The 60,948-nt window shown below is 34.7% G+C and overlaps 14 non-coding genes across 14 annotated transcripts; all 14 read left to right on the forward strand.

Moving 5' to 3' along the window:
* The first annotated feature begins 570 nt into the window (after positions 1 to 570).
* TRNAS-ACU (transfer RNA serine (anticodon ACU)) lies at positions 571 to 644 on the forward strand. Its single transcript has one exon. It is a non-coding gene; the product is annotated as a tRNA-Ser (tRNA).
* A 10,449-nt stretch (positions 645 to 11,093) lies between these two features.
* TRNAS-ACU (transfer RNA serine (anticodon ACU)) lies at positions 11,094 to 11,167 on the forward strand. The gene has a single exon. It is a non-coding gene; the product is annotated as a tRNA-Ser (tRNA).
* Positions 11,168 to 23,913: 12,746 nt separating this feature from the next.
* On the forward strand, positions 23,914 to 23,987 carry TRNAS-ACU (transfer RNA serine (anticodon ACU)). Its single transcript has one exon. It is a non-coding gene; the product is annotated as a tRNA-Ser (tRNA).
* Positions 23,988 to 25,076: 1,089 nt separating this feature from the next.
* Positions 25,077 to 25,150, forward strand: TRNAS-ACU (transfer RNA serine (anticodon ACU)). Its single transcript has one exon. It is a non-coding gene; the product is annotated as a tRNA-Ser (tRNA).
* A 2,264-nt stretch (positions 25,151 to 27,414) lies between these two features.
* On the forward strand, positions 27,415 to 27,488 carry TRNAS-ACU (transfer RNA serine (anticodon ACU)). Its single transcript has one exon. It is a non-coding gene; the product is annotated as a tRNA-Ser (tRNA).
* Positions 27,489 to 33,241: 5,753 nt separating this feature from the next.
* On the forward strand, positions 33,242 to 33,315 carry TRNAS-ACU (transfer RNA serine (anticodon ACU)). Its single transcript has one exon. It is a non-coding gene; the product is annotated as a tRNA-Ser (tRNA).
* A 4,603-nt stretch (positions 33,316 to 37,918) lies between these two features.
* On the forward strand, positions 37,919 to 37,992 carry TRNAS-ACU (transfer RNA serine (anticodon ACU)). The gene has a single exon. It is a non-coding gene; the product is annotated as a tRNA-Ser (tRNA).
* A 2,265-nt stretch (positions 37,993 to 40,257) lies between these two features.
* TRNAS-ACU (transfer RNA serine (anticodon ACU)) lies at positions 40,258 to 40,331 on the forward strand. Its single transcript has one exon. It is a non-coding gene; the product is annotated as a tRNA-Ser (tRNA).
* A 1,095-nt stretch (positions 40,332 to 41,426) lies between these two features.
* TRNAS-ACU (transfer RNA serine (anticodon ACU)) lies at positions 41,427 to 41,500 on the forward strand. The gene has a single exon. It is a non-coding gene; the product is annotated as a tRNA-Ser (tRNA).
* A 1,095-nt stretch (positions 41,501 to 42,595) lies between these two features.
* Positions 42,596 to 42,669, forward strand: TRNAS-ACU (transfer RNA serine (anticodon ACU)). Its single transcript has one exon. It is a non-coding gene; the product is annotated as a tRNA-Ser (tRNA).
* A 3,438-nt stretch (positions 42,670 to 46,107) lies between these two features.
* Positions 46,108 to 46,181, forward strand: TRNAS-ACU (transfer RNA serine (anticodon ACU)). Its single transcript has one exon. It is a non-coding gene; the product is annotated as a tRNA-Ser (tRNA).
* A 1,095-nt stretch (positions 46,182 to 47,276) lies between these two features.
* On the forward strand, positions 47,277 to 47,350 carry TRNAS-ACU (transfer RNA serine (anticodon ACU)). The gene has a single exon. It is a non-coding gene; the product is annotated as a tRNA-Ser (tRNA).
* A 2,264-nt stretch (positions 47,351 to 49,614) lies between these two features.
* Positions 49,615 to 49,688, forward strand: TRNAS-ACU (transfer RNA serine (anticodon ACU)). Its single transcript has one exon. It is a non-coding gene; the product is annotated as a tRNA-Ser (tRNA).
* A 2,258-nt stretch (positions 49,689 to 51,946) lies between these two features.
* Positions 51,947 to 52,020, forward strand: TRNAS-ACU (transfer RNA serine (anticodon ACU)). Its single transcript has one exon. It is a non-coding gene; the product is annotated as a tRNA-Ser (tRNA).
* Positions 52,021 to 60,948: the final 8,928 nt, after the last annotated feature.

Consider the following 60,948-nt stretch of genomic DNA (forward strand, 5'->3'; position numbering starts at 1 on the left):
AAGGGTGAAGATGTTTCTCACAAAATCGTTGCCCCAATGCATCATTGAAATTCAAGCTGGAAAGATGATTTTAATATATCACTTGTACATTTTGTATTGCTCTTCTGGTGACAATGTAGTTTGTTTTTGTCAATTACCCTTTTAATATTAGGGTAAAGAAAATTAAGTTGATTTTTTAAAGAAAACTATACTGTCAATATACTATTCAAACAAATTAAAATGGTAAAAGTTATTGTACTTCAAATAAAAATAAAAGAGCAAAAATATCAATCCCAGTTTTGATTACTTAAATTAACAAAAAAAATGCATATAGCAAAGGATAGTTTCAATCTGCCTACCTCCGGGTTATGGGCCCAGCATGCTTCCGTTGCAGTACTCTGCTGCACATGTAAGTGCAAGAGATCCTGAAGCACTCACTCATCATGGGAAAGTACCAATGTGTTTCTTCGTTGGTTGATGGAAGAAACATTTTACAATAATTCTCCAGATTATTGACTTTTTAAAGTTTTTCTAGGAAACGTTCTAGATGTATGCTTATTAGCCTTTGTCAGTATGTACTTTTTGCGAAGTGTCTCTGTGGCGCAATCGGTTAGTGTGTCCGGCTACTAACCAAAAGGTTGGTGGTTCAATCCCACCCAGGGACGTAATTGACCTTGTTATCAGATTTTGGTGATCTTTAAGTAGACAAGTCAAAATTTCAAACCCCCTGTTATGGTGTAGGGTACCTGGCCTTTTCTGATGTAATCAGAGTTAGATTTGATTCAGTGATTTAATAAAAACAGCTAGGAAGCACAATTTAGCAGTGGGTTGCAGAGAAAAAGAAATATGCTGGCAAAAAAATCCAATTGAGTGATTAAACAGCTCTTCATTTTCTGGCTTTATTTTTATGCTAACAAATTTGTTCTCTGAAAAGTGTCCACAAAGCCAAGTCTCTGATTAACACCTTTGTAGGGATGGTTTTTCACCTATTACTAAATTAAACTTGCTTCATTGGAAAGGCAGCAAGATGCATCTTCATTTCAATGTCTACTGAAATAATACAGGTTGACACCAGGAAACATTACCGCCACTGCATCCTTGCTGCTTTCTCATGTAGAAGTCTGTTTAATGTGAAAACAAGGTGATATCTAATTAGCACACAGGTAAGGAATTAAGAAAATCTTTATTTAAGGGTGAAGATGTTTCTCACAAAATCGTTGCCCCAATGCATCATTGAAATTCAAGCTGGAAAGATGATTTTAATATATCACTTGTACATTTTGTATTGCTCTTCTGGTGACAATGTAGTTTGTTTTTGTCAATTACCATTTTAATAATAGGGTAAAGAAAATTAAGTGGATTTTTGAAAGAAAACAATACTGTCAATATACTATTAAAACAAATTAAAATGGTAAAAGTTATTGTACTTTAAGTAAAAATAAAAGAGCCAAAATATCAATCCCAGTTTTGGATTACTTTAATTAACAAAAAAAAATGCATATAGCAGAGAATAGTTTCAATCTGCTTACCTCTGGGTTATGTGCCCAGCATGCTTCCATTGCTGTACTCTGCTGCACATGTAAGTGCAGTAGATCCTGAAGCACTCACTCATCATGGGAAAGTACCAATGTGTTTCTTCGTTGGTTGATGGAAGAAACATCTTACAAAAACTCTCCAGATTATTGACTTTTTAAAGTTTTTCTAGGAAACGTTTTAGATGAATGCTTATTAGCCTTTGTCAGTATGTACTTTTGCAAAGTGTCTCTGTGGCGCAATCAGTTAGTGTGTATGGCTATTAACCAAAAGGTTGGTGGTTCAATCCCACCCAGGGACGTAATTGACCTTGTTATCAGATTTTGGTGATCTTTAAGTAGACAAGTCAAAATTTCAAACCCCCTCTTATGGTGTAGGGTACCTGGCCTTCTCTGATGTAATCAGAGTTAGATTTGATTCAGTGATTTTATAAAAACAGCTAGGAAGCACAATTTAGCAGTGGGTTGCAGAGAAAAAGAAATATGCTGGCAAAAAAATCCAATTGAGTGATTAAACAGCTCTTCATTTTCTGGCTTTATTTTTATGCTAACAAATTTGTTCTCTGAAAAGTGTCCACAAAGCCAAGTCTCTGATTAACACCTTTGTAGGGATGGTTTTTCACCTATTACTAAATTAAATTTGCTTCATTGGAAAGGCAGCAAGATGCATCCTCATTTCAATGTCTACTGAAATAATACGGGTTGACACCAGGAAACATTAACGCCACTGCATCCTTGCTGCTTTCTCATGTGGAAGTCTGTTTAATGTGAAAACAAGGTGATATCTAATTAGCACACAGGTAAGGAATTAAGAAAATCTTTATTTAAGGGTGAAGATGTTTCTCACAAAATCGTTGCCCCAATGCATCATTGAAATTCAAGCTGGAAAGATGATTTTAATATATCACTTGTACATTTTGTATTGCTCTTCTGGTGACAATGTAGTTTGTTTTTGTCAATTACCCTTTTAATAATAGGGTAAAGAAAATTAAGTGGATTTTTTAAAGAAAACTATACTGTCAATATACTATTAAAACAAATTAAAATGGTAAAAGTTATTGTACTTTAAGTAAAAATAAAAGAGCAAAAATATCAATCCCAGTTTTGATTACTTAAATTAACAAAAAAAAAATGCATATAGCAAAGGATAGTTTCAATCTGCCTACCTCTGGGTTATGGGCCCAGTATGCTTCCATTGCAGTACTCTGCTGCACATGTAAGTGCAAAAGATCCTGAAGCACTCACTCATCATGGGAAAGTACCAATGTGTTTCTTCTTTGGTTGATGGAAGAAACATCTTACAAAAACTCTCCAGATTATTGACTTTTTAAAGTTTTTCTAGGAAACGTTTTAGATGAATGCTTATTAGCCTTTGTCAGTATGGACTTTTGCAAAGTGTCTCTGTGGCGCAATCAGTTAGTGTGTATGGCTATTAACCAAAAGGTTGGTGGTTCAATCCCACCCAGGGACGTAATTGACCTTGTTATCAGATTTTGGTGATCTTTAAGTAGACAAGTCAAAATATCAAACCCCCTCTTATGGTGTAGGGTACCTGGCCTTCTCTGATGTAATCAGAGTTAGATTTGATTCAGTGATTTTATAAAAACAGCTAGGAAGCACAATTTAGCAGTGGGTTGCAGAGAAAAAGAAATATGCTGGCAAAAAAATCCAATTGAGTGATTAAACAGCTCTTCATTTTCTGGCTTTATTTTTATGCTAACAAATTTGTTCTCTGAAAAGTGTCCACAAAGCCAAGTCTCTGATTAACACCTTTGTAAGGATGGTTTTTCACCTATTACTAAATTAAACTTGCTTCATTGGAAAGGCAGCAAGATGCATCCTCATTTCAATGTCTACTGAAATAATACAGGTTGACACCAGGAAACATTAACGCCACTGCATCCTTGCTGCTTTCTCATGTGGAAGTCTGTTTAATGTGAAAACAAGGTGATATCTAATTAGCACACAGGTAAGGAATTAAGAAAATCTTTATTTAAGGGTGAAAATGTTTCTCACAAAATCGTTGCCCCAATGCATCATTGAAATTCAAGCTGGAAAGATGATTTTAATATATCACTTGTACATTTTGTATTGCTCTTCTGGTGACAATGTAGTTTGTTTTTGTCAATTACCATTTTAATAATAGGGTAAAGAAAATTAAGTGGATTTTTAAAAGAAAACAATTCTTTCAATATACTATTAAAACAAATTAAAATGGTAAAAGTTATTGTACTTTAATGAAAAATAAAAGAGCAAAAATATCAATCCCAGTTTTGGATTACTTTAATTAACAAAAAAAATGCATATAGCAGAGGATAGTTTCAATCTGCCTACCTCTGGGTTATGGGCCCAGCATGCTTCCATTGCAGTACTCTGCTGCACATGTAAGTGCAAGAGATCCTGAAGCACTCACTCATCATGGGAAAGTACCAATGTGTTTCTTCGTTGGTGGATGGAAGAAACATCTAACAAAAACTCTCCAGATTATTGACTTTTTAAAGTTTTTCTAGGAAATGTTTTAGATGAATGCTTATTAGCCTTTGTCAGTATGTACTTTTGCAAAGTGTCTCTGTGGTGCAATCAGTTAGTGTGTACGGCTATAAACCAGAAGGTTGGTGGTTCAATCCCACCCAGGGACGTAATTGACCTTGTGAACAGATTTTGGTGATCTTTAAGTAGACAAGTCAAAATTTCAAATCCCCTCTTATGGTGTAGGGTACCTGGCCTTCTCTGATGTAATCAGAGTTAGATTTGATTCAGTGATTTTATAAAAACAGCTAGGAAGCACAATTTAGCAGTGGGTTGCAGAGAAAAAGAAATATGCTGGCAAAAAAATCCAATTGAGTGATTAAACAGCTCTTAATTTTCTGGCTTTATTTTTATGCTAACAAATTTGTTCTCTGAAAAGTGTCCACAAAGCCAAGTCTCTGATGAACACCTTTGTAAGGATGGTTTTTCACCTATTACTAAATTAAACTTGCTTCATTGGAAAGGCAGCAAGATGCATCCTCATTTCAATGTCTACTGAAATAATACAGGTTGACACCAGGAAACATTAACGCCAATGCATCCTTGCTGCTTTCTCATGTGGAAGTCTGTTTAATGTGAAAACAAGGTGATATCAAATTAGCACACAGGTAAGGAATTAAGAAAATCTTTATTTAAGGGTGAAGATGTTTCTCACAAAATCGTTGCCCCAATGCATCATTGAAATTCAAGCTGGAAAGATGATTTTAATATATCACTTGTACATTTTGTATTGCTCTTCTGGTGACAATGTAGTTTGTTTTTGTCAATTACCATTTTAATAATAGGGTAAAGAAAATTAAGTGGATTTTTGAAAGAAAACAATACTGTCAATATACTATTAAAACAAATTAAAATGGTAAAAGTTATTGTACTTTAAGTAAACATAAAATAGCTAACATATCAATCCCAGTTTTGGATTACTTTAATTAACAAAAAAAATGCATATAGCAGAGGATAGTTTCAATCTGCCTACCTCAGGGTAATGGGCCCAGCATGCTTCCATTGCAGTACTCTGCTGCACATGTAAGTGCAAGAGATCCTGAAGCACTCATCTCATCATGGGAAAGTACCAATGTGTTTCTTCGTTGGTTGAGTTAAGAAAATTCTTACAAAAACTCTCCAGATTATAGACTTTTTAAAGTTTTTCTAGGAAACGTTCTAGATGAATGCTTATTAGCCTTTGTCAGTATGGACTTTTTGCAAAGTGTCTCTGTGGCGCAATCGGTTAGTGTGTCTGGCTACTAACCAAAAGGTTGGTTGTTCAATCCCACCCAGGGACATAATTGACCTTGTGATCAGGTTTTGGTGATATTTAAGTAGACAAGTCAAAATTTCAAACCCCCTCTTATGGTGTAGGGTACCTGGCCTTCTCTGATGTAATCAGAGTTAGATTTGATTCAGTGATTTTATAAAAAACAGCTAGGAAGCACAATTTAGCAATGGGTTGCAGAGAAAAAAAATATGCTGGCAGAAAAATCCAATTGAGTGATTAAACAGCTCTTCATTTTCTGCCTTTATTTTTATGCTAACAAATTTGTTCTCTAAAAAGTATCCACAAAGCCAAGTCTCTGATTAACACCTTTGTAGGGATGGTTTTTCACCTATAACTAGATTAAACTTGCTTCATTGGAAAGGCAGCAAGATGCATCCTCATTTCAATGTCTACTGAAATAATACAGGTTGACACCAGGAAACATTAACGCCACTGCATCCTTGCTGCTTTCTCATGTAGAAGTCTGTTTAATGTGAAAACAAGGTGATATCTAATTAGCACACAGGTAAGAAATTAAGAAAATCTTTATTTAAGGGTGAAGATGTTTCTCACAAAATCGTTGCCCCAATGCATCATTGAAATTCAAGCTGGAAAGATGATTTTAATATATCACTTGTACATTTTGTATTGCTCTTCTGGTGACAATGTAGTTTGTTTTTGTCAATTACCCTTTTAATAATAGGGTAAAGAAAATTAAGTGGATTTTTTAAAGAAAACTATACTGTCAATATACTATTAAAACAAATTAAAATGGTAAAAGTTATTGTACTTTAATGAAAAATAAAAGAGCAAAAATATCAATCCCAGTTTTGATTACTTAAATTAACAAAAAAAATGCATATAGCAAAGGATAGTTTCAATCTGCCTACCTCTGGGTTATGGGCCCAGCATGCTTCCATTGCAGTACTCTGCTGCACATGTAAGTGCAAGAGATCCTGAAGCACTCACTCATCATGGGAAAGTACCAATGTGTTTCTTCGTTGGTTGATGGAAGAAACATCTTACAAAAACTCTCCAGCTTATTAACTTTTTAAAGTTTTTCTAGGAAATGTTCTAGATGTATGCTTATTAGCCTTTGTCAGTATATACTTTTTGCAAAGTGTCTCTGTGGCGCAATCGGGTAGTGTGTCTGGCTACTAACCAAAAGGTTGGTGGTTCAATCCCACCCAGGGAAGTAATTGAACTTGTTATCAGATTTTGGTGATCTTTAAGTAGACAAGTCAAAATTTCAAACCCCCTCTTATGGTGTAGGGTACCTGGCCTTCTCTGATGTAATCAGAGTTAGATTTGATTCAGTGATTTTATAAAAACAGCTAGGAAGCACAATTTAGCAGTGGGTTGCAGAGAAAAAGAAATATGCTGGCAAAAAAAATCCAATTGAGTGATTAAACAGCTCTTCATTTTCTGGCTTTATTTTTATGCTAACAAATTTGTTCTCTGAAAAGTGTCCACAAAGCCAAGTCTCTGATTAACACCTTTGTAGGGATGGTTTTTCACCTATTACTAAATTAAACTTGCTTCATTGGAAAGGCAGTAAGATGCATCCTCATTTCAATGTCTACTGAAATAATACAGGTTGACACCAGGAAACATTAACGCCACTGCATCCTTGCTGCTTTCTCATGTAGAAGTCTGATTAATGTGAAAACAAGGTGATATCTAATTAGCACACAGGTAAGGAATTAAGAAAATCTTTATTTAAGGGTGAAGATGTTTCTCACAAAATCGTTGCCCCAATGCATCATTGAAATTCAAGCTGGAAAGATGATTTTAATATATCACTTGTACATTTTGTATTGCTCTTCTGGTGACAATGTAGTTTGTTTTTGTCAATTACCCTTTTAATAATAGGGTAAAGAAAATTAAGTGGATTTTTTAAAGAAAACTATACTGTCAATATACTATTAAAACAAATTAAAATGGTAAAAGTTATTGTACTTTAATGAAAAATAAAAGAGCAAAAATATCAATCCCAGTTTTGGATTACTTTAATTAACAAAAAAAATGCATATAGCAGAGGATAGTTTCAATCTGCCTACCTCTGGGTTATGGGCCCAGCATGCTTCCATTGCAGTACTCTGCTGCACATGTAAGTGCAAGAGATCCTGAAGCACTCACTCATCATGGGAAAGTACCAATGTGTTTCTTCGTTGGTGGATGGAAGAAACATCTTACAAAAACTCTCCAGATTATTGACTTTTTAAAGTTTTTCTAGGAAATGTTTTAGATGAATGCTTATTAGCCTTTGTCAGTATGTACTTTTGCAAAGTGTCTCTGTGGTGCAATCAGTTAGTGTGTACGGCTATAAACCAGAAGGTTGGTGGTTCAATCCCACCCAGGGACGTAATTGACCTTGTGAACAGATTTTGGTGATCTTTAAGTAGACAAGTCAAAATTTCAAATCCCCTCTTATGGTGTAGGGTACCTGGCCTTCTCTGATGTAATCAGAGTTAGATTTGATTCAGTGATTTTATAAAAACAGCTAGGAAGCACAATTTAGCAGTGGGTTGCAGAGAAAAAGAAATATGCTGGCAAAAAAATCCAATTGAGTGATTAAACAGCTCTTCATTTTCTGGCTTTATTTTTATGCTAACAAATTTGTTCTCTGAAAAGTGTCCACAAAGCCAAGTCTCTGATGAACACCTTTGTAAGGATGGTTTTTCACCTATTACTAAATTAAACTTGCTTCATTGGAAAGGCAGCAAGATGCATCCTCATTTCAATGTCTACTGAAATAATACAGGTTGACACCAGGAAACATTAACGCCAATGCATCCTTGCTGCTTTCTCATGTGGAAGTCTGTTTAATGTGAAAACAAGGTGATATCAAATTAGCACACAGGTAAGGAATTAAGAAAATCTTTATTTAAGGGTGAAGATGTTTCTCACAAAATCGTTGCCCCAATGCATCATTGAAATTCAAGCTGGAAAGATGATTTTAATATATCACTTGTACATTTTGTATTGCTCTTCTGGTGACAATGTAGTTTGTTTTTGTCAATTACCATTTTAATAATAGGGTAAAGAAAATTAAGTGGATTTTTGAAAGAAAACAATACTGTCAATATACTATTAAAACAAATTAAAATGGTAAAAGTTATTGTACTTTAAGTAAACATAAAATAGCTAACATATCAATCCCAGTTTTGGATTACTTTAATTAACAAAAAAAATGCATATAGCAGAGGATAGTTTCAATCTGCCTACCTCAGGGTAATGGGCCCAGCATGCTTCCATTGCAGTACTCTGCTGCACATGTAAGTGCAAGAGATCCTGAAGCACTCATCTCATCATGGGAAAGTACCAATGTGTTTCTTCGTTGGTTGAGTTAAGAAAATTCTTACAAAAACTCTCCAGATTATAGACTTTTTAAAGTTTTTCTAGGAAACGTTCTAGATGAATGCTTATTAGCCTTTGTCAGTATGTACTTTTTGCAAAGTGTCTCTGTGGCGCAATCGGTTAGTGTGTCTGGCTACTAACCAAAAGGTTGGTTGTTCAATCCCACCCAGGGACATAATTGACCTTGTGATCAGGTTTTGGTGATATTTAAGTAGACAAGTCAAAATTTCAAACCCCCTCTTATGGTGTAGGGTACCTGGCCTTCTCTGATGTAATCAGAGTTAGATTTGATTCAGTGATTTTATAAAAAAACAGCTAGGAAGCACAATTTAGCAATGGGTTGCAGAGAAAAAAAATATGCTGGCAGAAAAATCCAATTGAGTGATTAAACAGCTCTTCATTTTCTGCCTTTATTTTTATGCTAACAAATTTGTTCTCTAAAAAGTATCCACAAAGCCAAGTCTCTGATTAACACCTTTGTAGGGATGGTTTTTCACCTATAACTAGATTAAACTTGCTTCATTGGAAAGGCAGCAAGATGCATCCTCATTTCAATGTCTACTGAAATAATACAGGTTGACACCAGGAAACATTAACGCCACTGCATCCTTGCTGCTTTCTCATGTAGAAGTCTGTTTAATGTGAAAACAAGGTGATATCTAATTAGCACACAGGTAAGAAATTAAGAAAATCTTTATTTAAGGGTGAAGATGTTTCTCACAAAATCGTTGCCCCAATGCATCATTGAAATTCAAGCTGGAAAGATGATTTTAATATATCACTTGTACATTTTGTATTGCTCTTCTGGTGACAATGTAGTTTGTTTTTGTCAATTACCCTTTTAATAATAGGGTAAAGAAAATTAAGTGGATTTTTTAAAGAAAACTATACTGTCAATATACTATTAAAACAAATTAAAATGGTAAAAGTTATTGTACTTTAATGAAAAATAAAAGAGCAAAAATATCAATCCCAGTTTTGATTACTTAAATTAACAAAAAAAATGCATATAGCAAAGGATAGTTTCAATCTGCCTACCTCTGGGTTATGGGCCCAGCATGCTTCCATTGCAGTACTCTGCTGCACATGTAAGTGCAAGAGATCCTGAAGCACTCACTCATCATGGGAAAGTACCAATGTGTTTCTTCGTTGGTTGATGGAAGAAACATCTTACAAAAACTCTCCAGCTTATTAACTTTTTAAAGTTTTTCTAGGAAACGTTCTAGATGTATGCTTATTAGCCTTTGTCAGTATATACTTTCTGCAAAGTGTCTCTGTGGCGCAATCGGGTAGTGTGTCTGGCTACTAACCAAAAGGTTGGTGGTTCAATCCCACCCAGGGAAGTAATTGAACTTGTTATCAGATTTTGGTGATCTTTAAGTAGACAAGTCAAAATTTCAAACCCCCTTTTATGGTGTAGGGTACCTGGCCTTCTCTGATGTAATCAGAGTTAGATTTGATTCAGTGATTTTATAAAAACAGCTAGGAAGCACAATTTAGCAGTGGGTTGCAGAGAAAAAGAAATATGCTGGCAAAAAAAAATCCAATTGAGTGATTAAACAGCTCTTCATTTTCTGGCTTTATTTTTATGCTAACAAATTTGTTCTCTGAAAAGTGTCCACAAAGCCAAGTCTCTGATTAACACCTTTGTAGGGATGGTTTTTCACCTATTACTAAATTAAACTTGCTTCATTGGAAAGGCAGTAAGATGCATCCTCATTTCAATGTCTACTGAAATAATACAGGTTGACACCAGGAAACATTAACGCCACTGCATCCTTGCTGCTTTCTCATGTAGAAGTCTGTTTAATGTGAAAACAAGGTGATATCTAATTAGCACACAGGTAAGGAATTAAGAAAATCTTTATTTAAGGGTGAAGATGTTTCTCACAAAATCGTTGCCCCAATGCATCATTGAAATTCAAGCTGGAAAGATGATTTTAATATATCACTTGTACATTTTGTATTGCTCTTCTGGTGACAATGTAGTTTGTTTTTGTCAATTACCCTTTTAATAATAGGGTAAAGAAAATTAAGTGGATTTTTTAAAGAAAACTATACTGTCAATATACTATTAAAACAAATTAAAATGGTAAAAGTTATTGTACTTTAAGTAAAAATAAAAGAGCAAAAATATCAATCCCAGTTTTGATTACTTAAATTAACAAAAAAAAATGCATATAGCAAAGGATAGTTTCAATCTGCCTACCTCTGGGTTATGGGCCCAGCATGCTTCCATTGCAGTACTCTGCTGCACATGTAAGTGCAAGAGATCCTGAAGCACTCACTCATCATGGGAAAGTACCAATGTGTTTCTTCGTTGGTTGATGGAAGAAACATCTTACAAAAACTCTCCAGATTATTGACTTTTTAAAGTTTTTCTAGGAAACGTTCTAGATGTATGCTTATTAGCCTTTGTCAGTACGTACTTTTTACAAAGTGTCTCTGTGGCGCAATCGGTTAGTGTGTCTGGCTACTAACCAAAAGGTTGGTGGTTCAATCCCACCCAGGGACGTAATTGACCTTGTTATCAGATTTTGGTGATCTTTAAGTAGACAAGTCAAAATTTCAAACCCCCTGTTATGGTGTAGGGTACCTGGCCTTCTCTGATGTAATCAGAGTTAGATTTGATTCAGTGATTTTATAAAAACAGCTAGGAAGCACAATTTAGCAGTGGGTTGCAGAGAAAAAGAAATATGCTGGAAAAAAAATCCAATTGAGTGATTAAACAGCTCTTCATTTTCTGGCTTTATTTTTATGCTAACAAATTTGTTCTCTGAAAAGTGTCCACAAAGCCAAGTCTCTGATTAACACCTTTGTAGGGATGGTTTTTCACCTATTACTAAATTAAACTTGCTTCATTGGAAAGGCAGCAAGATGCATCCTCATTTCAATTTCTACTGAAATAATACAGGTTGACACCAGGAAACATTAACGCCACTGCATCCTTGCTGCTTTCTCATGTGGAAGTCTGTTTAATGTGAAAACAAGGTGATATCTAATTAGCACACAGGTAAGGAATTAAGAAAATCTTTATTTAAGGGTGAAGATGTTTCTCACAAAATCGTTGCCCCAATGCATCATTGAAATTCAAGCTGGAAAGATGATTTTAATATATCACTTGTACATTTTGTATTGCTCTTCTGGTGACAATGTAGTTTGTTTTTGTCAATTACCATTTTAATAATAGGGTAAAGAAAATTAAGTGGATTGTTGAAAGAAAACAATACTGTCAATATACTATTAAAACAAATTAAAATGGTAAAAGTTATTGTACTTTAAGTAAACATAAAATAGCTAACATATCAATACCAGTTTTGGATTACTTTAATTAACAAAAAAAATGCATATAGCAGAGGATAGTTTCAATCTGCCTACCTCTGGGTAATGGGCCCAGCATGCTTCCATTGCAGTACTCTGCTGCACATGTAAGTGCAAGAGATCCTGAAGCACTCACTCATCATGGGAAAGTACCAATTTGTTTCTTCGTTGGTTGATTTAAGAAAATTCTTACAAAAACTCTCCAGATTATTGACTTTTTAAAGTTTTTCTAGGAAATGTTCTAGATGAATGCTTATTAGCCTTTGTCAGTATGTACTTTTTGCAAAGTGTCACTGTGGCGCAATCGGTTAGTGTGTCCGGCTACTAACCAAAAGGTTGGTGGTTTAATCCCACCCAGGGACATAATTGACCTTGTGATCAGGTTTTGGTGATATTTAAGTAGACAAGTCAAAATTTCAAACCCCCTCTTATGGTGTAGGGTACCTGGCCTTCTCTGATGTAATCAGAGTTAGATTTGATTCAGTGATTTTATAAAAAACAGCTAGGAAGCACAATTTAGCAATGGGTTGCAGAGAAAAAAAATATGCTGGCAGAAAAATCCAATTGAGTGATTAAACAGCTCTTCATTTTCTGCCTTTATTTTTATGCTAACAAATTTGTTCTCTAAAAAGTGTCCACAAAGCCAAGTCTCTGATTAACACCTTTGTAGGGATGGTTTTTCACCTATAACTAAATTAAACTTGCTTCATTGGAAAGGCAGCAAGATGCATCCTCATTTCAATGTCTACTGAAATAATACAGGTTGACACCAGGAAACATTAACGCCACTGCATCCTTGCTGCTTTCTCATGTAGAAGTCTGTTTAATGTGAAAACAAGGTGATATCTAATTAGCACACAGGTAAGGAATTAAGAAAATCTTTATTTAAGGGTGAAGATGTTTCTCACAAAATCGTTGCCCCAATGCATCATTGAAATTCAAGCTGGAAAGATGATTTTAATATATCACTTGTACATTTTGTATTGCTCTTCTGGTGACAATGTAGTTTGTTTTTGTCAATTACCCTTTTAATAATAGGGTAAAGAAAATTAAGTGGATTTTTTAAAGAAAACTATACTGTCAATATACTATTAAAACAAATTAAAATGGTAAAAGTTATTGTACTTTAAGTAAAAATAAAAGAGCAAAAATATCAATCCCAGTTTTGATTACTTAAATTAACAAAAAAAAAATGCATATAGCAAAGGATAGTTTCAATCTGCCTACCTCTGGGTTATGGGCCCAGCATGCTTCCATTGCAGTACTCTGCTGCACATGTAAGTGCAAGAGATCCTGAAGCACTCACTCATCATGGGAAAGTACCAATGTGTTTCTTCGTTGGTTGATGGAAGAAACATCTTACAAAAACTCTCCAGATTATTGACTTTTTAAAGTTTTTCTAGTAAACGTTTTAGATGAATGCTTATTAGCCTTTGTCAGTATATACTTTTGCAAAGTGTCTCTGTGGCGCAATCAGTTAGTGTGTATGGCTATTAACCAAAAGGTTGGTGGTTCAATCCCACCCAGGGATGTAATTGACCTTGTTATCAGATTTTGGTGATCTTTAAGTAGACAAGTCAAAATTTCAAACCCCCTCTTATGGTGTAGGGTACCTGGCCTTCTCTGATGTAATCAGAGTTAGATTTGATTCAGTGATTTTATAAAAACAGCTAGGAAGCACAATTTAGCAGTGGGTTGCAGAGAAAAAGAAATATGCTGGCAAAAAAATCCAATTGAGTGATTAAACAGCTCTTCATTTTCTGGCTTTATTTTTATGCTAACAAATTTGTTCTCTGAAAAGTGTCCACAAAGCCAAGTCTCTGATTAACACCTTTGTAAGGATGGTTTTTCACCTATTACTAAATTAAACTTGCTTCATTGGAAAGGCAGCAAGATGCATCCTCATTTCAATGTCTACTGAAATAATACAGGTTGACACCAGGAAACATTATCGCCACTGCATCCTTGCTGCTTTCTCATGTGGAAGTCTGTTTAATGTGAAAACAAGGTGATATCTAATTAGCACACAGGTAAGGAATTAAGAAAATCTTTATTTAAGGGTGAAGATGTTTCTCACAAAATCGTTGCCCCAATGCATCATTGAAATTCAAGCTGGAAAGATGATTTTAATATATCACTTGTACATTTTGTATTGCTCTTCTGGTGACAATGTAGTTTGTTTTTGTCAATTACCATTTTAATAATAGGGTAAAGAAAATTAAGTGGATTTTTTAAAGAAAATAATACTTTCAATATACTATTAAAACAAATTAAAATGGTAAAAGTTATTGTACTTTAATGAAAAATAAAAGAGCAAAAATATCAATCCCAGTTTTGGATTACTTTAATTAACAAAAAAATATGCATATAGCAGAGGATAGTTTTAATCTGCCTACGTCTGGGTTATGGGCCCAGCATGCTTCCATTGCAGTACTTTGCTGCACATGTAAGTGCAAGAGATCCTGAAGCACTCACTCATCATGGGAAAGTACCAATGTGTTTCTTCGTTGGTGGATGGAAGAAACATCTTACAAAAACTCTCCAGATTATTGACTTTTTAAAGTTTTTCTAGGAAACGTTTTAGATGAATGCTTATTAGCCTTTGTCAGTATATACTTTTGCAAAGTGTCTCTGTGGCGCAATCAGTTAGTGTGAACGGCTATAAACCAAAAGGTTGGTGGTTCAATCCCACCCAGGGACGTAATTGACCTTGTGATCAGATTTTGGTGATCTTTAAGTAGACAAGTCAAAATTTCAAACCCCCTGTTATGGTGTAGGGTACCTGGCCTTTTCTGATGTAATCAGAGTTAGATTTGATTCAGTGATTTAATAAAAACAGCTAGGAAGCACAATTTAGCAGTGGGTTGCAGAGAAAAAGAAATATGCTGGCAAAAAAAATCCAATTGAGTGATTAAACAGCTCTTCATTTTCTGGCTTTATTTTTATGCTAACAAATTTGTTCTCTGAAAAGTGTCCACAAAGCCAAGTCTCTGATTAACACCTTTGTAGGGATGGTTTTTCACCTATTACTAAATTTAACTTGCTTCATTGGAAAGGCAGCAAGATGCATCTTCATTTCAATGTCTACTGAAATAATACAGGTTGACACCAGGAAACATTACCGCCACTGCATCCTTGCTGCTTTCTCATGTAGAAGTCTGTTTAATGTGAAAACAAGGTGATATCTAATTAGCACACAGGTAAGGAATTAAGAAAATCTTTATTTAAGGGTGAAGATGTTTCTCACAAAATCGTTGCCCCAATGCATCATTGAAATTCAAGCTGGAAAGATGATTTTAATATATCACTTGTACATTTTGTATTGCTCTTCTGGTGACAATGTAGTTTGTTTTTGTCAATTACCATTTTAATAATAGGGTAAAGAAAATTAAGTGGATTTTTGAAAGAAAACAATACTGTCAATATACTATTAAAACAAATTAAAATGGTAAAAGTTATTGTACTTTAAGTAAAAATAAAAGAGCCAAAATATCAATCCCAGTTTTGGATTACTTTAATTAACAAAAAAAAAATGCATATAGCAGAGAATAGTTTCAATCTGCTTACCTCTGGGTTATGTGCCCAGCATGCTTCCATTGCTGTACTCTGCTGCACATGTAAGTGCAGTAGATCCTGAAGCACTCACTCATCATGGGAAAGTACCAATGTGTTTCTTCGTTGGTTGATGGAAGAAACATCTTACAAAAACTCTCCAGATTATTGACTTTTTAAAGTTTTTCTAGGAAACGTTTTAGATGAATGCTTATTAGCCTTTGTCAGTATGTACTTTTGCAAAGTGTCTCTGTGGCGCAATCAGTTAGTGTGTATGGCTATTAACCAAAAGGTTGGTGGTTCAATCCCACCCAGGGACGTAATTGACCTTGTTATCAGATTTTGGTGATCTTTAAGTAGACAAGTCAAAATTTCAAACCCCCTCTTATGGTGTAGGGTACCTGGCCTTCTCTGATGTAATCAGAGTTAGATTTGATTCAGTGATTTTATAAAAACAGCTAGGAAGCACAATTTAGCAGTGGGTTGCAGAGAAAAAGAAATATGCTGGCAAAAAAATGCAATTGAGTGATTAAACAGCTCTTCATTTTCTGGCTTTATTTTTATGCTAACAAATTTGTTCTCTGAAAAGTGTCCACAAAGCCAAGTCTCTGATTAACACCTTTGTAGGGATGGTTTTTCACCTATTACTAAATTAAATTTGCTTCATTGGAAAGGCAGCAAGATGCATCCTCATTTCAATGTCTACTGAAATAATACGGGTTGACACCAGGAAACATTAACGCCACTGCATCCTTGCTGCTTTCTCATGTGGAAGTCTGTTTAATGTGAAAACAAGGTGATATCTAATTAGCACACAGGTAAGGAATTAAGAAAATCTTTATTTAAGGGTGAAGATGTTTCTCACAAAATCGTTGCCCCAATGCATCATTGAAATTCAAGCTGGAAAGATGATTTTAATATATCACTTGTACATTTTGTATTGCTCTTCTGGTGACAATGTAGTTTGTTTTTGTCAATTACCCTTTTAATAATAGGGTAAAGAAAATTAAGTGGATTTAAACAAATTAAAATGGTAAAAGTTATTGTACTTCAAGTAAAAATAAAAGAGCAAAAATATCAATCCCAGTTTTGATTACTTAAATTAACAAAAAAAATGCATATAGCAAAGGATAGTTTCAATCTGCCTACCTCTGGGTTATGGGCCCAGCATGCTTCCATTGCAGTACTCTGCTGCACATGTAAGTGCAAGAGATCCTGAAGCACTCACTCATCATGGGAAAGTACCAATGTGTTTCTTCGTTGGTTGATGGAAGAAACATTTTACAAAAACTCTCCAGATTATTGACTTTTTAAAGTTTTTCTAGGAAACGTTCTAGATGTATGCTTATTAGCCTTTGTCAGTAGGGCCTTTTTGTGAAGTATCTCTGTGGCGCAATGGGTTAGTGTGTCCGGCTACTAACCAAAAGGTTAGTGGTTCAATCGCACCCAGGGACGTAATTGACCTTGTGATCAGATTTTGGTGATCTTTAAGTAGACAAGTCAAAATTTCAAACCCCCTGTTATGGTGTAGGGTACTTGGCCTTTTCTGATGTAATCAGAGTTAGATTTGATTCAGTGATATAATAAAAACAGCTAGGAAGCACAATTTAGCAGTGGGTTGCAGAGAAAAAGAAATATGCTGGCAAAAAAGTCCAATTGAGTGATTAAACAGCTCTTCATTTTCTGGCTTTATTTTTATGCTAACAAATTTGTTCTCTGAAAAGTATCCACAAAGCCAAGTCTCTGATTAACACCTTTGTAGGGATGGTTTTTCACCTATTACTAAATTAAACTTGCTTCATTGGAAAGGCAGCAAGATGCATCCTCATTTCAATGTCTACTGAAATAATACAGGTTGACACCAGGAAACATTAACGCCACTGCATCCTTGCTGCTTTCTCATGTAGAAGTCTGTTTAATGTGAAAACAAGGTGATATCTAATTAGCACACAGGTAAGGAATTAAGAAAATCTTTATTTAAGGGTGAAGATGTTTCTCACAAAATCGTTGCCCCAATGCATCATTGAAATTCAAGCTGGAAAGATGATTTTAATATATCACTTGTACATTTTGTATTGCTCTTCTGGTGACAATGTAGTTTGTTTTTGTCAATTACCCTTTTAATAATAGGGTAAAGAAAATTAAGTGGATTTTTTAAAGAAAACTATACTGTCAATATACTATTAAAACAAATTAAAATGGTAAAAGTTATTGTACTTTAAGTAAAAATAAAAGAGCAAAAATATCAATCCCAGTTTTGATTACTTAAATTAACAAAAAAAAAATGCATATAGCAAAGGATAGTTTCAATCTGCCTACCTCTGGGTTATGGGCCCAGTATGCTTCCATTGCAGTACTCTGCTGCACATGTAAGTGCAAGAGATCCTGAAGCACTCACTCATCATGGGAAAGTACCAATGTGTTTCTTCTTTGGTTGATGGAAGAAACATCTTACAAAAACTCTCCAGATTATTGACTTTTTAAAGTTTTTCTAGGAAACGTTTTAGATGAATGCTTATTAGCCTTTGTCAGTATGGACTTTTGCAAAGTGTCTCTGTGGCGCAATCAGTTAGTGTGTATGGCTATTAACCAAAAGGTTGGTGGTTCAATCCCACCCAGGGGCGTAATTGACCTTGTTATCAGATTTTGGTGATCTTAAAGTAGACAAGTCAAAATATCAAACCCCCTCTTATGGTGTAGGGTACCTGGCCTTCTCTGATGTAATCAGAGTTAGATTTGATTCAGTGATTTTATAAAAACAGCTAGGAAGCACAATTTAGCAGTGGGTTGCAGAGAAAAAGAAATATGCTGGCAAAAAAATCCAATTGAGTGATTAAACAGCTCTTCATTTTCTGGCTTTATTTTTATGCTAACAAATTTGTTCTCTGAAAAGTGTCCACAAAGCCAAGTCTCTGATTAACACCTTTGTAAGGATGGTTTTTCACCTATTACTAAATTAAACTTGCTTCATTGGAAAGGCAGCAAGATGCATCCTCATTTCAATGTCTACTGAAATAATACAGGTTGACACCAGGAAACATTAACGCCACTGCATCCTTGCTGCTTTCTCATGTAGAAGTCTGTTTAATGTGAAAACAAGGTGATATCTAATTAGCACACAGGTAAGGAATTAAGAAAATCTTTATTTAAGGGTGAAGATGTTTCTCACAAAATCGTTGCCCCAATGCATCATTGAAATTCAAGCTGGAAAGATGATTTTAATATATCACTTGTACATTTTGTATTGCTCTTCTGGTGACAATGTAGTTTGTTTTTGTCAATTACCCTTTTAATAATAGGGTAAAGAAAATTAAGTGGATTTTTTAAAGAAAACTATAGTCAATATACTATTAAAACAAATTAAAATGGTAAAAGTTATTGTACTTTAAGTAAAAATAAAAGAGCAAAAATATCAATCCCAGTTTTGATTACTTAAATTAACAAAAAAAAAATGCATATAGCAAAGGATAGTTTCAATCTGCCTACCTCTGGGTTATGGGCCCAGTATGCTTCCATTGCAGTACTCTGCTGCACATGTAAGTGCAAGAGATCCTGAAGCACTCACTCATCATGGGAAAGTACCAATGTGTTTCTTCTTTGGTTGATGGAAGAAACATCTTACAAAAACTCTCCAGATTATTGACTTTTTAAAGTTTTTCTAGGAAACGTTTTAGATGAATGCTTATTAGCCTTTGTCAGTATGGACTTTTGCAAAGTGTCTCTGTGGCGCAATCAGTTAGTGTGTATGGCTATTAACCAAAAGGTTGGTGGTTCAATCCCAACCAGGGGTGTAATTGACCTTGTTATCAGATTTTGGTGATCTTAAAGTAGACAAGTCAAAATATCAAACCCCCTCTTATGGTGTAGGGTACCTGGCCTTCTCTGATGTAATCAGAGTTAGATTTGATTCAGTGATTTTATAAAAACAGCTAGGAAGCACAATTTAGCAGTGGGTTGCAGAGAAAAAGAAATATGCTGGCAAAAAAATCCAATTGAGTGATTAAACAGCTCTTCATTTTCTGGCTTTATTTTTATGCTAACAAATTTGTTCTCTGAAAAGTGTCCACAAAGCCAAGTCTCTGATTAACACCTTTGTAAGGATGGTTTTTCACCTATTACTAAATTAAACTTGCTTCATTGGAAAGGCAGCAAGATGCATCCTCATTTCAATGTCTACTGAAATAATACAGGTTGACACCAGGAAACATTAACGCCACTGCATCCTTGCTGCTTTCTCATGTAGAAGTCTGTTTAATGTGAAAACAAGGTGATATCTAATTAGCACACAGGTAAGGAATTAAGAAAATCTTTATTTAAGGGTGAAGATGTTTCTCACAAAATCGTTGCCCCAATGCATCATTGAAATTCAAGCTGGAAAGATGATTTTAATATATCACTTGTACATTTTGTATTGCTCTTCTGGTGACAATGTAGTTTGTTTTTGTCAATTACCCTTTTAATAATAGGGTAAAGAAAATTAAGTGGATTTTTTAAAGAAAACTATACTGTCAATATACTATTAAAACAAATTAAAATGGTAAAAGTTATTGTACTTTAAGTAAAAATAAAAGAGCAAAAATATCAATCCCAGTTTTGATTACTTAAATTAACAAAAAAAAAATGCATATAGCAAAGGATAGTTTCAATCTGCCTACCTCTGGGTTATGGGCCCAGTATGCTTCCATTGCAGTACTCTGCTGCACATGTAAGTGCAAGAGATCCTGAAGCACTCACTCATCATGGGAAAGTACCAATGTGTTTCTTCTTTGGTTGATGGAAGAAACATCTTACAAAAACTCTCCAGATTATTGACTTTTTAAAGTTTTTCTAGGAAACGTTTTAGATGAATGCTTATTAGCCTTTGTCAGTATGGACTTTTGCAAAGTGTCTCTGTGGCGCAATCAGTTAGTGTGTATGGCTATTAACCAAAAGGTTGGTGGTTCAATCCCAACCAGGGGTGTAATTGACCTTGTTATCAGATTTTGGTGATCTTAAAGTAGACAAGTCAAAATATCAAACCCCCTCTTATGGTGTAGGGTACCTGGCCTTCTCTGATGTAATCAGAGTTAGATTTGATTCAGTGATTTTATAAAAACAGCTAGGAAGCACAATTTAGCAGTGGGTTGCAGAGAAAAAGAAATATGCTGGCAAAAAAATCCAATTGAGTGATTAAACAGCTCTTCATTTTCTGGCTTTATTTTTATGCTAACAAATTTGTTCTCTGAAAAGTGTCCACAAAGCCAAGTCTCTGATTAACACCTTTGTAAGGATGGTTTTTCACCTATTACTAAATTAAACTTGCTTCATTGGAAAGGCAGCAAGATGCATCCTCATTTCAATGTCTACTGAAATAATACAGGTTGACACCAGGAAACATTAACGCCACTGCATCCTTGCTGCTTTCTCATGTGGAAGTCTGTTTAATGTGAAAACAAGGTGATATCTAATTAGCACACAGGTAAGGAATTAAGAAAATCTTTATTTAAGGGTGAAAATGTTTCTCACAAAATCGTTGCCCCAATGCATCATTGAAATTCAAGCTGGAAAGATGATTTTAATATATCACTTGTACATTTTGTATTGCTCTTCTGGTGACAATGTAGTTTGTTTTTGTCAATTACCATTTTAATAATAGGGTAAAGAAAATTAAGTGGATTTTTAAAAGAAAACAATTCTTTCAATATACTATTAAAACAAATTAAAATGGTAAAAGTTATTGTACTTTAATGAAAAATAAAAGAGCAAAAATATCAATCCCAGTTTTGGATTACTTTAATTAACAAAAAAAATGCATATAGCAGAGGATAGTTTTAATCTGCCTACCTCTGGGTTATGGGCCCAGCATGCTTCCATTGCAGTACTCTGCTGCACATGTAAGTGCAAGAGATCCTGAAGCACTCACTCATCATGGGAAAGTACCAATGTGTTTCTTCGTTGGTGGATGGAAGAAACATCTTACAAAAACTCTCCAGATTATTGACTTTTTAAAGTTTTTCTAGGAAATGTTTTAGATGAATGCTTATTAGCCTTTGTCAGTATGTACTTTTGCAAAGTGTCTCTGTGGTGCAATCAGTTAGTGTGTACGGCTATAAAACAGAAGGTTGGTGGTTCAATTCCACCCAGGGACGTAATTGACCTTGTGATCAGATTTTGGTGATCTTTAAGTAGACAAGTCAAAATTTCAAATCCCCTCTTATGGTGTAGGGTACCTGGCCTTCTCTGATGTAATCAGAGTTAGATTTGATTCAGTGATTTTATAAAAACAGCTAGGAAGCACAATTTAGCAGTGGGTTGCAGAGAAAAAGAAATATGCTGGCAAAAAAATCCAATTGAGTGATTAAACAGCTCTTCATTTTCTGGCTTTATTTTTATGCTAACAAATTTGTTCTCTGAAAAGTGTCCACAAAGCCAAGTCTCTGATGAACACCTTTGTAAGGATGGTTTTTCACCTATTACTAAATTAAACTTGCTTCATTGGAAAGGCAGCAAGATGCATCCTCATTTCAATGTCTACTGAAATAATACAGGTTGACACCAGGAAACATTAACGCCAATGCATCCTTGCTGCTTTCTCATGTGGAAGTCTGTTTAATGTGAAAACAAGGTGATATCAAATTAGCACACAGGTAAGGAATTAAGAAAATCTTTATTTAAGGGTGAAGATGTTTCTCACAAAATCGTTGCCCCAATGCATCATTGAAATTCAAGCTGGAAAGATGATTTTAATATATCACTTGTACATTTTGTATTGCTCTTCTGGTGACAATGTAGTTTGTTTTTGTCAATTACCATTTTAATAATAGGGTAAAGAAAATTAAGTGGATTTTTGAAAGAAAACAATACTGTCAATATACTATTAAAACAAATTAAAATGGTAAAAGTTATTGTACTTTAAGTAAACATAAAATAGCTAACATATCAATCCCAGTTTTGGATTACTTTAATTAACAAAAAAAATGCATATAGCAGAGGATAGTTTCAATCTGCCTACCTCAGGGTAATGGGCCCAGCATGCTTCCATTGCAGTACTCTGCTGCACATGTAAGTGCAAGAGATCCTGAAGCACTCATCTCATCATGGGAAAGTACCAATGTGTTTCTTCGTTGGTTGAGTTAAGAAAATTCTTACAAAAACTCTCCAGATTATTGACTTTTTAAAGTTTTTCTAGGAAACGTTCTAGATGTATGCTTATTAGCCTTTGTCAGTATATACTTTTTGCAAAGTGTCTCTGTGGCGCAATCGGGTAGTGTGTCTGGCTACTAACCAAAAGGTTGGTGGTTCAATCCCACCCAGGGAAGTAATTGAACTTGTTATCAGATTTTGGTGATCTTTAAGTAGACAAGTCAAAATTTCAAACCCCCTCTTATGGTGTAGGGTACCTGGCCTTCTCTGATGGAGTTAGATTTGATTCAGTGATTTTATAAAAACAGCTAGGAAGCACAATTTAGCAGTGGGTTGCAGAGAAAAAGAAATTTGCTGGCAAAAAAAATCCAATTGAGTGATTAAACAGCTCTTCATTTTCTGGCTTTATTTTTATGCTAACAAATTTGTTCTCTGAAAAGTGTCCACAAAGCCAAGTCTCTGATTAACACCTTTGTAGGGATGGTTTTTCACCTATTACTAAATTAAACTTGCTTCATTGGAAAGGCAGTAAGATGCATCCTCATTTCAATGTCTACTGAAATAATACAGGTTGACACCAGGAAACATTAACGCCACTGCATCCTTGCTGCTTTCTCATGTAGAAGTCTGTTTAATGTGAAAACAAGGTGATATCTAATTAGCACACAGGTAAGGAATTAAGAAAATCTTTATTTAAGGGTGAAGATGTTTCTCACAAAATCGTTGCCCCAATGCATCATTGAAATTCAAGCTGGAAAGATGATTTTAATATATCACTTGTACATTTTGTATTGCTCTTCTGGTGACAATGTAGTTTGTTTTTGTCAATTACCCTTTTAATAATAGGGTAAAGAAAATTAAGTGGATTTTTTAAGGAAAACTATACTGTCAATATACTATTAAAACAAATTAAAATGGTAAAAGTTATTGTACTTTAAGTAAAAATAAAAGAGCAAAAATATCAATCCCAGTTTTGATTACTTAAATTAACAAAAAAAAATGCATATAGCAAAGGATAGTTTCAATCTGCCTACCTCTGGGTTATGGGCCCAGCATGCTTCCATTGCAGTACTCTGCTGCACATGTAAGTGCAAGAAATCCTGAAGCACTCACTCATCATGGGAAAGTACCCATGTGTTTCTTCGTTGGTTGATGGAAGAAACATCTTACAAAAACTCTCCAGATTATTGACTTTTTAAAGTTTTTCTAGGAAACGTTCTAGATGTATGCTTATTAGCCTTTGTCAGTACGTACTTTTTACAAAGTGTCTCTGTGGCGCAATCGGTTAGTGTGTCTGGCTACTAACCAAAAGGTTGGTGGTTCAATCCCACCCAGGGACGTAATTGACCTTGTTATCAGATTTTGGTGATCTTTAAGTAGACAAGTCAAAATTTCAAACCCCCTGTTATGGTGTAGGGTACCTGGCCTTCTCTGATGTAGTTAGATTTGATTCAGTGATTTTATAAAAACAGCTAGGAAGCACAATTTAGCAGTGGGTTGCAGAGAAAAAGAAATATGCTGGGAAAAAAATCCAATTGAGTGATTAAACAGCTCTTCATTTTCTGGCTTTATTTTTATGCTAACAAATTTGTTCTCTGAAAAGTGTCCACAAAGCCAAGTCTCTGATTAACACCTTTGTAGGGATGGTTTTTCACCTATTACTAAATTAAACTTGCTTCATTGGAAAGGCAGCAAGATGCATCCTCATTTCAATTTCTACTGAAATAATACAGGTTGACACCAGGAAACATTAACGCCACTGCATCCTTGCTGCTTTCTCATGTGGAAGTCTGTTTAATGTGAAAACAAGGTGATATCTAATTAGCACACAGGTAAGGAATTAAGAAAATCTTTATTTAAGGGTGAAGATGTTTCTCACAAAATCGTTGCCCCAATGCATCATTGAAATTCAAGCTGGAAAGATGATTTTAATATATCACTTGTACATTTTGTATTGCTCTTCTGGTGACAATGTAGTTTGTTTTTGTCAATTACCATTTTAATAATAGGGTAAAGAAAATTAAGTGGATTTTTGAAAGAAAACAATACTGTCAATATACTATTAAAACAAATTAAAATGGTAAAAGTTATTGTACTTTAAGTAAACATAAAATAGCTAACATATCAATACCAGTTTTGGATTACTTTAATTAACAAAAAAAATGCATATAGCAGAGGATAGTTTCAATCTGCCTACCTCTGGGTAATGGGCCCAGCATGCTTCCATTGCAGTACTCTGCTGCACATGTAAGTGCAAGAGATCCTGAAGCACTCACTCATCATGGGAAAGTACCAATTTGTTTCTTCGTTGGTTGATTTAAGAAAATTCTTACAAAAACTCTCCAGATTATTGACTTTTTAAAGTTTTTCTAGGAAACGTTCTAGATGAATGCTTATTAGCCTTTGTCAGTATGTACTTTTTGCAAAGTGTCTCTGTGGCGCAATCGGTTAGTGTGTCTGGCTACTAACCAAAAGGTTGGTGGTTCAATCCCACCCAGGGACATAATTGACCTTGTGATCAGGTTTTGGTGATATTTAAGTAGACAAGTCAAAATTTCCAACCCCCTCTTATGGTGTAGGGTACCTGGCCTTCTCTGATGTAATCAGAGTTAGATTTGATTCAGTGATTTTATAAAAAACAGCTAGGAAGCACAATTTAGCAATGGGTTGCAGAGAAAAAAAATATGCTGGCAGAAAAATCCAATTGAGTGATTAAACAGCTCTTCATTTTCTGCCTTTATTTTTATGCTAACAAATTTGTTCTCTAAAAAGTATCCACATAGCCAAGTCTCTGATTAACACCTTTGTAGGGATGGTTTTTCACCTATAACTAAATTAAACTTGCTTCATTGGAAAGGCAGCAAGATGCATCCTCATTTCAATGTCTACTGAAATAATACAGGTTGACACCAGGAAACATTAACGCCACTGCATCCTTGCTGCTTTCTCATGTAGAAGTCTGTTTAATGTGAAAACAAGGTGATATCTAATTAGCACACAGGTAAGGAATTAAGAAAATCTTTATTTAAGGGTGAAGATGTTTCTCACAAAATCGTTGCCCCAATGCATCATTGAAATTCAAGCTGGAAAGATGATTTTAATATATCACTTGTACATTTTGTATTGCTCTTCTGGTGACAATGTAGTTTGTTTTTGTCAATTACCCTTTTAATAATAGGGTAAAGAAAATTAAGTGGATTTTTTAAAGAAAACTATACTGTCAATATACTATTAAAACAAATTAAAATGGTAAAAGTTATTGTACTTTAAGTAAAAATAAAAGAGCAAAAATATCAATCCCAGTTTTGATTACTTAAATTAACAAAAAAAATGCATATAGCAAAGGATAGTTTCAATCTGCCTACCTCTGGGTTATGGGCCCAGCATGCTTCCATTGCAGTACTCTGCTGCACATGTAAGTGCAAGAGATCCTGAAGCACTCACTCATCATGGGAAAGTACCAATGTGTTTCTTCGTTGGTTGATGGAAGAAACATCTTACAAAAACTCTCCAGCTTATTAACTTTTTAAAGTTTTTCTAGGAAACGTTCTAGATGTATGCTTATTAGCCTTTGTCAGTATATACTTTTTGCAAAGTGTCTCTGTGGCGCAATCGGGTAGTGTGTCTGCCTACTAACCAAAAGGTTGGTGGTTCAATCCCACCCAGGGAAGTAATTGAACTTGTTATCAGATTTTGGTGATCTTTAAGTAGACAAGTCAAAATTTCAAACCCCCTCTTATGGTGTAGGGTACCTGTCCTTCTCTGATGTAATCAGAGTTAGATTTGATTCAGTGATTTTATAAAAACAGCTAGGAAGCACAATTTAGCAGTGGGTTGCAGAGAAAAAGAAATTTGCTTCCAAAAAAAATCCAATTGAGTGATTAAACAGCTCTTCATTTTCTGGCTTTATTTTTATGCTAACAAATTTGTTCTCTGAAAAGTGTCCACAAAGCCAAGTCTCTGATTAACACCTTTGTAGGGATGGTTTTTCACCTATTACTAAATTAAACTTGCTTCATTGGAAAGGCAGTAAGATGCATCCTCATTTCAATGTCTACTGAAATAATACAGGTTGACACCAGGAAACATTAACGCCACTGCATCCTTGCTGCTTTCTCATGTAGAAGTCTGTTTAATGTGAAAACAAGGTGATATCTAATTAGCACACAGGTAAGGAATTAAGAAAATCTTTATTTAAGGGTGAAGATGTTTCTCACAAAATCGTTGCCCCAATGCATCATTGAAATTCAAGCTGGAAAGATGATTTTAATATATCACTTGTACATTTTGTATTGCTCTTCTGGTGACAATGTAGTTTGTTTTTGTCAATTACCCTTTTAATAATAGGGTAAAGAAAATTAAGTGGATTTTTTAAAGAAAACTATACTGTCAATATACTATTAAAACAAATTAAAATGGTAAAAGTTATTGTACTTTAAGTAAAAATAAAAGAGCAAAAATATCAATCCCAGTTTTGATTACTTAAATTAACAAAAAAAAATGCATATAGCAAAGGATAGTTTCAATCTGCCTACCTCTGGGTTATGGGCCCAGCATGCTTCCATTGCAGTACTCTGCTGCACATGTAAGTGCAAGAGATCCTGAAGCACTCACTCATCATGGGAAAGTACCAATGTGTTTCTTCGTTGGTTGATGGAAGAAACATCTTACAAAAACTCTCCAGATTATTGACTTTTTAAAGTTTTTCTAGGAAACGTTCTAGATGTATGCTTATTAGCCTTTGTCAGTACGTACTTTTTACAAAGTGTCTCTGTGGCGCAATCGGTTAGTGTGTCTGGCTACTAACCAAAAGGTTGGTGGTTCAATCCCACCCAGGGACGTAATTGATCTTGTTATCAGATTTTGGTGATCTTTAAGTAGACAAGTCAAAATTTAAAACCCCCTGTTATGGTGTAGGGTACCTGGCCTTCTCTGATGTAATCAGAGTTAGATTTGATTCAGTGATTTTATAAAAACAGCTAGGAAGCACAATTTAGCAGTGGGTTGCAGAGAAAAAGAAATATGCTGGAAAAAAAATCCAATTGAGTGATTAAACAGCTCTTCATTTTCTGGCTTTATTTTTATGCTAACAAATTTGTTCTCTGAAAAGTGTCCACAAAGCCAAGTCTCTGATTAACACCTTTGTAGGGATGGTTTTTCACCTATTACTAAATTAAACTTGCTTCATTGGAAAGGCAGCAAGATGCATCCTCATTTCAATTTCTACTGAAATAATACAGGTTGACACCAGGAAACATTAACGCCACTGCATCCTTGCTGCTTTCTCATGTGGAAGTCTGTTTAATGTGAAAACAAGGTGATATCTAATTAGCACACAGGTAAGGAATTAAGAAAATCTTTATTTAAGGGTGAAGATGTTTCTCACAAAATCGTTGCCCCAATGCATCATTGAAATTCAAGCTGGAAAGATGATTTTAATATATCACTTGTACATTTTGTATTGCTCTTCTGGTGACAATGTAGTTTGTTTTTGTCAATTACCATTTTAATAATAGGGTAAAGAAAATTAAGTGGATTTTTGAAAGAAAACAATACTGTCAATATACTATTAAAACAAATTAAAATGGTAAAAGTTATTGTACTTTAAGTAAACATAAAATAGCTAACATATCAATACCAGTTTTGGATTACTTTAATTAACAAAAAAAATGCATATAGCAGAGGATAGTTTCAATCTGCCTACCTCTGGGTAATGGGCCCAGCATGCTTCCATTGCAGTACTCTGCTGCACATGTAAGTGCAAGAGATCCTGAAGCACTCACTCATCATGGGAAAGTACCAATTTGTTTCTTCGTTGGTTGATTTAAGAAAATTCTTACAAAAACTCTCCAGATTATTGACTTTTTAAAGTTTTTCTAGGAAATGTTCTAGATGAATGCTTATTAGCCTTTGTCAGTATGTACTTTTCGCAAAGTGTCACTGTGGCGCAATCGGTTAGTGTGTCCGGCTACTAACCAAAAGGTTGGTGGTTTAATCCCACCCAGGGACATAATTGACCTCGTGATCAGGTTTTGGTGATATTTAAGTAGACAAGTCAAAATTTTAAACCCCCTCTTATGGTGTAGGGTACCTGGCCTTCTCTGATGTAATCAGAGTTAGATTTGATTCAGTGATTTTATAAAAAACAGCTAGGAAGCACAATTTAGCAATGGGTTGCAGAGAAAAAAAATATGCTGGCAGAAAAATCCAATAGAGTGATTAAACAGCTCTTCATTTTCTGCCTTTATTTTTATGCTAACAAATTTGTTCTCTAAAAAGTGTCCACAAAGCCAAGTCTCTGATTAACACCTTTGTAGGGATGGTTTTTCACCTATAACTAAATTAAACTTGCTTCATTGGAAAGGCAGCAAGATGCATCCTCATTTCAATGTCTACTGAAATAATACAGGTTGACACCAGGAAACATTAACGCCACTGCATCCTTGCTGCTTTCTCATGTAGAAGTCTGTTTAATGTGAAAACAAGGTGATATCTAATTAGCACACAGGTAAGGAATTAAGAAAATCTTTATTTAAGGGTGAAGATGTTTCTCACAAAATCGTTGCCCCAATGCATCATTGAAATTCAAGCTGGAAAGATGATTTTAATATATCACTTGTACATTTTGTATTGCTCTTCTGGTGACAATGTAGTTTGTTTTTGTCAATTACCCTTTTAATAATAGGGTAAAGAAAATTAAGTGGATTTTTTAAAGAAAACTATACTGTCAATATACTATTAAAACAAATTAAAATGGTAAAAGTTATTGTACTTTAAGTAAAAATAAAAGAGCAAAAATATCAATCCCAGTTTTGATTACTTAAATTAACAAAAAAAAATGCATATAGCAAAGGATAGTTTCAATCTGCCTACCTCTGGGTTATGGGCCCAGCATGCTTCCATTGCAGTACTCTGCTGCACATGTAAGTGCAAGAGATCCTGAAGCACTCACTCATCATGGGAAAGTACCAATGTGTTTCTTCGTTGGTTGATGGAAGAAACATCTTACAAAAACTCTCCAGATTATTGACTTTTTAAAGTTTTTCTAGTAAACGTTTTAGATGAATGCTTATTAGCCTTTGTCAGTATATACTTTTGCAAAGTGTCTCTGTGGCGCAATCAGTTAGTGTGTATGGCTATTAACCAAAAGGTTGGTGGTTCAATCCCACCCAGGGACGTAATTGACCTTGTTATCAGATTTTGGTGATCTTTAAGTAGACAAGTCAAAATTTCAAACCCCCTCTTATGGTGTAGGGTACCTGGCCTTCTCTGATGTAATCAGAGTTAGATTTGATTCAGTGATTTTATAAAAACAGCTAGGAAGCACAATTTAGCAGTGGGTTGCAGAGAAAAAGAAATATGCTGGCAAAAAAATCCAATTGAGTGATTAAACAGCTCTTCATTTTCTGGCTTTATTTTTATGCTAACAAATTTGTTCTCTGAAAAGTGTCCACAAAGCCAAGTCTCTGATTAACACCTTTGTAAGGATGGTTTTTCACCTATTACTAAATTAAACTTGCTTCATTGGAAAGGCAGCAAGATGCATCCTCATTTCAATGTCTACTGAAATAATACAGGTTGACACCAGGAAACATTATCGCCACTGCATCCTTGCTGCTTTCTCATGTGGAAGTCTGTTTAATGTGAAAACAAGGTGATATCTAATTAGCACACAGGTAAGGAATTAAGAAAATCTTTATTTAAGGGTGAAGATGTTTCTCACAAAATCGTTGCCCCAATGCATCATTGAAATTCAAGCTGGAAAGATGATTTTAATATATCACTTGTACATTTTGTATTGCTCTTCTGGTGACAATGTAGTTTGTTTTTGTCAATTACCATTTTAATAATAGGGTAAAGAAAATTAAGTGGATTTTTTAAAGAAAATAATACTTTCAATATACTATTAAAACAAATTAAAATGGTAAAAGTTATTGTACTTTAATGAAAAATAAAAGAGCAAAAATATCAATCCCAGTTTTGGATTACTTTAATTAACAAAAAAATATGCATATAGCAGAGGATAGTTTTAATCTGCCTACCTCTGGGTTATGGGCCCAGCATGCTTCCATTGCAGTACTTTGCTGCACATGTAAGTGCAAGAGATCCTGAAGCACTCACTCATCATGGGAAAGTACCAATGTGTTTCTTCGTTGGTGGATGGAAGAAACATCTTACAAAAACTCTCCAGATTATTGACTTTTTAAAGTTTTTCTAGGAAACGTTTTAGATGAATGCTTATTAGCCTTTGTCAGTATATACTTTTGCAAAGTGTCTCTGTGGCGCAATCAGTTAGTGTGAACGGCTATAAACCAAAAGGTTGGTGGTTCAATCCCACCCAGGGATGTAATTGACCTTGTGATCAGATTTTGGTGATCTTTAAGTAGACAAGTCAACATTTCAAACCCCCTCTTATGGTGTAGGGTACCTGGCCTTCTCTGATGTAATCAGAGTTAGATTTGATTCAGTGATTTTATAAAAACAGCTAGGAAGCACAATTTAGCAGTGGGTTGCAGAGAAAAAGAAATATGCTGGCAAAAAAATCCAATTGAGTGATTAAACAGCTCTTAATTTTCTGGCTTTATTTTTATGCTAACAAATTTGTTCTCTGAAAAGTGTCCACAAAGCCAAGTCTCTGATTAACACCTTTGTAGGGATGGTTTTTCACCTATTACTAAATTAAATTTGCTTCATTGGAAAGGCAGCAAGATGCATCCTCATTTCAATGTCTACTGAAATAATACGGGTTGACACCAGGAAACATTAACGCCACTGCATCCTTGCTGCTTTCTCATGTGGAAGTCTGTTTAATGTGAAAACAAGGTGATATCTAATTAGCACACAGGTAAGGAATTAAGAAAATCTTTATTTAAGGGTGAAGATGTTTCTCACAAAATCGTTGCCCCAATGCATCATTGAAATTCAAGCTGGAAAGATGATTTTAATATATCACTTGTACATTTTGTATTGCTCTTCTGGTGACAATGTAGTTTGTTTTTGTCAATTACCATTTTAATAATAGGGTAAAGAAAATTAAGTGGATTTTTGAAAGAAAACAATACTGTCAATATACTATTAAAACAAATTAAAATGGTAAAAGTTATTGTACTTTAAGTAAAAATAAAAGAGCAAAAATATCAATCCCAGTTTTGATTACTTAAATTAAAAAAAAAAATGCATATAGCAAAGGATAGTTTCAATCTGCCTACCTCTGGGTTATGGGCCCAGCATGCTTCCATTGCAGTACTCTGCTGCACATGTAAGTGCAAGAGATCCTGAAGCACTCACTCATCATAGGAAAGTACCAATGTGTTTCTTCGTTGGTTGATGGAAGAAACATATTACAAAAACTCTCCAGATTATTGACTTTTTAAAGTTTTTCTAGGAAACGTTCTAGATGTATGCTTATTAGCCTTTGTCAGTACGTACTTTTTACAAAGTGTCTCTGTGGCGCAATCGGTTAGTGTGTCTGGTTGGTGGTTCAATCCCACCCAGGGACGTAATTGACCTTGTTATCAGATTTTGGTGATCTTTAAGTAGACAAGTCAAAATTTCAAACCCCCTGTTATGGTGTAGGGTACCTGGCCTTCTCTGATGTAATCAGAGTTAGATTTGATTCAGTGATTTTATAAAAACAGATAGGAAGCACAATTTAGCAATGGGTTGCAGAGAAAAAGAAATATGCTGGGAAAAAAATCCAATTGAGTGATTAAACAGCTCTTCATTTTCTGGCTTTATTTTTATGCTAACAAATTTGTTCTCTGAAAAGTGTCCACAAAGCCAAGTCTCTGATTAACACCTTTGTAGGGATGGTTTTTCACCTATTACTAAATTAAACTTGCTTCATTGGAAAGGCAGCAAGATGCATCCTCATTTCAATTTCTACTGAAATAATACAGGTTGACACCAGGAAACATTAACGCCACTGCATCCTTGCTGCTTTCTCATGTGGAAGTCTGTTTAATGTGAAAACAAGGTGATATCTAATTAGCACACAGGTAAGGAATTAAGAAAATCTTTATTTAAGGGTGAAGATGTTTCTCACAAAATCGTTGCCCCAATGCATCATTGAAATTCAAGCTGGAAAGATGATTTTAATATATCACTTGTACATTTTGTATTGCTCTTCTGGTGACAATGTAGTTTGTTTTTGTCAATTACCCTTTTAATATTAGGGTAAAGAAAATTAAGTTGATTTTTTAAAGAAAACTATACTGTCAATATACTATTCAAACAAATTAAAATGGTAAAAGTTATTGTACTTCAAGTAAAAATAAAAGAGCAAAAATATCAATCCCAGTTTTGATTACTTAAATTAACAAAAAAAATGCATATAGCAAAGGATAGTTTCAATCTGCCTACCTCCGGGTTATGGGCCCAGCATGCTTCCGTTGCAGTACTCTGCTGCACATGTAAGTGCAAGAGATCCTGAAGCACTCACTCATCATGGGAAAGTACCAATGTGTTTCTTCGTTGGTTGATGGAAGAAACATTTTACAATAATTCTCCAGATTATTGACTTTTTAAAGTTTTTCTAGGAAACGTTCTAGATGTATGCTTATTAGCCTTTGTCAGTATATACTTTTCGCGAAGTGTCTCTGTGGCGCAATCGGTTAGTGTGTCCGGCTACTAACCAAAAGGTTGGTGGTTCAATCCCACCCAGGGACGTAATTGACCTTGTTATCAGATTTTGGTGATCTTTAAGTAGACAAGTCAAAATTTCAAACCCCCTGTTATGGTGTAGGGTACCTGGCCTGTTCTGATGTAATCAGAGTTAGATTTGATTCAGTGATTTAATAAAAACAGCTAGGAAGCACAATTTAGCAGTGGGTTGCAGAGAAAAAGAAATATGCTGGCAAAAAAAATCCAATTGAGTGATTAAACAGTTCTTCATTTTCTGGCTTTATTTTTATGCTAACAAATTTGTTCTCTGAAAAGTGTCCACAAAGCCAAGTCTCTGATTAACACCTTTGTAGGGATGGTTTTTCACCTATTACTAAATTAAACTTGCTTCATTGGAAAGGCAGCAAGATGCATCTTCATTTCAATGTCTACTGAAATAATACAGGTAGACACCAGGAAACATTACCGCCACTGCATCCTTGCTGCTTTCTCATGTAGAAGTCTGTTTAATGTGAAAACAAGGTGATATCTAATTAGCACACAGGTAAGGAATTAAGAAAATCTTTATTTAAGGGTGAAGATGTTTCTCACAAAATCGTTGCCCCAATGCATCATTGAAATTCAAGCTGGAAAGATGATTTTAATATATCACTTGTACATTTTGTATTGCTCTTCTGGTGACAATGTAGTTTGTTTTTGTCAATTACCATTTTAATAATAGGGTAAAGAAAATTAAGTGGATTTTTGAAAGAAAACAATACTGTCAATATACTATTAAAACAAATTAAAATGGTAAAAGTTATTGTACTTTAAGTAAAAATAAAAGAGCCAAAATATCAATCCCAGTTTTGGATTACTTTAATTAACAAAAAAAAAATGCATATAGCAGAGAATAGTTTCAATCTGCTTACCTCTGGGTTATGTGCCCAGCATGCTTCCATTGCTGTACTCTGCTGCACATGTAAGTGCAGTAGATCCTGAAGCACTCACTCATCATGGGAAAGTACCAATGTGTTTCTTCGTTGGTTGATGGAAGAAACATCTTACAAAAACTCTCCAGATTATTGACTTTTTAAAGTTTTTCTAGGAAACGTTTTAGATGAATGCTTATTAGCCTTTGTCAGTATGTACTTTTGCAAAGTGTCTCTGTGGCGCAATCAGTTAGTGTGTATGGCTATTAACCAAAAGGTTGGTGGTTCAATCCCACCCAGGGACGTAATTGACCTTGTTATCAGATTTTGGTGATCTTTAAGTAGACAAGTCAAAATTTCAAACCCCCTCTTATGGTGTAGGGTACCTGGCCTTCTCTGATGTAATCAGAGTTAGATTTGATTCAGTGATTTTATAAAAACAGCTAGGAAGCACAATTTAGCAGTGGGTTGCAGAGAAAAAGAAATATGCTGGCAAAAAAATCCAATTGAGTGATTAAACAGCTCTTCATTTTCTGGCTTTATTTTTATGCTAACAAATTTGTTCTCTGAAAAGTGTCCACAAAGCCAAGTCTCTGATTAACACCTTTGTAAGGATGGTTTTTCACCTATTACTAAATTAAACTTGCTTCATTGGAAAGGCAGCAAGATGCATCCTCATTTCAATGTCTACTGAAATAATACAGGTTGACACCAGGAAACATTATCGCCACTGCATCCTTGCTGCTTTCTCATGTGGAAGTCTGTTTAATGTGAAAACAAGGTGATATCTAATTAGCACACAGGTAAGGAATTAAGAAAATCTTTATTTAAGGGTGAAGATGTTTCTCACAAAATCGTTGCCCCAATGCATCATTGAAATTCAAGCTGGAAAGATGATTTTAATATATCACTTGTACATTTTGTATTGCTCTTCTGGTGACAATGTAGTTTGTTTTTGTCAATTACCATTTTAATAATAGGGTAAAGAAAATTAAGTGGATTTTTGAAAGAAAACAATACTGTCAATATACTATTAAAACAAATTAAAATGGTAAAAGTTATTGTACTTTAAGTAAAAATAAAAGAGCCAAAATATCAATCCCAGTTTTGGATTACTTTAATTAACAAAAAAAAATGCATATAGCAGAGGATAGTTTCAATCTGCTTACCTCTGGGTTATGTGCCCAGCATGCTTCCATTGCTGTACTCTGCTGCACATGTAAGTGCAGTAGATCCTGAAACACTCACTCATCATGGGAAAGTACCAATGTGTTTCTTCGTTGGTTGATGGAAGAAACATCTTACAAAAACTCTCCAGATTATTGACTTTTTAAAGTTTTTCTAGGAAACGTTTTAGATGAATGCTTATTAGCCTTTGTCAGTATGTACGTTTGCAAAGTGTCTCTGTGGCGCAATCAGTTAGTGGGTATGGCTATTAACCAAAAGGTTGGTGGTTCAATCCCACCCAGGGACGTAATTGACCTTGTTATCAGATTTTGGTGATCTTTAAGTAGACAAGTCAAAATTTCAAACCCCCTCTTATGGTGTAGGGTACCTGGCCTTCTCTGATGTAATCAGAGTTAGATTTGATTCAGTGATTTTATAAAAACAGCTAGGAAGCACAATTTAGCAGTGGGTTGCAGAGAAAAAGAAATATGCTGGCAAAAAAATCCAATTGAGTGATTAAACAGCTCTTCATTTTCTGGCTTTATTTTTATGCTAACAAATTTGTTCTCTGAAAAGTATCCACAAAGCCAAGTCTCTGATTAACACCTTTGTAAGGATGGTTTTTCACCTATTACTAAATTAAACTTGCTTCATTGGAAAGGCAGCAAGATGCATCCTCATTTCAATGTCTACTGAAATAATACAGGTTGACACCAGGAAACATTATCGCCACTGCATCCTTGCTGCTTTCTCATGTGGAAGTCTGTTTAATGTGAAAACAAGGTGATATCTAATTAGCACACAGGTAAGGAATTAAGAAAATCTTTATTTAAGGGTGAAGATGTTTCTCACAAAATCGTTGCCCCAATGCATCATTGAAATTCAAGCTGGAAAGATGATTTTAATATATCACTTGTACATTTTGTATTGCTCTTCTGGTGACAATGTAGTTTGTTTTTGTCAATTACCATTTTAATAATAGGGTAAAGAAAATTAAGTGGATTTTTTAAAGAAAATAATACTTTCAATATACTATTAAAACAAATTAAAATGGTAAAAGTTATTGTACTTTAATGAAAAATAAAAGAGCAAAAATATCAATCCCAGTTTTGGATTACTTTAATTAACAAAAAAATATTCATATAGCAGAGGATAGTTTTAATCTGCCTACCTCTGGGTTATGGGCCCAGCATGCTTCCATTGCAGTACTTTGCTGCACATGTAAGTGCAAGAGATCCTGAAGCACTCACTCATCATGGGAAAGTACCAATGTGTTTCTTCGTTGGTGGATGGAAGAAACATCTTACAAAAACTCTCCAGATTATTGACTTTTTAAAGTTTTTCTAGGAAACGTTTTAGATGAATGCTTATTAGCCTTTGTCAGTATATACTTTTGCAAAGTGTCTCTGTGGCGCAATCAGTTAGTGTAAACGGCTATAAACCAAAAGGTTGGTGGTTCAATCCCACCCAGGGACGTAATTGACCTTGTGATCAGATTTTGGTGATCTTTAAGTAGACAAGTCAACATTTCAAGCCCCCTCTTATGGTGTAGGGTACCTGGCCTTCTCTGATGTAATCAGAGTTAGATTTGATTCAGTGATTTTATAAAAACAGCTAGGAAGCACAATTTAGCAGTGGGTTGCAGAGAAAAAGAAATATGCTGGCAAAAAAATCCAATTGAGTGATTAAACAGCTCTTAATTTTCTGGCTTTATTTTTATGCTAACAAATTTGTTCTCTGAAAAGTGTCCACAAAGCCAAGTCTCTGATTAACACCTTTGTAAGGATGGTTTTTCACCTATTACTAAATTAAATTTGCTTAATTGGAAAGGCAGCAAGATGCATCCTCATTTCAATGTCTACTGAAATAATACGGGTTGACACCAGGAAACATTAACGCCACTGCATCCTTGCTGCTTTCTCATGTGGAAGTCTGTTTAATGTGAAAACAAGGTGATATCTAATTAGCACACAGGTAAGGAATTAAGAAAATCTTTATTTAAGGGTGAAGATGTTTCTCACAAAATCGTTGCCCCAATGCATCATTGAAATTCAAGCTGGAAAGATGATTTTAATATATCACTTGTACATTTTGTATTGCTCTTCTGGTGACAATGTAGTTTGTTTTTGTCAATTACCATTTTAATAATAGGGTAAAGAAAATTAAGTGGATTTTTGAAAGAAAACAATACTGTCAATATACTATTAAAACAAATTAAAATGGTAAAAGTTATTGTACTTTAAGTAAAAATAAAAGAGCAAAAATATCAATCCCAGTTTTGATTACTTAAATTAACAAAAAAAATGCATATAGCAAAGGATAGTTTCAATCTGCCTACCTCTGGGTTATGGGCCCAGCATGCTTCCATTGCAGTACTCTGCTGCACATGTAAGTGCAAGAGATCCTGAAGCACTCACTCATCATAGGAAAGTACCAATGTGTTTCTTCGTTAGTTGATGGAAGAAACATCTTACAAAAACTCTCCAGATTATTGACTTTTTAAAGTTTTTCTAGGAAACGTTCTAGATGTATGCTTATTAGCCTTTGTCAGTATGTACTTTTTGCGAAGTGTCTCTGTGGCGCAATCGGTTAGTGTGTCCGGCTACTAACCAAAAGGTTGGTGGTTCAATCCCACCCAGGGACGTAATTGACCTTGTTATCAGATTTTGGTGATCTTTAAGTAGACAAGTCAAAATTTCAAACCCCCTGTTATGGTGTAGGGTACCTGGCCTTTTCTGATGTAATCAGAGTTAGATTTGATTCAGTGATTTAATAAAAACAGCTAGGAAGCACAATTTAGCAGTGGGTTGCAGAGAAAAAAGAAATATGCTGGCAAAAAAAATCCAATTGAGTGATTAAACAGCTCTTCATTTTCTGGCTTTATTTTTATGCTAACAAATTTGTTCTCTGAAAAGTGTCCACAAAGCCAAGTCTCTGATTAACACCTTTGTAGGGATGGTTTTTCACCTATTACTAAATTAAACTTGCTTCATTGGAAAGGCAGCAAGATGCATCTTCATTTCAATGTCTACTTAAATAATACAGGTTGACACCAGGAAACATTACCGCCACTGCATCCTTGCTGCTTTCTCATGTAGAAGTCTGTTTAATGTGAAAACAAGGTGATATCTAATTAGCACACAGGTAAGGAATTAAGAAAATCTTTATTTAAGGGTGAAGATGTTTCTCACAAAATCGTTGCCCCAATGCATCATTGAAATTCAAGCTGGAAAGATGATTTTAATATATCACTTGTACATTTTGTATTGCTCTTCTGGTGACAATGTAGTTTGTTTTTGTCAATTACCATTTTAATAATAGGGTAAAGAAAATTAAGTGGATTTTTGAAAGAAAACAATACTGTCAATATACTATTAAAACAAATTAAAATGGTAAAAGTTGTTGTACTTTAAGTAAAAATAAAAGAGCCAAAATATCAATCCCAGTTTTGGATTACTTTAATTAACAAAAAAAAATGCATATAGCAGAGGATAGTTTCAATCTGCTTACCTCTGGGTTATGTGCCCAGCATGCTTCCATTGCTGTACTCTGCTGCACATGTAAGTGCAGTAGATCCTGAAGCACTCACTCATCATGGGAAAGTACCAATGTGTTTCTTCGTTGGTTGATGGAAGAAACATCTTACAAAAACTCTCCAGATTATTGACTTTTTAAAGTTTTTCTAGGAAACGTTTTAGATGAATGCTTATTAGCCTTTGTCAGTATGTAATTTTGCAAAGTGTCTCTGTGGCACAATCAGTTAGTGTGTATGGCTATTAACCAAAAGGTTGGTGGTTCAATCCCACCCAGGGACGTAATTGACCTTGTTATCAGATTTTGGTGATCTTTAAGTAGACAAGTCAAAATTTCAAACCCCCTCTTATGGTGTAGGGTACCTGGCCTTCTCTGATGTAATCAGAGTTAGATTTGATTCAGTGATTTTATAAAAACAGCTAGGAAGCACAATTTAGCAGTGGGTTGCAGAGAAAAAGAAATATGCTGGCAAAAAAATCCAATTGAGTGATTAAACAGCTCTTCATTTTCTGGCTTTATTTTTATGCTAACAAATTTGTTCTCTGAAAAGTGTCCACAAAGCCAAGTCTCTGATTAACACCTTTGTAAGGATGGTTTTTCACCTATTACTAAATTAAACTTGCTTCATTGGAAAGGCAGCAAGATGCATCCTCATTTCAATGTCTACTGAAATAATACAGGTTGACACCAGGAAACATTATCGCCACTGCATCCTTGCTGCTTTCTCATGTGGAAGTCTGTTTAATGTGAAAACAAGGTGATATCTAATTAGCACACAGGTAAGGAATTAAGAAAATCTTTATTTAAGGGTGAAGATGTTTCTCACAAAATCGTTGCCCCAATGCATCATTGAAATTCAAGCTGGAAAGATGATTTTAATATATCACTTGTACATTTTGTATTGCTCTTCTGGTGACAATGTAGTTTGTTTTTGTCAATTACCCTTTTAATAATAGGGTAAAGAAAATTAAGTGGATTTTTGAAAGAAAACTATACTGTCAATATACTATTAAAACAAATTAAAATGGTAAAAGTTATTGTACTTTAAGTAAAAATAAAAGAGCAAAAATATCAATCCCAGTTTTGATTACTTAAATTAACAAAAAAAATGCATATAGCAAAGGATAGTTTCAATCTGCCTACCTCTGGGTTATGGGCCCAGCATGCTTCCATTGCAGTACTCTGCTGCACATGTAAGTGCAAGAGATCCTGAAGCACTCACTCATCATGGGAAAGTACCAATGTGTTTCTTCGTTGGTTGATGGAAGAAACATCTTACAAAAACTCTCCAGATTATTGACTTTTTAAAGTTTTTCTAGGAAACGTTCTAGATGTATGCTTATTAGCCATTGTCAGTATGTACTTTTTGCAAAGTGTCTCTGTGGCGCAATCGGTTAGTGTGTCCGGCTACTAACCAAAAGGTTGGTGGTTCAATCCCACCCAGGGACGTAATTGACCTTGTTATCAGATTTTGGTGATCTTTAAGTAGACAAGTCAAAATTTCAAACCCCCTGTTATGGTGTAGGGTACCTGGCCTTTTCTGATGTAATCAGAGTTAGATTTGATTCAGTGATTTAATAAAAACAGCTAGGAAGCACAATTTAGCAGTGGGTTGCAGAGTAAAAGAAATATGCTGGCAAAAAAAATCCAATTGAGTGATTAAACAGCTCTTCATTTTCTGGCTTTATTTTTATGCTAACAAATTTGTTCTCTGAAAAGTGTCCACAAAGCCAAGTCTCTGATTAACACCTTTGTAGGGATGGTTTTTCACCTATTACTAAATTAAACTTGCTTCATTGGAAAGGCAGCAAGATGCATCCTCATTTCAATGTCTACTGAAATAATACAGGTTGACACCAGGAAACATTATCGCCACTGCATCCTTGCTGCTTTCTCATGTGGAAGTCTGTTTAATGTGAAAACAAGGTGATATCTAATTAGCACACAGGTAAGGAATTAAGAAAATCTTTATTTAAGGGTGAAGATGTTTCTCACAAAATCGTTGCCCCAATGCATCATTGAAATTCAAGCTGGAAAGATGATTTTAATATATCACTTGTACATTTTGTATTGCTCTTCTGGTGACAATGTAGTTTGTTTTTGTCAATTACCCTTTTAATAATAGGGTAAAGAAAATTAAGTGGATTTTTTAAAGAAAACTATACTGTCAATATACTATTAAAACAAATTAAAATGGTAAAAGTTATTGTACTTTAAGTAAAAATAAAAGAGCAAAAATATCAATCCCAGTTTTGATTACTTAAATTAACAAAAAAAATGCATATAGCAAAGGATAGTTTCAATCTGCCTACCTCTGGGTTATGGGCCCAGCATGCTTCCATTGCAGTACTCTGCTGCACATGTAAGTGCAAGAGATCCTGAAGCACTCACTCATCATGGGAAAGTACCAATGTGTTTCTTCGTTGGTTGATGGAAGAAACATCTTACAAAAACTCTCCAGATTATTGACTTTTTAAAGTTTTTCTAGGAAACGTTCTAGATGTATGCTTATTAGCCATTGTCAGTATGTACTTTTTGCAAAGTGTCTCTGTGGCGCAATCGGTTAGTGTGTCCGGCTACTAACCAAAAGGTTGGTGGTTCAATCCCACCCAGGGACGTAATTGACCTTGTTATCAGATTTTGGTGATCTTTAAGTAGACAAGTCAAAATTTCAAACCCCCTGTTATGGTGTAGGGTACCTGGCCTTTTCTGATGTAATCAGAGTTAGATTTGATTCAGTGATTTAATAAAAACAGCTAGGAAGCACAATTTAGCAGTGGGTTGCAGAGTAAAAGAAATATGCTGGCAAAAAAAATCCAATTGAGTGATTAAACAGCTCTTCATTTTCTGGCTTTATTTTTATGCTAACAAATTTGTTCTCTGAAAAGTGTCCACAAAGCCAAGTCTCTGATTAACACCTTTGTAGGGATGGTTTTTCACCTATTACTAAATTAAACTTGCTTCATTGGAAAGGCAGCAAGATGCATCCTCATTTCAATGTCTACTGAAATAATACAGGTTGACACCAGGAAACATTACCGCCACTGCATCCTTGCTGCTTTCTCATGTAGAAGTCTGTTTAATGTGAAAACAAGGTGATATCTAATTAGCACACAGGTAAGGAATTAAGAAAATCTTTATTTAAGGGTGAAGATGTTTCTCACAAAATCGTTGCCCCAATGCATCATTGAAATTCAAGCTGGAAAGATGATTTTAATATATCACTTGTACATTTTGTATTGCTCTTCTGGTGACAATGTAGTTTGTTTTTGTCAATTACCCTTTTAATAATAGGGTAAAGAAAATTAAGTGGATTTTTTAAAGAAAACTATACTGTCAATATACTATTAAAACAAATTAAAATGGTAAAAGTTATTGTACTTTAAGTAAAAATAAAAGAGCAAAAATATCAATCCCAGTTTTGATTACTTAAATTAACAAAAAAAATGCATATAGCAAAGGATAGTTTCAATCTGCCTACCTCTGGGTTATGGGCCCAGCATGCTTCCATTGCAGTACTCTGCTGCACATGTAAGTGCAAGAGATCCTGAAGCACTCACTCATCATGGGAAAGTACCAATGTGTTTCTTCGTTGGTTGATGGAAGAAACATCTTACAAAAACTCTCCAGATTATTGACTTTTTAAAGTTTTTCTAGGAAACGTTCTAGATGTATGCTTATTAGCCTTTGTCAGTATGTACTTTTTGCAAAGTGTCTCTGTGGCGCAATCGGTTAGTGTGTCCGGCTACTAACCAAAAGGTTGGTGGTTCAATCCCACCCAGGGACGTAATTGACCTTGTTATCAGATTTTGGTGATCTTTAAGTAGACAAGTCAAAATTTCAAACCCCCTGTTATGGTGTAGGGTACCTGGCCTTTTCTGATGTAATCAGAGTTAGATTTGATTCAGTGATTTAATAAAAACAGCTAAGAAGCAAAATTTAGCAGTGGGTTGCAGAGTAAAAGAAATATGCTGGCAAAAAAAATCCAATTGAGTGATTAAACAGCTCTTCATTTTCTGGCTTTATTTTTATGCTAACAAATTTGTTCTCTGAAAAGTGTCCACAAAGCCAAGTCTCTGATTAACACCTTTGTAGGGATGGTTTTTCACCTATTACTAAATTAAACTTGCTTCATTGGAAAGGCAGCAAGATGCATCTTCATTTCAATGTCTACTGAAATAATACAGGTTGACACCAGGAAACATTACCGCCACTGCATCCTTGCTGCTTTCTCATGTAGAAGTCTGTTTAATGTGAAAACAAGGTGATATCTAATTAGCACACAGGTAAGGAATTAAGAAAATCTTTATTTAAGGGTGAAGATGTTTCTCACAAAATCGTTGCCCCAATGCATCATTGAAATTCAAGCTGGAAAGATGATTTTAATATATCACTTGTACATTTTGTATTGCTCTTCTGGTGACAATGTAGTTTGTTTTTGTCAATTACCATTTTAATAATAGGGTAAAGAAAATTAAGTGGATTTTTGAAAGAAAACAATACTGTCAATATACTATTAAAACAAATTAAAATGGTAAAAGTTATTGTACTTTAAGTAAAAATAAAAGAGCCAAAATATCAATCCCAGTTTTGGATTACTTTAATTAACAAAAAAAAATGCATATAGCAGAGGATAGTTTCAATCTGCTTACCTCTGGGTTATGTGCCCAGCATGCTTCCATTGCTGTACTCTGCTGCACATGTAAGTGCAGTAGATCCTGAAACACTCACTCATCATGGGAAAGTACCAATGTGTTTCTTCGTTGGTTGATGGAAGAAACATCTTACAAAAACTCTCCAGATTATTGACTTTTTAAAGTTTTTCTAGGAAACGTTTTAGATGAATGCTTATTAGCCTTTGTCAGTATGTACTTTTGCAAAGTGTCTCTGTGGCGCAATCAGTTAGTGTGTATGGCTATTAACCAAAAGGTTGGTGGTTCAATCCCACCCAGGGACGTAATTGACCTTGTTATCAGATTTTGGTGATCTTTAAGTAGACAAGTCAAAATTTCAAACCCCCTCTTATGGTGTAGGGTACCTGGCCTTCTCTGATGTAATCAGAGTTAGATTTGATTCAGTGATTTTATAAAAACAGCTAGGAAGCACAATTTAGCAGTGGGTTGCAGAGAAAAAGAAATATGCTGGCAAAAAAATCAAATCCAATTGAGTGATTAAACAGCTCTTCATTTTCTGGCTTTATTTTTATGCTAACAAATTTGTTCTCTGAAAAGTATCCACAAAGCCAAGTCTCTGATTAACACCTTTGTAAGGATGGTTTTTCACCTATTACTAAATTAAACTTGCTTCATTGGAAAGGCAGCAAGATGCATCCTCATTTCAATGTCTACTGAAATAATACAGGTTGACACCAGGAAACATTATCGCCACTGCATCCTTGCTGCTTTCTCATGTGGAAGTCTGTTTAATGTGAAAACAAGGTGATATCTAATTAGCACACAGGTAAGGAATTAAGAAAATCTTTATTTAAGGGTGAAGATGTTTCTCACAAAATCGTTGCCCCAATGCATCATTGAAATTCAAGCTGGAAAGATGATTTTAATATATCACTTGTACATTTTGTATTGCTCTTCTGGTGACAATGTAGTTTGTTTTTGTCAATTACCATTTTAATAATAGGGTAAAGAAAATTAAGTGGATTTTTTAAAGAAAATAATACTTTCAATATACTATTAAAACAAATTAAAATGGTAAAAGTTATTGTACTTTAATGAAAAATAAAAGAGCAAAAATATCAATCCCAGTTTTGGATTACTTTAATTAACAAAAAAATATGCATATAGCAGAGGATAGTTTTAATCTGCCTACCTCTGGGTTATGGGCCCAGCATGCTTCCATTGCAGTACTTTGCTGCACATGTAAGTGCAAGAGATCCTGAAGCACTCACTCATCATGGGAAAGTACCAATGTGTTTCTTCGTTGGTGGATGGAAGAAACATCTTACAAAAACTCTCCAGATTATTGACTTTTTAAAGTTTTTCTAGGAAACGTTTTAGATGAATGCTTATTAGCCTTTGTCAGTATATACTTTTGCAAAGTGTCTCTGTGGCGCAATCAGTTAGTGTGAACGGCTATAAACCAAAAGGTTGGTGGTTCAATCCCACCCAGGGACGTAATTGACCTTGTTATCAGATTTTGGTGATCTTTAAGTAGACAAGTCAAAATTTCAAACCCCCTCTTATGGTGTAGGGTACCTGGCCTTCTCTGATGTAATCAGAGTTAGATTTGATTCAGTGATTTTATAAAAACAGCTAGGAAGCACAATTTAGCAGTGGGTTGCAGAGAAAAAGAAATATGCTGGCAAAAAAATCCAATTGAGTGATTAAACAGCTCTTCATTTTCTGGCTTTATTTTTATGCTAACAAATTTGTTCTCTGAAAAGTGTCCACAAAGCCAAGTCTCTGATTAACACCTTTGTAAGGATGGTTTTTCACCTATTACTAAATTAAACTTGCTTCATTGGAAAGGCAGCAAGATGCATCCTCATTTCAATGTCTACTGAAATAATACAGGTTGACACCAGGAAACATTATCGCCACTGCATCCTTGCTGCTTTCTCATGTGGAAGTCTGTTTAATGTGAAAACAAGGTGATATCTAATTAGCACACAGGTAAGGAATTAAGAAAATCTTTATTTAAGGGTGAAGATGTTTCTCACAAAATCGTTGCCCCAATGCATCATTGAAATTCAAGCTGGAAAGATGATTTTAATATATCACTTGTACATTTTGTATTGCTCTTCTGGTGACAATGTAGTTTGTTTTTGTCAATTACCCTTTTAATAATAGGGTAAAGAAAATTAAGTGGATTTTTTAAAGAAAACTATACTGTCAATATACTATTAAAACAAATTAAAATGGTAAAAGTTATTGTACTTTAAGTAAAAATAAAAGAGCAAAAATATCAATCCCAGTTTTGATTACTTAAATTAACAAAAAAAATGCATATAGCAAAGGATAGTTTCAATCTGCCTACCTCTGGGTTATGGGCCCAGCATGCTTCCATTGCAGTACTCTGCTGCACATGTAAGTGCAAGAGATCCTGAAGCACTCACTCATCATGGGAAAGTACCAATGTGTTTCTTCGTTGGTTGATGGAAGAAACATCTTACAAAAACTCTCCAGATTATTGACTTTTTAAAGTTTTTCTAGGAAACGTTCTAGATGTATGCTTATTAGCCATTGTCAGTATGTACTTTTTGCAAAGTGTCTCTGTGGCGCAATCGGTTAGTGTGTCCGGCTACTAACCAAAAGGTTGGTGGTTCAATCCCACCCAGGGACGTAATTGACCTTGTTATCAGATTTTGGTGATCTTTAAGTAGACAAGTCAAAATTTCAAACCCCCTGTTATGGTGTAGGGTACCTGGCCTTTTCTGATGTAATCAGAGTTAGATTTGATTCAGTGATTTAATAAAAACAGCTAGGAAGCACAATTTAGCAGTGGGTTGCAGAGTAAAAGAAATATGCTGGCAAAAAAAATCCAATTGAGTGATTAAACAGCTCTTCATTTTCTGGCTTTATTTTTATGCTAACAAATTTGTTCTCTGAAAAGTGTCCACAAAGCCAAGTCTCTGATTAACACCTTTGTAGGGATGGTTTTTCACCTATTACTAAATTAAACTTGCTTCATTGGAAAGGCAGCAAGATGCATCCTCATTTCAATGTCTACTGAAATAATACAGGTTGACACCAGGAAACATTATCGCCACTGCATCCTTGCTGCTTTCTCATGTGGAAGTCTGTTTAATGTGAAAACAAGGTGATATCTAATTAGCACACAGGTAAGGAATTAAGAAAATCTTTATTTAAGGGTGAAGATGTTTCTCACAAAATCGTTGCCCCAATGCATCATTGAAATTCAAGCTGGAAAGATGATTTTAATATATCACTTGTACATTTTGTATTGCTCTTCTGGTGACAATGTAGTTTGTTTTTGTCAATTACCCTTTTAATAATAGGGTAAAGAAAATTAAGTGGATTTTTTAAAGAAAACTATACTGTCAATATACTATTAAAACAAATTAAAATGGTAAAAGTTATTGTACTTTAAGTAAAAATAAAAGAGCAAAAATATCAATCCCAGTTTTGATTACTTAAATTAACAAAAAAAATGCATATAGCAAAGGATAGTTTCAATCTGCCTACCTCTGGGTTATGGGCCCAGCATGCTTCCATTGCAGTACTCTGCTGCACATGTAAGTGCAAGAGATCCTGAAGCACTCACTCATCATGGGAAAGTACCAATGTGTTTCTTCGTTGGTTGATGGAAGAAACATCTTACAAAAACTCTCCAGATTATTGACTTTTTAAAGTTTTTCTAGGAAACGTTCTAGATGTATGCTTATTAGCCATTGTCAGTATGTACTTTTTGCAAAGTGTCTCTGTGGCGCAATCGGTTAGTGTGTCCGGCTACTAACCAAAAGGTTGGTGGTTCAATCCCACCCAGGGACGTAATTGACCTTGTTATCAGATTTTGGTGATCTTTAAGTAGACAAGTCAAAATTTCAAACCCCCTGTTATGGTGTAGGGTACCTGGCCTTTTCTGATGTAATCAGAGTTAGATTTGATTCAGTGATTTAATAAAAACAGCTAGGAAGCACAATTTAGCAGTGGGTTGCAGAGTAAAAGAAATATGCTGGCAAAAAAAATCCAATTGAGTGATTAAACAGCTCTTCATTTTCTGGCTTTATTTTTATGCTAACAAATTTGTTCTCTGAAAAGTGTCCACAAAGCCAAGTCTCTGATTAACACCTTTGTAGGGATGGTTTTTCACCTATTACTAAATTAAACTTGCTTCATTGGAAAGGCAGCAAGATGCATCCTCATTTCAATGTCTACTGAAATAATACAGGTTGACACCAGGAAACATTACCGCCACTGCATCCTTGCTGCTTTCTCATGTAGAAGTCTGTTTAATGTGAAAACAAGGTGATATCTAATTAGCACACAGGTAAGGAATTAAGAAAATCTTTATTTAAGGGTGAAGATGTTTCTCACAAAATCGTTGCCCCAATGCATCATTGAAATTCAAGCTGGAAAGATGATTTTAATATATCACTTGTACATTTTGTATTGCTCTTCTGGTGACAATGTAGTTTGTTTTTGTCAATTACCATTTTAATAATAGGGTAAAGAAAATTAAGTGGATTTTTTAAAGAAAATAATACTTTCAATATACTATTAAAACAAATTAAAATGGTAAAAGTTATTGTACTTTAATGAAAAATAAAAGAGCAAAAATATCAATCCCAGTTTTGGATTACTTTAATTATCAAAAAAATATGCATATAGCAGAGGATAGTTTTAATCTGCCTACCTCTGGGTTATGGGCCCAGCATGCTTCCATTGCAGTACTTTGCTGCACATGTAAGTGCAAGAGATCCTGAAGCACTCACTCATCATGGGAAAGTACCAATGTGTTTCTTCGTTGGTGGATGGAAGAAACATCTTACAAAAACTCTCCAGATTATTGACTTTTTAAAGTTTTTCTAGGAAACGTTTTAGATGAATGCTTATTAGCCTTTGTCAGTATATACTTTTGCAAAATGTCTCTGTGGCGCAATCAGTTAGTGTGAACGGCTATAAACCAAAAGGTTGGTGGTTCAATCCCACCCAGGGACGTAATTGACCTTGTGATCAGATTTTGGTGATCTTTAAGTAGACAAGTCAACATTTCAAACCCCCTCTTATGGTGTAGGGTACCTGGCCTTCTCTGATGTAATCAGAGTTAGATTTGATTCAGTGATTTTATAAAAACAGCTAGGAAGCACAATTTAGCAGTGGGTTGCAGAGAAAAAGAAATATGCTGGCAAAAAAATCCAATTGAGTGATTAAACAGCTCTTAATTTTCTGGCTTTATTTTTATGCTAACAAATTTGTTCTCTGAAAAGTGTCCACAAAGCCAAGTCTCTGATTAACACCTTTGTAGGGATGGTTTTTCACCTAATACTAAATTAAATTTGCTTCATTGGAAAGGCAGCAAGATGCATCCTCATTTCAATGTCTACTGAAATAATACGGGTTGACACCAGGAAACATTAACGCCACTGCATCCTTGCTGCTTTCTCATGTGGAAGTCTGTTTAATGTGAAAACAAGGTGATATCTAATTAGCACACAGGTAAGGAATTAAGAAAATCTTTATTTAAGGGTGAAGATGTTTCTCACAAAATCGTTGCCCCAATGCATCATTGAAATTCAAGCTGGAAAGATGATTTTAATATATCACTTGTACATTTTGTATTGCTCTTCTGGTGACAATGTAGTTTGTTTTTGTCAATTACCCTTTTAATAATAGGGTAAAGAAAATTAAGTTGATTTTTTAAAGAAAACTATACTGTCAATATACTATTCAAACAAATTAAAATGGTAAAAGTTATTGTACTTCAAGTAAAAATAAAAGAGCAAAAATATCAATCCCAGTTTTGATTACTTAAATTAACAAAAAAAATGCATATAGCAAAGGATAGTTTCAATCTGCCTACCTCCGGGTTATGGGCCCAGCATGCTTCCATTGCAGTACTCTGCTGCACATGTAAGTGCAAGAGATCCTGAAGCACTCACTCATCATGGGAAAGTACCAATGTGTTTCTTCGTTGGTTGATGGAAGAAACATTTTACAAAAATTCTCCAGATTATTGACTTTTTAAAGTTTTTCTAGGAAACGTTCTAGATGTATGCTTAATAGCCTTTGTCAGTATGTACTTTTTGCGAAGTGTCTCTGTGGCGCAATCGGTTAGTGTGTCCGGCTACTAACCAAAAGGTTGGTGGTTCAATCCCACCCAGGGACGTAATTGACCTTGTTATCAGATTTTGGTGATCTTTAAGTAGACAAGTCAAAATTTCAAACCCCCTGTTATGGTGTAGGGTACCTGGCCTTTTCTGATGTAATCAGAGTTAGATTTGATTCAGTGATTTAATAAAAACAGCTAGGAAGCACAATTTAGCAGTGGGTTGCAGAGAAAAAGAAATATGCTGGCAAAAAAAATCCAATTGAGTGATTAAACAGCTCTTCATTTTCTGGCTTTATTTTTATGCTAACAAATTTGTTCTCTGAAAAGTGTCCACAAAGCCAAGTCTCTGATTAACACCTTTGTAGGGATGGTTTTTCACCTATTACTAAATTAAACTTGCTTCATTGGAAAGGCAGCAAGATGCATCTTCATTTCAATGTCTACTGAAATAATACAGGTTGACACCAGGAAACATTACCGCCACTGCATCCTTGCTGCTTTCTCATGTAGAAGTCTGTTTAATGTGAAAACAAGGTGATATCTAATTAGCACACAGGTAAGGAATTAAGAAAATCTTTATTTAAGGGTGAAGATGTTTCTCACAAAATCGTTGCCCCAATGCATCATTGAAATTCAAGCTGGAAAGATGATTTTAATATATCACTTGTACATTTTGTATTGCTCTTCTGGTGACAATGTAGTTTGTTTTTGTCAATTACCATTTTAATAATAGGGTAAAGAAAATTAAGTGGATTTTTTAAAGAAAATAATACTTTCAATATACTATTAAAACAAATTAAAATGGTAAAAGTTATTGTACTTTAATGAAAAATAAAAGAGCAAAAATATCAATCCCAGTTTTGGATTACTTTAATTAACAAAAAAATATGCATATAGCAGAGGATAGTTTTAATCTGCCTACCTCTGGGTTATGGGCCCAGCATGCTTCCATTGCAGTACTTTGCTGCACATGTAAGTGCAAGAGATCCTGAAGCACTCACTCATCATGGGAAAGTACCAATGTGTTTCTTCGTTGGTGGATGGAAGAAACATCTTACAAAAACTCTCCAGATTATTGACTTTTTAAAGTTTTTCTAGGAAACGTTTTAGATGAATGCTTATTAGCCTTTGTCAGTATATACTTTTGCAAAATGTCTCTGTGGCGCAATCAGTTAGTGTGAACGGCTATAAACCAAAAGGTTGGTGGTTCAATCCCACCCAGGGACGTAATTGACCTTGTGATCAGATTTTGGTGATCTTTAAGTAGACAAGTCAACATTTCAAACCCCCTCTTATGGTGTAGGGTACCTGGCCTTCTCTGATGTAATCAGATTTGATTCAGTGATTTTATAAAAACAGCTAGGAAGCACAATTTAGCAGTGGGTTGCAGAGAAAAAGAAATATGCTGGCAAAAAAATCCAATTGAGTGATTAAACAGCTCTTAATTTTCTGGCTTTATTTTTATGCTAACAAATTTGTTCTCTGAAAAGTGTCCACAAAGCCAAGTCTCTGATTAACACCTTTGTAGGGATGGTTTTTCACCTAATACTAAATTAAATTTGCTTCATTGGAAAGGCAGCAAGATGCATCCTCATTTCAATGTCTACTGAAATAATACGGGTTGACACCAGGAAACATTAACGCCACTGCATCCTTGCTGCTTTCTCATGTGGAAGTCTGTTTAATGTGAAAACAAGGTGATATCTAATTAGCACACAGGTAAGGAATTAAGAAAATCTTTATTTAAGGGTGAAGATGTTTCTCACAAAATCGTTGCCCCAATGCATCATTGAAATTCAAGCTGGAAAGATGATTTTAATATATCACTTGTACATTTTGTATTGCTCTTCTGGTGACAATGTAGTTTGTTTTTGTCAATTACCATTTAAATAATAGGGTAAAGAAAATTAAGTGGATTTTTGAAAGAAAACAATACTGTCAATATACTATTAAAACAAATTAAAATGGTAAAAGTTATTGTACTTTAAGTAAAAATAAAAGAGCAAAAATATCAATCCCAGTTTTGTTTACTTAAATTAACAAAAAAAATGCATATAGCAAAGGATAGTTTCAATCTGCCTACCTCTGGGTTATGGGCCCAGCATGCTTCCATTGCAGTACTCTGCTGCACATGTAAGTGCAAGAGATCCTGAAGCACTCACTCATCATAGGAAAGTACCAATGTGTTTCTTCGTTGGTTGATGGAAGAAACATCTTACAAAAACTCTCCAGATTATTGACTTTTTAAAGTTTTTCTAGGAAACGTTCTAGATGTATGCTTATTAGCCTTTGTCAGTACGTACTTTTTATAAAGTGTCTCTGTGGCGCAATCGGTTAGTGTGTATGGTTACTAACCAAAAGGTTGGTGGTTCAATCCCACCCAGGGACGTAATTGACCTTGTTATCAGATTTTGGTGATCTTTAAGTAGACAAGTCAAAATTTCAAACCACCTGTTATGGTGTAGGGTACCTGGCCTTCTCTGATGTAATCAGAGTTAGATTTGATTCATTGATTTTATAAAAACAGCTAGGAAGCACAATTTAGCAGTGGGTTGCAGAGAAAAAGAAATATGCTGGCAAAAAAAAACCCAATTGAGTGATTAAACAGCTCTTCATTTTCTGGCTTTATTTTTATGCTAACAAATTTGTTCTCTGAAAAGTGTCCACAAAGCCAAGTCTCTGATTAACACCTTTGTAGGGATGGTTTTTCACCTATTACTAAATTAAACTTGCTTCATTGGAAAGGCAGCAAGATGCATCCTCATTTCAATGTCTACTGAAATAATACAGGTTGACACCAGGAAACATTAACGCCACTGCATCCTTGCTGCTTTCTCATATAGAAGTCTGTTTAATGTGAAAACAAGGTGATATCTAATTAGCACACAGGTAAGGAATTAAGAAAATCTTTATTTAAGGGTGAAGATGTTTCTCACAAAATCGTTGCCCCAATGCATCATTGAAATTCAAGCTGGAAAGATGATTTTAATATATCACTTGTACATTTTGTATTGCTCTTCTGGTGACAATGTAGTTTGTTTTTGTCAATTACCCTTTTAATAATAGGGTAAAGAAAATTAAGTGGATTTTTTAAAGAAAACTATACTGTCAATATACTATTAAAACAAATTAAAATGGTAAAAGTTATTGTACTTTAAGTAAAAATAAAAGAGCAAAAATATCAATCCCAGTTTTGATTACTTAAATTAACAAAAAAAATGCATATAGCAAAGGATAGTTTCAATCTGCCTACCTCTGGGTTATGGGCCCAGCATGCTTCCATTGCAGTACTCTGCTGCACATGTAAGTGCAAGAGATCCTGAAGCACTCAGTCATCATGGGAAAGTACCAATGTGTTTCTTTGTTGGTTGATGGAAGAAACATCTTACAAAAACTCTCCAGATTATTGACTTTTTAAAGTTTTTCTAGGAAACGTTCTAGATGTATGCTTATTAGCCTTTGTCAGTATGTACTTTTTGCAAAGTGTCTCTGTGGCGCAATCAGTTAGTGTGTCCGGCTACTAACCAAAAGGTTGGTGGTTCAATCCCAACCAGGGACGTAATTGACCTTGTTATCAGATTTTGGTGATCTTTAAGTAGACAAGTCAAAATTTCAAACCCCCTGTTATGGTGTAGGGTACCTGGCCTTCTCTGATGTAATCAGAGTTAGATTTGAGTCATTGATTTTATAAAAACAGCTAGGAAGCACAATTTAGCAGTGGGTTGCAGAGAAAAAGAAATATGCTGGCAAAAAAAAATCCAATTGAGTGATTAAACAGCTCTTCATTTTCTGGCTTTATTTTTATGCTAACAAATTTGTTCTCTGAAAAGTGTCCACAAAGCCAAGTCTCTGATTAACACCTTTGTAGGGATGGTTTTTCACCTATTACTAAATTAAACTTGCTTCATTGGAAAGGCAGCAAGATGCATCCTCATTTCAATGTCTACTGAAATAATACAGGTTGACACCAGGAAACATTAACGCCACTGCATCCTTGCTGCTTTCTCATGTAGAAGTCTGTTTAATGTGAAAACAAGGTGATATCTAATTAGCACACAGGTAAGGAATTAAGAAAATCTTTATTTAAGGGTGAAGATGTTTCTCACAAAATCGTTGCCCCAATGCATCATTGAAATTCAAGCTGGAAAGATGATTTTAATATATCACTTGTACATTTTGTATTGCTCTTCTGGTGACAATGTAGTTTGTTTTTGTCAATTACCCTTTTAATAATAGGGTAAAGAAAATTAAGTGGATTTTTTAAAGAAAACTATACTGTCAATATACTATTAAAACAAATTAAAATGGTAAAAGTTATTGTACTTTAAGTAAAAATAAAAGAGCAAAAATATCAATCCCAGTTTTGATTACTTAAATTAACAAAAAAAATGGATATAGCAAAGGATAGTTTCAATCTGCCTACCTCTGGGTTATGGGCCCAGCATGCTTCCATTGCAGTACACTGCTGCACATGTAAGTGCAAGAGATCCTGAAGCACTCAGTCATCATGGGAAAGTACCAATGTGTTTCTTCGTTGGTTGATGGAAGAAACATCTTACAAAAACTCTCCAGATTATTGACTTTTTAAAGTTTTTCTAGGAAACGTTCTAGATGTATGCTTATTAGCCTTTGTCAGTAAGTTCTTTTTGCAAAGGGTCTCTGTGGCGAAATCGGTTAGTGTGTCCGGCTACTAACCAAAAGGTTGGTGGTTCAATCCCACCCAGGGACGTAATTGACCTTGTTATCAGATTTTGGTGATCTTTAAGTAGACAAGTCAAAATTTCAAACCCCCTGTTATGGTGTAGGGTACCTGGCCTTCTCTGATGTAATCAGAGTTAGATTTGATTCATTGATTTTATAAAAACAGCTAGGAAGCACAATTTAGCAGTGGGTTGCAGAGAAAAAGAAATATGCTGGCAAAAAAAAATCCAATTGAGTGATTAAACAGCTCTTCATTTTCTGGCTTTATTTTTATGCTAACAAATTTGTTCTCTGAAAAATGTCCACAAAGCCAAGTCTCTGATTAACACCTTTGTAGGGATGGTTTTTCACCTATTACTAAATTAAACTTGCTTCATTGGAAAGGCAGCAAGATGCATCCTCATTTCAATGTCTACTGAAATAATACAGGTTGACACCAGGAAACATTAACGCCACTGCATCCTTGCTGCTTTCTCATGTGGAAGTCTGTTTAATGTGAAAACAAGGTGATATCTAATTAGCACACAGGTAAGGAATTAAGAAAATCTTTATTTAAGGGTGAAGATGTTTCTCACAAAATCGTTGCCCCAATGCATCATTGAAATTCAAGCTGGAAAGATGATTTTAATATATCACTTGTACATTTTGTATTGCTCTTCTGGTGACAATGTAGTTTGTTTTTGTCAATTACCCTTTTAATAATAGGGTAAAGAAAATTAAGTGGATTTTTTAAAGAAAACTATACTGTCAATATACTATTAAAACAAATTAAAATGGTAAAAGTTATTGTACTTTAAGTAAAAATAAAAAAGCAAAAATATCAATCCCAGTTTTGATTACTTAAATTAACAAAAAAAAATGCATATAGCAAAGGATAGTTTCAATCTGCCTACCTCTGGGTTATGGGCCCAGCATGCTTCCATTGCAGTACTCTGCTGCACATGTAAGTGCAAGAGATCCTGAAGCACTCAGTCATCATGGGAAAGTACCAATGTGTTTCTTTGTTGGTTGATGGAAGAAACATCTTACAAAAACTCTCCAGATTATTGACTTTTTAAAGTTTTTCTAGGAAACGTTCTAGATGTATGCTTATTAGCCTTTGTCAGTATGGACTTTTTGCAAAGTGTCTCTGTGGCGCAATCAGTTAGTGTGTCCGGCTACTAACCAAAAGGTTGGTGGTTCAATCCCAACCAGGGACGTAATTGACCTTGTTATCAGATTTTGGTGATCTTTAAGTAGACAAGTCAAAATTTCAAACCCCCTGTTATGGTGTAGGGTACCTGGCCTTCTCTGATGTAATCAGAGTTAGATTTGATTCATTGATTTTATAAAAAAAGCTAGGAAGCACAATTTAGCAGTGGGTTGCAGAGAAAAAGAAATATGCTGGCAAAAAAAAAATCCAATTGAGTGATTAAACAGCTCTTCATTTTCTGGCTTTATTTTTATGCTAACAAATTTGTTCTCTGAAAAGTGTCCACAAAGCCAAGTCTCTGATTAACACCTTTGTAGGGATGGTTTTTCACCTATTACTAAATTAAACTTGCTTCATTGGAAAGGCAGCAAGATGCATCCTCATTTCAATGTCTACTGAAATAATACAGGTTGACACCAGGAAACATTAACGCCACTGCATCCTTGCTGCTTTCTCATGTAGAAGTCTGTTTAATGTGAAAACAAGGTGATATCTAATTAGCACACAGGTAAGGAATTAAGAAAATCTGTATTTAAGGGTGAAGATGTTTCTCACAAAATTGTTGCCCCAATGCATCATTGAAATTCAAGCTGGAAAGATGATTTTAATATATCACTTGTACATTTTGTATTGCTCTTCTGGTGACAATGTAGTTTGTTTTTGTCAATTACCCTTTTAATAATAGGGTAAAGAAAATTAAGTGGATTTTTTAAAGAAAACTATACTGTCAATATACTATTAAAACAAATTAAAATGGTAAAAGTTATTGTACTTTAAGTAAAAATAAAAGAGCAAAAATATCAATCCCAGTTTTGATTACTTAAATTAACAAAAAAAATGCATATAGCAAAGGATAGTTTCAATCTGCCTACCTCTGGGTTATGGGCCCAGCATGCTTCCATTGCAGTACACTGCTGCACATGTAAGTGCAAGAGATCCTGAAGCACTCAGTCATCATGGGAAAGTACCAATTTGTTTCTTCGTTGGTTGATGGAAGAAACATCTTACAAAAACTCTCCAGATTATTGACTTTTTAAAGTTTTTCTAGGAAACGTTCTAGATGTATGCTTATTAGCCTTTGTCAGTATGGTCTTTTTGCAAAGTGTCTCTGTGGCGCAATCGGTTAATGTGTCCTGCTACTAACCAAAAGGTTGGTGGTTCAATCCCACCCAGGGACGTAATTGACCTTGTTATCAGATTTTGGTGATCTTTAAGTAGACAAGTCAAAATTTCAAACCTCCTGTTATGGTGTAGGGTACCTGGCCTTCTCTGATGTAATCAGAGTTAGATTTGATTCATTGATTTTATAAAAACAGCTAGGAAGCACAATTTAGCAGTGGGTTGCAGAGAAAAAGAAATATGCTGGCAAAAAAAAACCCAATTGAGTGATTAAACAGCTCTTCATTTTCTGGCTTTATTTTTATGCTAACAAATTTGTTCTCTGAAAAGTGTCCACAAAGCCAAGTCTCTGATTAACACCTTTGTAGGGATGGTTTTTCACCTATTACTAAATTAAACTTGCTTCATTGGAAAGGCAGCAAGATGCATCCTCATTTCAATGTCTACTGAAATAATACAGGTTGACACCAGGAAACATTAACGCCACTGCATCCTTGCTGCTTTCTCATATAGAAGTCTGTTTAATGTGAAAACAAGGTGATATCTAATTAGCACACAGGTAAGGAATTAAGAAAATCTTTATTTAAGGGTGAAGATGTTTCTCACAAAATCGTTGCCCCAATGCATCATTGAAATTCAAGCTGGAAAGATGATTTTAATATATCACTTGTACATTTTGTATTGCTCTTCTGGTGACAATGTAGTTTGTTTTTGTCAATTACCCTTTTAATAATAGGGTAAAGAAAATTAAGTGGATTTTTTAAAGAAAACTATACTGTCAATATACTATTAAAACAAATTAAAATGGTAAAAGTTATTGTACTTTAAGTAAAAATAAAAGAGCAAAAATATCAATCCCAGTTTTGATTACTTAAATTAACAAAAAAAATGCATATAGCAAAGGATAGTTTCAATCTGCCTACCTCTGGGTTATGGGCCCAGCATGCTTCCATTGCAGTACTCTGCTGCACATGTAAGTGCAAGAGATCCTGAAGCACTCAGTCATCATGGGAAAGTACCAATGTATTTCTTTGTTGGTTGATGGAAGAAACATCTTACAAAAACTCTCCAGATTATTGACTTTTTAAAGTTTTTCTAGGAAACGTTCTAGATGTATGCTTATTAGCCTTTGTCAGTACGTTCTTTTTGCAAAGTGTCTCTGTGGCGCAATCAGTTAGTGTGTCCGGCTACTAACCAAAAGGTTGGTGGTTCAATCCCAACCAGGGACGTAATTGACCTTGTTATCAGATTTTGGTGATCTTTAAGTAGACAAGTCAAAATTTCAAACCCCTTGTTATGGTGTAGGGTACCTGGCCTTCTCTGATGTAATCAGAGTTAGATTTGATTCATTGATTTTATAAAAACAGCTAGGAAGCACAATTTAGCAGTGGGTTGCAGAGAAAAAGAAATATGCTGGCAAAAAAAAAATCCAATTGAGTGATTAAACAGCTCTTCATTTTCTGGCTTTATTTTTATGCTAACAAATTTGTTCTCTGAAAAGTGTCCACAAAGCCAAGTCTCTGATTAACACCTTTGTAGGGATGGTTTTTCACCTATTACTAAATTAAACTTGCTTCATTGGAAAGGCAGCAAGATGCATCCTCATTTCAATGTCTACTGAAATAATACAGGTTGACACCAGGAAACATTAACGCCACTGCATCCTTGCTGCTTTCTCATGTAGAAGTCTGTTTAATGTGAAAACAAGGTGATATCTAATTAGCACACAGGTAAGGAATTAAGAAAATCTTTATTTAAGGGTGAAGATGTTTCTCACAAAATCGTTGCCCCAATGCATCATTGAAATTCAAGCTGGAAAGATGATTTTAATATATCACTTGTACATTTTGTATTGCTCTTCTGGTGACAATGTAGTTTGTTTTTGTCAATTACCCTTTTAATAATAGGGTAAAGAAAATTAAGTGGATTTTTTAAAGAAAACTATACTGTCAATATACTATTAAAACAAATTAAAATGGTAAAAGTTATTGTACTTTAAGTAAAAATAAAAGAGCAAAAATATCAATCCCAGTTTTGATTACTTAAATTAACAAAAAAAAAATGCATATAGCAAAGGATAGTTTCAATCTGCCTACCTCTGGGTTATGGGCCCAGCATGCTTCCATTGCAGTACTCTGCTGCACATGTAAGTGCAAGAGATCCTGAAGCACTCACTCATCATGGGAAAGTACCAATGTGTTTCTTCATTGGTTGATGGAAGAAACATCTTACAAAAACTCTCCAGATTATTGACTTTTTAAAGTTTTTCTAGGAAACGTTCTAGATGTATGCTTATTAGACTTTGTCAGTATGTACTTTTTGCAAAGTGTCTCTGTGGCGCAATCGGTTAGTGTGTCCGGCTACTAACCAAAAGGTTGGTGGTTCAATCCCAACCAGGGACGTAATTGACCTTGTTATCAGATTTTGGTGATCTTTAAGTAGACAAGTCAAAATTTCAAACCCCCTGTTATGGTGTAGGGTACCTGGCCTTCTCTGATGTAATCAGAGTTAGATTTGATTCAGTGATTTTATAAAATTAGCTAGGAAGCACAATTTAGCAGTGGGTTGCAGAGAAAAAGAAATATGCTGGCAAAAAAAATCCAATTGAGTGATTAAACAGCTCTTCATTTTCTGGCTTTATTTTTATGCTAACAAATTTGTTCTCTGAAAAGTGTCCACAAAGCCAAGTCTCTGATTAACACCTTTGTAGGGATGGTTTTTCACCTATTACTAAATTAAACTTGCTTCATTGGAAAGGCAGCAAGATGCATCCTCAATTCAATGTCTACTGAAATAATACAGGTTGACACCAGGAAACATTAACGCCACTGTATCCTTGCTGCTTTCTCATGTGGAAGTCTGTTTAATGTGAAAACAAGGTGATATCTAATTAGCACACAGGTAAGGAATTAAGAAAATCTTTATTTAAGGGTGAAGATGTTTCTCACAAAATCGTTGCCCCAATGCATCATTGAAATTCAAGCTGGAAAGATGATTTTAATATATCACTTGTACATTTTGTATTGCTCTTCTGGTGACAATGTAGTTTGTTTTTGTCAATTACCATTTTAATAATAGGGTAAAGAATATTAAGTGGATTTTTGAAAGAAAACAATACTGTCAATATACTATTAAAACAAATTAAAATGGTAAAAGTTATTGTACTTTAAGTAAAAATAAAAGAGCCAAAATATCAATCCCAGTTTTGGATTACTTTAATTAACAAAAAAAAAATGCATATAGCAGAGGATAGTTTCAATCTGCCTACCGCTGGGTTATGGGCCCAGCATGCTTCCATTGCTGTACTCTGCTGCACATGTAAGTGCAAGAGATCCTGAAGCACTCACTCATCATGGGAAAGTACCAATGTGTTTCTTCGTTGGTTGATGGAAGAAACATTTTACAAAAACTCTCCAGATTATTGACTTTTTAAAGTTTTTCTAGGAAACGTTTTAGATGAATGCTTATTAGCCTTTGTCAGTATATACTTTTGCAAAGTGTCTTTGTGGCGCAATCAGTTAGTGTGCACGGTTAATAACCAAAAGGTTGGTGGTTCAATCCCACCCAGGGACGTAATTGACCTTGTCATCAGATTTTGGTGATCTTTAAGTAGACAAGTAAAAATTTCAAACCCCCTGTTCTGGTGTAGGGTACCTGGCCTTCTCTGATGTAATCAGAGTTAGATTTGATTCAGTGATTTTATAAAAACAGCTAGGAAGCACAATTTAGCAGTGGGTTGCAGAGAAAAAGAAATATGCTGGCAAAAAAAATCCAATTGAGTGATTAAACAGCTCTTCATTTTCTGGCTTTATTTTTATGCTAACAAATTTGTTCTCTGAAAAGTGTCCACAAAGCCAAGTCTCTGATTAACACCTTTGTAGGGATGGTTTTTCACCTATTACTAAATTAAACTTGCTTCATTGGAAAGGCAGCAAGATGCATCCTCAATTCAATGTCTACTGAAATAATACAGGTTGACACCAGGAAACATTAACGCCACTGTATCCTTGCTGCTTTCTCATGTGGAAGTCTGTTTAATGTGAAAACAAGGTGATATCTAATTAGCACACAGGTAAGGAATTAAGAAAATCTTTATTTAAGGGTGAAGATGTTTCTCACAAAATCGTTGCCCCAATGCATCATTGAAATTCAAGCTGGAAAGATGATTTTAATATATCACTTGTACATTTTGTATTGCTCTTCTGGTGACAATGTAGTTTGTTTTTGTCAATTACCATTTTAATAATAGGGTAAAGAATATTAAGTGGATTTTTGAAAGAAAACAATACTGTCAATATACTATTA

This window comes from Pseudophryne corroboree, chromosome 8 (genome assembly GCF_028390025.1).
Source record: "Pseudophryne corroboree isolate aPseCor3 chromosome 8, aPseCor3.hap2, whole genome shotgun sequence".
NCBI lineage: Eukaryota > Metazoa > Chordata > Amphibia > Anura > Myobatrachidae > Pseudophryne > Pseudophryne corroboree.